At 37.8% G+C, this 72,089-nt stretch overlaps 3 protein-coding genes across 3 annotated transcripts; 1 reads left to right on the top strand and 2 right to left on the bottom strand.

The window, feature by feature from the left end:
- Positions 1 to 1,091: 1,091 nt before the first annotated feature.
- LOC127665533 (olfactory receptor 5K3-like) lies at positions 1,092 to 2,018 on the bottom strand. Its single transcript, XM_052157943.1, has one exon. The coding sequence runs from the start codon at positions 2,016 to 2,018 to the stop codon at positions 1,092 to 1,094; it is 927 nt and encodes a 308-aa protein (XP_052013903.1).
- A 31,054-nt stretch (positions 2,019 to 33,072) lies between these two features.
- On the bottom strand, positions 33,073 to 33,999 carry LOC127665536 (olfactory receptor 5K3-like). Its single transcript, XM_052157945.1, has one exon. It carries the CDS (start codon positions 33,997 to 33,999, stop codon positions 33,073 to 33,075), a length of 927 nt encoding a protein of 308 aa, XP_052013905.1.
- A 13,453-nt stretch (positions 34,000 to 47,452) lies between these two features.
- On the top strand, positions 47,453 to 48,379 carry LOC127665534 (olfactory receptor 5K3-like). The gene has a single exon (XM_052157944.1). It carries the CDS (start codon positions 47,453 to 47,455, stop codon positions 48,377 to 48,379), a length of 927 nt encoding a protein of 308 aa, XP_052013904.1.
- The last annotated feature ends 23,710 nt before the right edge of the window (positions 48,380 to 72,089 follow it).

The raw sequence follows: 72,089 nt of genomic DNA, 5'->3' as shown, positions 1-72,089 counted from the left end.
TTTTTATTTAAGCAAAACCATTAAAAAGCAACCAACTATTTGGCATGTGCTATGCATTAAAAGTTTCACATATTGCCTAGCAAATATGATGTTTACAAGAAGTTATACTTGATTTACACTTTTAAAATTGCTTAAAGACTAAATATGGATTAAATCCACTAATTTCCTTCCTCATAAATTACTTGAACATAACATCTCTGTCTTGTATTTTTGCTATGAACATACCAGTAGTTAGTGACAGTTTTTTGTTTCTTTAATCACACAAGCTAAAGAATTAGTATTCATAGCAGAAAATTTTTGTTAATAAATATATTTAGTAGATGGAATGCTGTATTGCTGAAGAAATAATTACCTGAAAAAATAATGTCCTTAGAAATTTTACAAGAGGGAGCACCATTCTAAACTGCTTGTTAACAAACCCGTAGAATACAAATCTTTACCATCATAGGATAAGATTAAAATTATACGTACCAAATGTGAAATCCTCTTAATGAGATACCATACACTCTGGATGAATGAATGTTCACACACATAGTATCTTAAAGATCTGAAGTATGATGAAACAAACATCACTTACAAACTCTTAAGTATGTTGCACAATAATGGTATGATGAAATAAAAGACTTAATTTGGGAACTTGAAATCTTCCTGAGGACAAAAACAAAAACCAACCAACCATCCAACCGACCAAGCAAACAAAATAAGAAATCTTCCTGAGATTTGTATTGGCTATATTTTGGAATCAAGAAATTTGACAGCATTAATGTGAACATTACCTTATATATACAATAAATAGAATACAAAAAATACAATTTTATCGTTTAATTTTGATGGATATGTCAAAAACTGTCATATTTATGAATAGTCTTAGCAGTTCAAATTGGTTTCAGTTCCTCAAATATAAGAAGTATATTTGAGCAGCATATTTCTATTGAAAATAATTAGATTCAAATGGTTTAATGCATTAACAGGTTTTTTCTTTTATCAATTTCAACTTTCTTTGTACAAGTGATACTATAATAGAGAATTATAGTATCTGGTGGAAATAAATTGTTCAAAGGAGAAGAGACTTGATTCAAAATGTTATAAAATCATCCCCTTTTCATGTTTTTTTTAATCACATTAATTACTTCCTTATTTCTTAGACTATAAATAAAGGGGTTTAATAAAGGAATTACAAGAGTATAAAAAATAGCGACAGGTATGTCTTCATCTCCTTCATTAATTGAACTTGGTCGAATATATGTGTAGAGAAGAGACCCATAGAATATTGACACAGACAGGAAGTGGGATGCACAGGTAGATAAAGCTTTGCTTCTTCCCTCTCTGGACTTCATAGTGAATATAGTATAAAGGATGCAGAAATATGATATCAGAACTATAATAATGGAAAAGGTTTGAACTGAACCAGAAAAGATGAGTATCATCAGTTCATTTATATAAGGGTCAACACATGAGAGTCTGTATAGTGGAATGACATCACAAAAGAAGTGCTTGATTGTGTGGGACCTGCAGAATGTTAACCTGAACAGGAACACTATGTGAATCATGGAATGTATGTGTCCTGCTATGTATGCTCCTGTGGTCATCTGAAGGCAGAGCTTCTTGGACATCATGCTGTGGTACTGCAGTGGGTTGCATATGGCCACATAGCGGTCATAGGCCATTGCTGCCAGAAGAAAGCAGTCTGTAGTTTCAGCAAGACAGAGAGCATAGAACTGTGCCATGCACTCATAGAGAGAAATCCTCCTGTCCACAGAAAAGAAGTTTTCTAGCATCTTGGGAGTGATGGCACAGGAGCAGCAGGAGTCCATCAGAGCCAGGTTGCCCAGAAAGATGTACATGGGTGTGTGGAGACGAGGCTCCATGTAGATCAAGGCTACCAGCCCAAGATTCCCCACCATGGTGACCAGATAGATAGTAAAGAACACCAGGAACAGAAGTATCTTCAGGTCTGGGTAATCTGAGAATCCTATGAGGATGAACTCTGTTGTCAAGGAGTAGTTGTCCTGGGTCATCTTCAGCTTCTCTGTTGACAAGTGATAAGGATGTCAGATTGCAACAGTTACCTGACCATTTCCACATTTAATAAATAATAATAATAATAATAATAATTTTGTGTAGTAGAATAATTTATCCTCCAAACACAACCCTACTGTCTTTACTATCTCTGTAATATTTTCTGTACTTTTGAGATTCTTTTTATCCTTATAAAGTCAACATCTTTGAAATTTACAGGAATATTTTAATAATCCTGGGGTGTACTTAAAGTTTAAAAGTAAAATTTTTCTGTATGTATATAAAGATATCACATAGATTTAATGTACCCAAATTTATTTTCTTGTCTTCACATAATTCTAGCATTAATGTAATACAAGTAAGGCATTTTTATTTGTTATTTTTGAGGAGAAAATTTTAGGAAAGAATCATAGAAAGATGAAATATAGCTTAATTGGTAGAATGAGTGCTTATCCTACATGAAGCTATAGATTCCACCCCCAGTGCCTCAGAAAAAAAGACATAATGGTGTATATTTGACATTATAGCACTTATGAGGTAGAGACAGGGAGATCACAAGTTGAAGATCACCGTCAGCCTCAGAATGACTGAATACTAGCCTGGAATGCATGAGACTTTGTCTCAGAAGAAGTAAATAATTAAATATACAGACATTAGAAATAAATTCATGATAAATTAATATGTAGTAGAAATGACAAAAGATCACAAAAACTAAGGGCTTTGTGGCAATTCATCTTTAATTACATAAGTTAATTCTGATCCTAGATCCATTGCCTCGGGTCAGTGCCCTTATTCCTGCATCCTAGTTACAATGTTGAGAGAACTCTGCTTTGTATGTATGATCGTTGCATTAAGAAGTCTGTAAGGAAAGATACAAAGTCAACAGCTTAATCAATAGGTATTTTTATCTCTATATTTTTGTTGTTCCTCAAGATATTATATGATTTTTTTCAGCACATTAGCTAATAGAACCTAATTACCAGTAAACACAAATTTTTAATATTTGGATAGAGAAATATGAATTATAGGAAAATTTAGGAAACTAAATTTTATTTTGCTTTAAAAGTCTGTTTCATGTGATTAAAGTTGCAGTAGAATATATTGAGTAATCATGCTAATTTGATGGTCAAAATGGGCTTGTTTCTCCTTAATCAAAATAACCAGAGGTAGTCAGCAGAAATTTCATTGTTGTAATAACTAAATGGAATTTCTATAGTTAAGTGAAGCAAAAATAAGGTTTAATGGGTAGGCCTGTGCTATTACAGAATTCTTGTAATCTTTCCTGTACAAAGTCATCCTGCCAGAAAAATCACAGAAAATTTGCCTCGTTCTGCTTTCAGATGCAATTCACTTATGAGAAGAGCAAAGAATAACATGGAGGAGTTAAAATCTAAGAAGATAAAAATTATAAAATTTCAGAGAAATAAAATCTGTTTTAGTATGAAAACAACCCTCAGTAAAAATGTTGATACCTCCTTTTCCTTGAGCTTACCAAGTTTTTAGTGAAGAATTTGCTTCATGGTAGAGATCCCAGAGTTTATAAATATATAAGTATCTTGTTGGAGTTCAGAGAGTGAAAATTAAAGATGATGTAAGACCAGTCTTAATTATGTCCACCATACAGCACAGTTATAATGGCTCAAGAAATCCTAAAGGAATTTCCCTGTACTGTGGACCATTCTCTTGAGATTTTAACCCTGAAACTATACAAACCACTTGAATGTACTAAACAGTATCTTGTGAGTCAATGGTATTAAAGCAAATTTGGTCAAGTTTGTTTGAAAAATGTGGCAGATTTGTAACTATGATTTTTATAATTCATTTCATAATTGTGCACATAAAATATTAAAAAGTGTGTGTAATGTAAAAGTGTGTTTCATTGAAAAAAAGTGGTTACCTTTTTCTTCCCAAAACATATTGATTACAAATAGCTTCTTGTCTAGGAGTGGGATTTTCTGTCTACTTCCCCTTTTCAATCTAGGAATTTGGTCTAATTTGATCCTGTGTAGGTCATGTGTATGCAACCATACTTTCTGGGAGTTCTCTTGTGCATCAATCCTATTATAATTTCAATGATAACCACATGGAAGACAGTCCTCAAGCAATGTGTAGGGAAGATTTACTTGATTATGTTAATCAAGCTGGGGGTGTCACCAATCCCTGGGCTGTTTACTTTTTATTTGTTTGTTTATTATTTATTTATTATTTATTAGTATTTTTGTATTAGATATATTCTTTATTTTTTAATTTTCTCTATTCTTGGTTTACATTCCAAATGCCTTCCTCTTTCCTGGTCCCCCCCTCATAAGTCCCATAAGCCCTTTTCCCTCTGCCCATCCCCCAATCCACCACCTCCCATTTCTCTGTCCTGGTAATCCCCTACAATGCTGGATCAAGCCTTTCCAGGACCAGGGCCCTCTCCTTCTTTCTTCTTGGGAATCATTTGATATGTTTATTGTGTCTTGAGTATTCAGAACTTCTGGGCTAATGAATGTCCACTATCAGTGACTGGATTCCCTGTGTATTCTTTTGTTATTGGGTTACCTCACTTAGGATGATATTTTCCAGTTCCAACCATTTTCCTAAAAAATTCATGAATTCATTGTTTTTAATAGCTGAGTAATATTCCATTGTGTAAATATACCACATTTTCTGTATCCATTTCTCCTTTGAGGGACATCTGGGTTCTTTCCAGCTTCTGGCTATTATAAATAAGGCTGCTATGGACATAGTGGAGCATGTGTCCTTATTGCATGCCTCGGAATCCTCTGGGTATATGCCAAGGAGTGGTATAGCAGGGTCCTCCAGAAGTGTCATGCCCAGCTTTCTGAAGAACCGCCAGACTGATTCCCAGAATGGTTGTACCAGCTTGCAATCCACCATCAGTGGAGGAGTGTTTCTCTTTCTTCACATCCTCTTCAACACCTGCTGTATCCTGAGTTTTTAATTTTAGCCATTCTGACTGGTGTGAGGTGAAATCTCAGGCTTGTTTTGATTTGCATTTCTTTAATGACTAATGTTGTTGAACATTTCTTAAGATGCTTCTCAGCCATTCAAAATTCTTCAGGTGAAAATTCTTTGTTTAGTCTGTACCCCATTTTTAATAGGGTTATTTGGCTCTCTGGAATCTAACGTCTTAAGTTCTTTGCATATATTGGATATTAGAGCTTCCCAATTTATTGGCTCCCTTTTTGTCCACTTGACAGTGTCCTTTGCCTTACAGAAACTTGGTAATTTTATGAGGTCCTATTTGTAAATTTTTTTTTTAAATTTTCTATGTTCTTTGTTTACATTCCAAATAATTTTCCCTTTCCTGGTTCCCCCTCCCCATAAGTCCCATAAGCCCTCTTCTTTCACCCATTCCCCAATCAACACCCTCCAACTTCTCTGTCCTGGTAATCCACTACAATGCTGCATCAAGCCTTTCCAGGACCAGGGCCCTCTCCTTCCTTCTTCTTGGGAATGATTTTCTTGATCTTAGGGCATAAGCTATTGGTGTTTTGTTCAGGAACTTTTCTGTTGTGCCCATGTCCTCAACGGTCTTCCCCAGTTTCTTTTGTATTGGTTTCAGTGTGTCTGGTTTTATGTGGAGGTCCTTGATCCACTTGGACTTGAGCTTATTACATGGAGATAAGAATGGATCGATTTGCATTCCTCTGCATGCTGACCTCCAGTTGAACAAGCACCATTTGTTAAAAAGGCTAACTTTTATTCACTGGATGGTTTTAACTCCTTTGTCGAAGATCAAGTGATCATAGGTGTGTGGGTTCATTTCTGGGTCTTTTCCAATTTGTATCATGTTGACCTCCTTATGTTGCGTAATTGCTCTAGCTAGAACTTCAATTACTTTATGGAAAAGATATGGAGAGAGGGGGAAGACTTGTCTAGTCCCTGATTTTAGTGGGGTTGCTTCAAGTTTTTCTACATTTAGTTTGATGTTGGCTACCAGTTTGCTGTATATTGCTTTCACAATGTTTAGGAATGGGCCTTGAATTCCTGTTCTTTCCAAGACGTTTATAAAGCATGAAAGGATGCTGAATTTTGTCAATTGCTTCTTCAGAATCTAATGAAATGTCCATGTGTTTTTTCTTTGAGTTTGTTTATGTAGTGGATTGCGTTGATGGATTTCCGTATATTGAATCATCCCTGCCTCCCTGGGTTGAAGCCTACATGATCATGGTGAATGATCATTTTGATGTGTTCTTGGATTCGGTTTGCAAGAATTTTATTGAGTGTTTTTCCATTGATATTCATAAGGGAAATTGGTCTAGAGTTCTATTTCCTTGTTGGATCTTTGTGTGGTTTTGGTATCAGTGAAATTTGGACTCATAGAACGAGTTGGGTAGTGTTCCTTCTGCTTCTATTTTGTGGAATAGTTTAAAGAGTATTAGTGTTAGGTCTTCTTTAAAAGTCTGATAGAATTCTGCACTAAAACCATCTGGGCCTGTACTTTTTTTTTTTTTTTTTTTTTTTTTGTTGTTGTTGTTGTTGTTGTTGGGAGACTGTCAATGAACACTTCTATTTCTTTAGGGGCTGTGGGACTGCTTAAATGATCTATTTGATCCTGATTTAATTTTCGTATTTGGTGATTTCCTGTCTTCTACTCCTCCTGGGTGAATTAGCTTCTTTTTGTTCCAGGGCTTTCAGGTGTACCATTAAGCTGCTCGGTCCAGTTTCTTTGTGGAGACACTCAGGGCTATGAGATTTCCTCTTAGCACTGCTTTCATTTTGTCCCATAAATTTGGGTATGTTGTGCCTTCATTTTCATTAAATTCTAAAAAGTCTTTGATTTCTTTCCTTATTTCTTCCTTGATTAGGTATCATTGAGTAGAGTGTTGTTCAGCTTCCTTGTATATGTGGGTTTTCTGTTGTTTTTGTTGCTATTGAAGACCGCTCTTACTCCACAGTTATCTGATAGGAGGCATGGGATTAGTTTGATCTTTTTTTTTTTTGATTAAAGTAAGAAATTAATTTTAATTTTAATTTATACAACTTACTACAAGCATAGTATTTTTCTAGAAAGTTTACACACAAAAATGAGAATTACATTTTTTACTTTCTAATATTAGCATATTAACAGAGTTAAAATTTAAACAGAGAATACTTTTATTCCAAATAAGAATAATTAATCTAGCATAAAATTGATTGGACATATAATAAATTCAATCTGTGATCTTTCTTTCTTTCTTTCTTTCTTTCTTTTTTTTTTTTTTTATAAAGGACAGTGTTTAATTGGGGCTAGCTTACAGGTTCAGTCCATTATCATCATGGCAGGAAGCATGCCAGCATGCAGGCAGACATGGTGTTGAAGGAGCCAAGAGTTCTACATCTTGATCTGAAGGCAGCCAGGAGAACACTGTCTCACAAGCAGCTAGGAGAGGGTCTCAAAGCCCACCTTGACAGTGACACACTTCCTCCAACAAGGCCACACCTACTCCAACAAGGTCACACCCAATCCACAAGGACACACCTACTTCAACAAGGCCACACCCACTCCAACAAGGCCACACCTACTCTAACGAGGCCATACCTCTGAGTACTGACATTCCCTGGGCCAAGCATATTCAAACCACCACCGTCACCAACTCAACACAACCAGAGGGGTGGAAGGTATGAGTGCACTTCTGCATGTGTTAAAGACTTGCATGAGTTTTGCTGCTTTTTTTTTTTTTTTTGAGTATTTATTTGTATTTTTTTTTATTCGATATAATTTTTTACATTTCAAATGATTTCCCCTTTTCTAGCCCCCCCACTCCCCGAAAGTCCCGCAAGCCCCCTTCTCTTCCCCTGTCCTCCCACCCACCCCTTCCCACTTCCCCGTTCTGGTTTTGCTGAATACTGTTTCACTGAGTCTTTCCAGAACCAGGGGCCACTCCTCCTTTCTTCTTGTACCTCATTTGATGTGTGGATTATGTTTTGGGTATTCCAGTTTTCTAGGTTAATATCCACTTATTAGTGAGTGCATACCATGATTCACCTTTTGAGTCTGGGTTACCTCACTTAGTATGATATTCTCTAGCTCCATCCATTTGCCTAAGAATTTCATGAATTCATTGTTTCTAATGGCTGAATAGTATTCCATTGTGTAGATATACCACATTTTTTGCATCCACTCTTCTGTTGATGGATACCTGGGTTCTTTCCAGCATCTGGCAATTACAAATAGGGCTGCTATGAACATAGTAGAACATGTATCCTTATTACATGGTGGGGAGTCTTCTGGGTATATGCCCAGGAGTGGTATAGCAGGATCTTCTGGAAGTAAGGTGCCCAGTTTTCGGAGGAACCGCCAGACTGATTTCCAGAGTGGTTGTACCAATTTGCAACCCCACCAGCAGTGGAGGAGTGTTCCTCTTTCTCCACACCCTCTCCAACACCTGCTGTCTCCTGAATTTTTAATCTTAGCCATTCTGACTGGTGTAAGATGAAATCTTAGGGTTGTTTTGATTTGCATTTCCCTAATGACTAATGAAGTTGAGCATTTTTTAAGATGCTTCTCCGCCATCCGAAGTTCTTCAGGTGAGAATTCTTTGTTTAACTCTGTACCCCATTTTTTAATAGGGTTGTTTGGTTTTCTGGAGTCTAACTTCTTGAGTTCTTTATATATATTGGATATTAGCCCTCTATCTGATGTAGGATTGGTGAAGATCTTTTCCCAATTTGTTGGTTGCCGATTTGTCCTCTTGATGGTGTCCTTTGCCTTACAGAAACTTTGTAATTTTATGAGGTCCCATTTGTCAATTCTTGCTCTTAGAGCATACGCTATTGGTGTTCTGTTCAGAAACTTTCTCCCTGTACCGATGTCCTCAAGGGTCTTCCCCAGTTTTTTTTCTATTAGCTTCAGAGTGTCTGGCTTTATGTGGAGGTCCTTGATCCATTTGGATTTGAGCTTAGTACAAGGAGACAAGGATGGATCAATTCGCATTCTTCTGCATGCTGACCTCCAGTTGAACCAGCACCATTTGTTGAAAAGGCTATCTTTTTTCCATTGGATGTTTTCAGCCTCTTTGTCGAGGATCAAGTGGCCATAGGTGTGTGGGTTCATTTCTGGATCTTCAATCCTGTTCCATTGATCCTCCTGCCTGTCACTGTACCAATACCATGCAGTTTTTAACACTATTGCTCTGTAGTATTGCTTGAGGTCAGGGATACTGATTCCCCCAGATTTCCTTTTGTTGCTGAGAATAGTTTTAGCTATCCTGGGTTTTTTGTTGTTCCAGATGAATTTGATAATTGCTCTTTCTAACTCTGTGAAGAATTGAGTTGGGATTTTGATGGGTATTGCATTGAATCTGTATAGTGCTTTAGGCAAAATGGCCATTTTAACTATATTGATTCTGCCGATCCATGAGCATGGGAGGTTTTCCCATTTTTTGAGGTCTTCTTCCATTTCCTTCTTCAGAGTCTTGAAGTTCTTGTCATACAGATCTTTCACATGTTTGGTAAGAGTCACCCCAAGATACTTTATACTGTTTGTGGCTATTGTGAAGGGGGTCATTTCCCTAATTTCTTTCTCAGCCTGCTTATCCTTTGAGTATAGGAAGGCCACTGATTTGCTTGAGTTGACTTTATAACCTGCCACTTTGCTGAAGTTGTTTATCAGCTGTAGGAGCTCTCTAGTGGAGTTCTTTGGGTCACTTAGGTAGACGATCATATCGTCTGCAAATAATGATAGTTTGACTTCTTCCTTTCCAATTTGTATCCCTTTGACCTCCTTATGTTGTCGAATTGCCCGAGCTAGTACCTCAAGTACAATATTGAAAAGATAAGGTGAAAGGGGGCAGCCTTGTCTAGTCCCTGATTTCAGTGGGATTGCTTCAAGTTTCTCTCCATTTAGTTTGATGCTGGCTACCGGTTTGCTGTATATTGCTTTTACTATGTTTAGGTATGGGCCTTGAATTCCTGTTCTCTCCAAGACTTTAAGCATGAAGGGATGCTGAATTTTGTCAAATGCTTTTTCAGCATCCAATGAAATGACCATGTGGTTTTGTTCTTTGAGTTTGTTTATGTAGTGGATTGTATTGATGGATTTCCGTATATTGAACCAACCCTGCATTCCCGGGATAAAGCCTACTTGATCATGGTGGATGATCGTTTTGATGTGTTCTTGGATTCGGTTGGCAAGAATTTTATTGAGTATTTTTGCATCGATGTTCATAAGGGAAATTGGTCTGAAGTTCTCTTTCTTTGTTGGATCTTTGTGTGGCTTTGGTATCAGCGTAATTGTGGCTTCGTAGAAGGAATTGGGTAGTGTTCCTTCTGTTTCTATTTTGTGGAATAGTTTGAAGAGTATTGGTGTTAACTCTTCTTTGAAGGTCTGGTAGAATTCTGCACTGAAGCCATCTGGTCCTGTGCTTTTTTTGGTTGGAAGACTTTCTATGACTCCTTCTATTTCTTTAGGCATTATGGGACTGTTTAGATGGTCTAGTTGGTCCTGATTTAATTTTGGTATTTGGTATCTGTCAAGGAAATTGTCCATTTCCTCCAGATTCTCCAGTTGTGTTGAGTATAGGCTCTTGTAGTAGGATCTGATGATTTTTTGGATTTCCTCAGTTTCCGTTGTTATATCTCCCTTTTCATTTCTAAGTTTGTTAATTTGGATACTTTCTCTGTGCCCTTTGGTCATTCTGGCTAAGGGTTTATCTATCTTGTTGATTTTCTCAAAGAACCAGCTCCTGGTATTGTTGATTTTTTGTATGGTTCTCTTTGTTTCTACTTGATTGATTTCGGCCCTGAGTTTGATGATTTCCTGCCTTCTACTCCTCCTGGGCGAAATAGCTTCTTTTTGTTCCAGGGCTTTCAGGTGTGTCATTAAGCTGGTAATGTATGCTCTCTCCATTTTCTTTTTGGAGGCACTCAGGGCTATGAGTTTTCCTCTTAGCACTGCTTTCATTGTGTCCCATAGATTTGGGTATGTTGTGTTTTCATTTTCATTGTGTTCTAAAAAGTCTTTAATTTCTTTCTTTATTTCTTCCTTGACCAAGGTATCATTGAGTAGAGTATTGTTCAGTTTCCACGTGTATGTGGGCTTTCTGTTGTTTCTGTTGCTATTGAAGACCACTTTTACTCCATAGTGATCAGATAGGAGGCATGGGATTAGTTCGATCTTCTTATATTTGTTGAGGTCTGTCTTGTGACCAATTATATGGTCGATTTTGGAGAAGGTACCATGAGGTGCTGAGAAAAAGGTATATTCTTTTGTTTTAGGATAGAATGTCCTATATATATCTGTTAAATCTAATTGGTCCAAAGCTTCAATTAGTTTCATTGTGTCCCTGTTTAGTTTCTGTTTTCCTGATCGGTCCATTGAGGAAAGTGCAGTGTTGAAGTCACCCACAATTATTGTGTTAGGTGCAATGTGTGCTTTTAGTTTTAATAAAGTTTCTTTTACAAAAGAGGGTGCCCTTGCATTTGGGGCATAGATGTTCAGGATTGTCAGTTCTTCTTTTTGTATTTTTCCTTTGACCAGCAAGAAGTGTCCCTCAGGGTCTCTTTTGATGACTTTGGGTTGAAAGTCAATTTTATCTGATATTAAAATGGCTACTCCAGCTTGTTTCCTGAGACCATTTGCTTGTAAAATTGTCTTCCAGCCTTTTACTCTAAGGTAGTGTTTGTCTTTGACCCTGAGGTGTGTTTCCTGTAAGCAGCAAAATGTAGGGTCCTGTTTACGTATCCATTCAGTTAGTCTGTGTCTTTTTATTGGGGCATTAAGTCCATTGATGTTAAGAGATATTAAGGAATAGTGATTGTTACTTCCTATCATTTTTGACGTTATTTTTTAAATTTGAATGCTTAACTTCTTTTGGGTTTGATGAAAGGTTACTATCTTGCTTTTTCCAGGGTGAAGTTTCCCTCCTTGTATTGGTGTTGTCCTCCTATTATCCTTTTTAGGGCCGGGTTTGTGGATAGATATTGGGTAAACTTGGTTTTGTCATGAAATATCTTAGTTTCTCCATCTACGGTGATTGAGAGTTTTGCTGGATATAGTAGTTTTGGTTGGCATTTGTGTTCTCTTAGAGTCTGCATGAGATCTGCCCAGGACCTTCTAGCCTTCATAGTCTCAGGTGAGAAGTCTGCTGTGATTCTGATAGGTCTTCCTTTATATGTTACTTGGCCTTTTTCTCTTACTGCCTTTAGTATTCTTTCTTTGTTTAGAACATTTGGTGTTTTGATTATTATGTGACGGGAAGTATTTCTGTTCTGGTCCAGTCTGTTTGGAGTTCTGTAGGCTTCTTGTATATTCATGGGCATCTCTCTCTTTAGGTTAGGGAAGTTTTCTTCCATAATTTTATTGAAGATATTTGCTGGCCCTTTAAGTTGTAAATCTTCACTCTCCTCTATGCCTATAATCCTTAGGTTTGGTCTTCTCATTGTGTCCTGGATTTCCTGGATATTTTGGGTTACAAGCTTTTTGCATTTTGCATTTTCTTTAACTGTTGAGTCCATGGTTTCTATGGAATCTTCAGCATCTGAGATTCTTTCTTCTATCTCTTGTATTCTGTTGTTGATATTTGTATCTCTGTCCCCTGATTTCTTCCCAAGGCTTTCTATCTCCAAAGTTGTCTCCCTTTGAGTTTTCTTAGTTGTTTCTACTTCTGATTTTAGATCCTGGATGGTTTTGCTTAGCTCCTTCACTTGCATGTTTGTGTTTTCCTGTAATTCTTTAAGAGATTTTTGTGTTTTCTCTTTCATGAGCTCAGCCTGTTGACCAAAGTTCTCCTGTATTTCTTTAAGAGATTTTTGTGTTTCGTCTTTCATGACCTCAGCCTGTTGAGCAAAGTTCTCCTGTATTTCTTTAAGTGTTTTTTGCATTTCCTCCTTGTTGGCTTTTGTATTCTCCTGGATTTCTTTCAATGATTTTTGTGTTTCCCTTGCAAGGGCTTCTAACTTTTGATCCATTGTCTCCTGAATTTCTTTATGTATGACCTTCATGTGTTCCCGTACCAGCATCATGACCAGTGATTTTAAATCCAAATCTTGTTTTACTGGTGTGATGGGGTATCCAGGACATGTTGGTATAGGAGAATTGGGTTCAGATGTTGCCATATTGCCTTGATTTCTGTTAGTGACGTTCCTGCGTTTGCCTTTTGCCATCTAGATCTCACTGGTGTTAGTTTATCTTGTCAGTGCTGGACTCACCAGTGCAAGCTGCCCCTTCCCAGTTGGCCTCTGGTGCACAGCTTACCTCCTGCACTGCTTGTAGACAGTGTGCTGCTGCCCAGGCTGTTCAGATCCCAAAGCAGGCACCCGAAGGCTCCCGCTGGGGCCCGCTGGATTCACTGGAGCACACTGACTTCTCCCAGCTGGCTGCCCGGAAGCCCAGCTAGCCACTTGCAGGACTTGGAGATGTAATGCTGCCGCCCAGACTGATCTGGATCCGGAAGCGGAGAGAGTAGAGCTAAGGGCTTCTGCCTGAGGCCTTGCCCCAGATTGTGTCTGTGGAGCAGATGGAGCCCGTGTGCACTCCCAGGGAGTGCCGATGGTGTATGCTACTGTGACCTCCCCTGTGTTCCGCTCACTCCGCTGGGCAGCCGATCTGCCAACCGGGCTGTCGCACACAAGGTTAGCCTGGCCGCCCAGTCCCTGAGTCCAGGCAAAAGCCTGGGAGGCCAAGGTCCGAGCAAAGTTCCCCTAAGGCTTTGACTGTTAATTGGGTTTGCCAGGTGACTAGGATGGCGGGTGTGTGCGCCCGCGCTCCCTGAAAGCGCCGGGAGAGTCTGCTTTGCTAACAATCACCTGGGCGGGTTGACTCACAGATGGCCCACCAAGCCGCCCAGTTCTTGGGGTCAGTCCTGTGCCTTTTGGGGCCTGGACCCCCGCTTTGTTAGCCTTAGGCTATGCCTGTTACAGGTCTGCCCGCCTGAGCTCTCTGTCGTCCTGCAGGCAAAATGGCGGCGGCGCGCTCGCAGGCCTGGGCAAAAAACCTCCTGGTTGGGTTGGCACCCTGATGGCCCCCCGACCCGCCCCGGGCCTGGGTGCAGGCCAACGCCCGTCGGGCCCAGACCACCGCGGTGTTGGCCTCGGATTATGTTTGTGTACCTCAGTCTGTCCGATTCCTGGAGTACGGAACCAAGATGGATGCTCCTCTCCTGACTGGTGGGAGGCCGAGTTCTGAAGTGGCCTCCGTGCAGGAAAGGCGCCGCACAACTGCAGCTGCTTGCTGTCCGGCTGGTCAGCGAAGGTCAGTGGTCGTGGGCGCAGGGCCTAACTGGTCCCTGTGACGCCTTGGTTCCACTGCTGATGTCCCTTCAGCTAGAGCAGCCACTGCTGCCGCTGCTGCCGCCGCCGCCGCCGCCGCCGCCGCCGCCGATCAAGACAGTCTGAGTTTTGCTGCTTTTAAATGCTCCTTTTACAATGAACTAATTTAAATTCTGTTCTCCAAACTTCTTTCTTTTAAATATATATTTTTATTTTCTTTATTCTTTGTTTACAATCCAAAAGCTTTCCTCTTTCCCAGTTCCCCCCTCCCCATATGTCCCATAAGCCCTCTTCTCTCCATCCATTCTCCTATCTTTCCCCCTCCCTTTTCTCTGTCCTGGTACTCCCCTACAATGCTGGATCAAGCCTTTCCAGGATTAGGGCCCTCTTCTTCCTTCTTCATGGGAATCATTTGATATGCTAATTGTATCTTCAGTATTCAGAGCTTCAGGACTAATCAATATCCACTTATCAATGATTGCATTCCATGTGTATTCTTTTGTGATTGCGTTATGACGCTTAGGATGATATTTTCCAGTTCCATCCATTTGCCTAAAAAATTTATGAATTCATTGTTTTGAATTGCTGAATAGTACTCCATTGTGTATATATACCACATTTTCTGTATCCATTCCTCCATTGAGGGATATTTGGGCTTTTTACAGCTTCTGGATATTATAAATAAGACTGCTATGAACATAGTGGAACATGTGTCCTTATTGCATGATGGGGAATCCTCTGGGTATATGCCCAGGAGAGGTATAGCAGGGTCCTCTGGAAGTGTCATGCCCAGTTTTTTTAGGAACCGCCAGACTCCAGAGTGATTGTACCATCTTACAATCCCACCAGCAGTGAAGGAGTGTTCCTCTTTCTCCACATCCTCACTGACACCTGCTGTCTCCTGAGTTTTTAACCTTAGCCATTCTGACTGGTGTGAGGTGAAATCTCAGGGTTGTTTTGATTTGCATTTCCCTAATAGCTAATAATGTTGAGCATTTCTTAAGGTGCTTCCCAGCCATCCAAATTTCTTCAGGCGAAAATTCTTTGTTTAGGTCTGTACCCCATTTTTAATAGGGTTATTTGGTTCCCTGGGGTCTAACTTTTTGAGTTCTTTGTCTATATTGGATATTAGTCCTCTATTGGATGTAGGATTGATGAAGATCTTTTCCCAATTGGTTGGTTGCTGTTTTGTCCTTTTGACGGTGTTCTTTGCCTTACAGAAACTTTGTAATTTTATGAGATCCCATTTTTCAATTCTTGATCTTAGAGCATAAGCTATTGGTATTCTGCTCAGGAACTTTTCCCCTGTGCCTATATCCTCAAGGGTTTTCCCCAGTTTCTTTTCTATTAGTTTCAGTGTGTGTGGTTTTATGTGGAGGTCCTTGATCCACTTGGAGTTGAGCTTAGTACAAGGGATAAGAATGGATCAATTTGCATTCTTCTGCATGCTGACCTCCAGTTGAGCCAGCACCATTTGTTGAAAAGGCTATCTTTTTTTCACTGGATGTTTTCAGCTCCTTTGTCGAAGATCAAGTGACCATAGGTGTGTGGGTTCATTTCTGGGTCTTCAATTCTATTCCATTGGTCCACTTGCCTGTTCCTGTGCTAATACCATGCAGTTTTTAACACTATTGCTCTGTAGTATTGCTTGAGGTCTGGGATACGAACTCCCCCAGAAGTTCTTTTACTGTTGAGAATAGTTTTAGCTATCCTGGGTTTTTTCTTGTTCCAGATAAATTTGAGAATTGATATTTCTAACTCTGTGAAGAACTGAGTTGGAATTTTGATGGGGATTGCATTGAATCTATATATTGCTTTTGGCAAGAGGGCCATTTTAACTATATTAGTCCTGACAATCTATGAGCATGGAAGATTTTTCCATTTTCTGAGATCTTCTTCAATTTCCTTCTTCAGTGACCTGAAGTTCATGTCAAATAGATCTTTTGCTTGTTTGGTTAGAGTCACCCCAAGATACTTCATATTGTTTGTGGCTATTGTGAAGGGTGTCATTTCCCTAACTTCTTTCTCAGCCTGCTTATCCTTTGAGTATAGGAAGGCAACTGATTTGCTTGAGTTGATTTTATAACCTGCCACTTTTCTAAGGTTGTTTATCAGCTGTATGAGTTCTCTGTTGGAGTTTTTGGGGTCACTTAAGTATACTATCATATCATCTGCAAATAGTGATAATTTTACTTCTTCCTTTCCAATTTGTATCCCCTTGACCTCCTTATGTTGTCTAATTGCTCTAGCTAGAACTTTAAGTACTGTATTGAAAAGATATGGAGAGAGATGGCAGCCTTGTCTAGTCCCTGATTTTAGTGGGATTGCTTCAAGTTTCTCTCCATTTAGTTTGATGTTGGCTACCAGTTTGCTGTATATTGCTTTAACTATGTTTAGGTATGGGCCTTGAATTCCTGTTCTTTCCAAGACTTTTAGCATGAAAGGATGCTGAATTTTGTCAAATGCTTTTTCAGCATCTAATGAAATGATTATATAGTTTTTTTCTTTGAGTTTGTTTATGTAGTAGATTGCATTCATGGATTTCCTTATATGGAACCATCCCTGCATTCGTGATTTAAGGCCCATTTGATCATGGTGGATGATCGTTTTGATGTGTTCTTGGATTCGGTTGGCAAGAATTTTATTGAGTATTTTTACATCGATTTTCATAAGGGAAATTGGCTTGAAGTTCTCTTTCTTTGTTGGATCTTTGTGTGGTTTTGGTATCAGTGTAACTGTGGCTTCATAGAACGAGTTGTGTAGTGTTCCTTCTGTTTCTATTTTGTGGGACTGTTTGCAGAGGATTGGTGTTACGTCTTCGTTGAAGGTTTGATAGAATTCTGCACTGAAGCAATCTGGTCCCGTGCTTTTTTTGGTTGGGAGACTTTCTATGACCCCTTTTATTTCTTTAGGGGTTATGGGCCTGTTTGGATGATCTATTTGATCCTGATTTAATTTTGGTGTTTGATATCTGTCTAGGAAATTGTACATTTTCTCCAGATTCTCCCGTTGTGTTGAGTATAGGCTTTGGTAGTACGATCTGATGATTTATTGAATTTCCTCAGTTTCTGTTGTTATATCTCCCTTTTCATTTCTAATTTTGTTAATCTGGATACTGTCTCTGTGTCCTTTCGTTAGTGTGGCTAAGGGTTTATCTATCTTGTTGATTTTCTTAAAGAACCAGCTCCTCGTTTTGTTGATTCTTTGCATGATTCTCTTAGTCTACTTGATTGATTTCAGCCCTGATGTTGATGATTTCTTGTCTTTTACTCCTCCTGGGTGAATTCTCTTCTTTTTGCTCCAGGGCTTTCAGGTGTATCATTAAGCTGTTAGGGTATGTGCTGTCCATTTTCTTTTTGGTCGCACTCAGGGCTATGAGTTTTCCTCTTTGCACTGCTTTCATTGTGTCCCATAGATTTGGGTATGTTGTGTCTCCATTTTCATTAAATTCTAAAAAGTCTTTGATTTCTTTATTTCTTCCTTGACCAAGGTATCATTGAGTAGAGTATTGTTCAGTTCACATGTGTATGTGGGCTTTCTGTTGTTTTTGTTGGTATTGAAGACCACTTTTACTCCATAGTGATCTGATAGGAGGCATGGGATTATTTTGATCTTCTGATATCTGTTGATGTCTGTCTTGTGACCAATTATATGGTCAATTTTGGAGAAGATATTGTACTGGCTGGTTTTCTGTGTCAACTTGTCACAGGCTGGACTTATTGGAGAGAAAGGAGTTTTCAGTTGGGGAAGTGCCTCCATGAGATTCAACTGTGAGGCATTTTCTCAATTAGTGATCAAGAGGGAGGGCCCCTTGTGGGTGGTACCATCCTGGGCTGGTATTCTTGGGTTCTATAAGACAGCAGGCTGAGCAAGCCAGGGGAAGCAAGCCAGTAAGGAACATCTTTCCATGGCCTCTGCATCAGCTCCTGCTTCCTAACCTGCTTGAGTTCCAGTCCTGACTTCCTTTTGTGATGAACAGCAATGCAGAAGTGTAAGCTGAATAAACCCTTTCCTCCCCAACTTGCTTCTTGGTCATGATGTTTGTGCAGGAATAGAAACCCTGAGTAAGACAGGTACCATGAGCTGCTAAGAAAAAGGTATATACTTTTGCTTTAGGATGAAATATTCTATATACATCTGTTAAATCCAATTGATTCAAAGCTTCAATTAGTTTCACTGTGTCCCTGTTTAGTTTCTGTTTTCCTGATTGGTCCATTGAGGAGAGTGCAGTGTTGAAGTCACCCACAATTATTGTGTTAGGTGCAATGTGTTCTTTGAGCTTTAGTAAAGTTTCTTTTATGAATGAGGGTGCCTTTGCATTTGGAGCATAGATGTTCAGAATTAAGGGTTCTTCTTGTTGTGTTTTTTCTTTGACCAGCAAGAAGTGTCCCTCAGTGTCTCTTTTGATGACTTTAGGTTGAAAGCCAATTTTATCTGATATTAGAATGGCTACTCCGGCTTGTTTCTTGAGACCATTTGCTTGTAAAATTGTCTTCTAGACTTTTACTCTAAGGTAGTGTTTGTCTTTGACACTGAGGTGTGTTTCCTGTATGCTGCAAAATGTAGGATCCTGTTTAAGTATCCAGTCTGTTAGTCTATGTTTTTTAATTGGGGGAATTGAGTCCATTAATGTTAAGAGATATTAAGGAATAGTGATTATTACTTCCTGTCATTTTTGATGTTATCTTTTATATTTGATTGGTTATCTTCTTTTGAGATTGATGAAAGAAGGTTACTATCTTGCATTTTCTAGGGTGAAGTTTCCCTCCTTGTATTGGTGTCTTCCTCCTATTATCCTTTGTAGGGCTGGGTTTGTCATAAGATATTGGGTGAACTTGGTTTTGTCATGGAATATCTTGGTTTCTCCATCTATGGTGATTGAGAGTTTTGCTGGGTATAGAAATTTTGGCGGGCATTTGTGTTCTCTTAGAGTTTGCAAGAGATGTGCCCAGGATCTTCTAGCTTTCATAGTCTCTGGTGAGAAGTCTGGTGTGATTCTTATAGGTCTTCCTTTATGTTACTTGGCTTCTTTCTCTTACTGCCTTTAATATTATTTCCTTATTTAGTAAAGTTGGGATTTTCATTATTATGTGATGGAATGTATTTCTGTTCTGATCCAGTCTGTTTGGGGTTCTGTAGGCTTCTTGTATATTCATGGGCATCTCTCTCTTTAGATTAGGGAAGTTTTCTTCCATAATTTTATTGAAGATATTTGCTGGCCCTTTTATTTGTAAATCTTTGCACTCATCTATGCCTATAATCCTTAGGTTTGGCCTTCTCAATGTGTCCTGGATTTCCTGGATGTTTTGTGTTACACGTTTTTTGCATTTTGCATTTTATTTGGTCATTGTGTCCATTGTTTCTATGGTATCTTCAGCATCTGAGAGTCTTTCTTCTATCTCTTGTATTCTGTTGTTGATATTTGCATCTATGGTTCCTGATTTCTTCCCAAGGTTTTCTATCTCCAAAGTTGTCTCCCTTTGTGATTTCTTAGTTGTTTCTACTTCTGTTTTTAGATTCTGGATGTTTTTCCTTAGTTCCTTCACTTGCTTGTTTGTGTTTTCCTGTAATTCTTTGAGAGATTTTTGTGTTTCTTCTTTCATGGCTTCTGCCTGTTGATCATATTTCTCCTGTACTTTTTAAAGTGATTTTTGCATTTCCTCCTTATTAGTTACTATTGTTTTACCCATATTCTCCTGAATTTCTTTAAGTGATTTTTGTGTTTCCCTTGTAAGGGCTTCTAGCTTTTGACCATTTTTTCTCCTGAATTTCTTTAAAAGATTTATTTATGCCCTTCATGTGTTCTTGTGATGGCATCACAACCAGTGATTTTACATCCAAATCTTGCTTTTCTGGTGTGTTGGGGTATCTAGAACTTGCTATTAATGGAGAATTGTGTTCAGATACTGCCATATTGCCTTGATTTTTGTTAGTAACGTTCCTACGTTTGCCTTTTGCCATCTAGATCTCACTGGTGTTAGTTGATCTTGTTGTCAATGCAGAACTCACCCTTGCAAGATGCCTCCCTGAAGCCGGCCTCCAGATGCACCGCTGGCCCTCTGCACTGCTTGGGGACAGGGCGCATGGCCCACGCTGTTTCTGATCAAGAGGTGGCGACCAGAAGGCTCTTGCCAGAGGCCTCCGGATGGATCCTCTGCTTTGCCGGATCAGACAGACTCATCCAAACAAGGTGCCTCCCCATGGCTGGCCTCCAGATGCACCGCTGGCCCTCTGCACTGCTTGGGGACAGGGCACATGGCCCAGGCTGCTCCCGATTCAGATGTGGCGACCGGAAGGCTCTGCCAGAGGCTTCCAGATCTTGTTCTAACTTCTAATGGCTTTGCTCAGCTCCTTCACTTGTTTGTTTGTGTTTTCCTGTAATTCTTTAAGAGATTTTTGTGTTTCCTCTTTCAAGACTTCTGCCTGTTGACCCAAGTTCTCCTGCATTTCTTTAAATGATTCTTGTGTTTCTCTTTTAAGAGCTTCTTACTTTTGATCCATTTTTTCCTATATTTCTTTAAGAGATTTATTTATGTCCTTCTTGTGTTTCTCTAACAGCATCATGACCAGTGATTTTAAATCCAAATCTTGTTTTTCTGGTGTGTTGGGATATTCAGTACTTTGTCAGAGATTTCGGTTCAGATGTTGCCATGTTGCTTTGATTTTTGTTGGTAACATTCCTATGTTTGCCTTTTGCCATCTGGTTATCTCTTGCATTAGTTGGTCCTGTTGTCACTGTCTGGTGCTTGAACCTCTTATAAGCCTGTAAGGCTATTTCTGCTCCTCTGGATGACTGGGTTTCCCCTGGCACAGATTACTGATGGGATGCCCTACTCTTGGGTGCCATTGGATCCTTTGTGTGCCTTGCCTCAAGCAATGTTATACTAGGTGTTGTCTCTGTGTACCTGGTGCTGCATATACTGTCTGACTGGGAGTGAAGATGGCAGTGGGCAACTCCTCCAAGTTCCGATTACTCTGCAGGGCAAATGACCCATGACAGGCTGGCACACAGATGGACTGCAGAGCTGCCCATATCTTGAGCACAGGCAGAAGCCTGTTGGTTTGTGTCCCAAGAGATTTTAAACTTGGGATATCTCAGTACCTGGAGCTGCCTGTCCTGCCCGATTGGGAGCAAAGATGATGGTGGGGAGCCCCTCCAAGTGCCAATTACTCTGCAGGGCAAAGGACCAACAACAGGCTGGCACACAGATGAACTGCAGAGTTGCCCAGGTCTTAGGCACAGGCAGAAGCCTGGCGGTCTGTGTCCCAAGTGATGTAAAACCTGGGATATCTCTGTACCTGGAGCTGCCTGTCCTGTCCAAATGGGAGTGAAGATGGTGGTGGGGAGCCCCTCCAAGTGCTGATAACTCTGTAGGGCAAAGGACCCATGACAGGCTGGCATACAAACTGCAGAGCTGCCCAGGTCTTGGGCATAGGCAGAAGAGTGGTGGTCTGTGTCCCAAGAGAGGTTATTTTTTTGTTTGATATATTCTTTATTTACATTTCAAGTGATTTTCCCTTTCCTGGATCCCCCCTCCCCGAAAGTCCCAAAAGCTCTCTTCCCTCCCCCTGTTACCCAATCCACCCCTTCCCTCTTCCCTCTCATGGTATTCCCCTACACTGCTGCACTGAGCTTTTCCAGGATGTGGGGCCACTCCTTTCTTCTTCTTGGGCACCATTTGATATGTGCTTTGGGTATTCCAAGCTTCTAGGCTAATATCCATTTATCAGTGAGTGCATACCATGAGTGTTCTTTTGAGACTGGTTTACTTCAATTAGGATGATGTTCTCCAGTTCCATCCATTTCTCTAAGAATTTCATGAATTCATTATTTCTAATGACTGAATAGTACTCCATTGTGTATATAAACCACATTTTCTGTATCCATTCCTCCATTGAGGGACATCTGGGTTCTTTCCAGCTTCTGGCTATTATAAATAGGGCTGATATGAACATAGTGGAGCATGTATCCTTAATACATGCTGGGGAATCCACTGGGTATATGCCCAGGAGTGGTATAGCGGGGTCCGCTGGAAGTATTATTCCCAGTTTTCTGAGGAACCACCAGACTGATTTCCAAAGTGGTTGCAACATCTTGCAATCCCACCAGCAGTGGAGGAGTGTTCCTCTTTCTCCACATCCTCGCCAACACCTGCTGTCTCCTGAGTTTTTGACCTTAGCCATTTTGACTGGTGTGAGTTGAAATCTCAGGGTTGTTTTGACTTGCATTTCCCTGATGACTAAGGATGTTGGAACATTTCTTTAGGTGCTTCTCAGCCATTCGATATTTGTCAGGTGAAAATTCTCTGTTTGCTCTGTACCCCATTTTTAAGGGGGATATTTGGCTCTCTGGAATATACCTTCTTGAGTTCTTTGTATATCTTGGATATAAGTGTTGGTAAAGATCTTTTCCCAATTTGTTGGTTGCCATTTAGTCCTTTTGGCAATGTTCTGTGCCTTATAGAAACTTTGTAATTTCATGAGGTCCCATTTGTCAATTCTTGATCTTAGAGCACAAGCTATTGGTGTTCTGCTGAGGAAATTTTCCCCTGTGCCCTTGTCCTCAAGGGTCTTCCCCAGTTTCTTTTCTATTAGTTTCAGTGTGTCTGGTCTTACATTGAGGTTCTTGATCAACTTGGAGTTTAGCTTAGTACAAGGAGATAAGAATGGATCAATTTGCATTCTTTTGCATGCTGACCTCCAATTGAACCAGCACCATTTGTTGAAGAGGCTATCTTTTTTCCACTGGATGGTTGTAGCTCCTTTATCAAAGATCAAGTGACCATAATTCTGTGGCTTCATTTCTGGATCTTCAATTCTATTCCATTGATCTACTTGCTTGTCATTGTACCAAAACCATACAGTTTTTAATACAATTGCCCTGTAGTACTACTTGGGGTCAGGGATACTGATTTCCCCCAGAAGTTCTTTTACTGTTGAGAACAGTTTTAGATATCCTGGGTTTTTTTGGTATTCCAGATGAATTTGAGAATTGCTCTTTCTAAATCTATGAAGAATTGAGTTGGGATTTTGATGGGGATTGCATTGAATCTGCAGATTGCTTTTGGCAAGATGGCCATTTTTACTATATTAATCCTGCCAATCCAAGAGCAAGGAAGATTTTTCCATCTTCTGAGGTCTTCTTCTATTTATTCCTTCAAAGACTTGAAGCTCCTGTCCTACAGATCTTTCACTTGTTTGGTTAGAGTCACACCAAGATATTTTATATTGTTTGTGGCTATTGTGAAGGGTGTCATTTCCCTAATTTCTCTCTCAGCCTGTTTATTCTTTCAGTATATGAAGGCTACTGATTTGCTTGAGTTAATTTTATAACCAGCCACCTTACTGAAGTTGTTTATCAGCTGTAGGAGTTCTCTGGTGGAGTTTTTGGGGTCAGTTAAGTATACTATCATATCATCTACAAATAGTGATAGTTTGACTTCTTCCTTTCCAATTTGTATACTTTTGACCTCCTTTGTGTTGTCTAATTGCTCTAGCTAGAACTTCAAGTACTATATTGAAAAGATATGGAGAAAGAGGGCAGCCTTGCCTAGTCCCTGATTTTAGTGGGATTGCTTCAAGTTTCTCTCCATTTAATTTGGTGTTGGCTACTGGTTTGCTGTATATTGCTTTTATTATGTCTAGGTATTGGCCTTGAATTCCTGTTCTTTCTAAAACGTTTAATATGAACGGATGCTGAACTTTATCAAATGCTTTTTCATCATCTAATGAAATGACCATGTGGTTTTTTCTTTGAGTTTGTTTATGTAGTGGATTACATTGATGGATTTCTGTATATTGAAACATCCCTGCATCCCTGGGATGAATCCTATTTGATTGTGGTGAATGATTGTTTTGAAGTGTTCTTGGATTCGGTTGGCAAGAATTTTATTGAGGATTTTCTTCAATATTCATAAGGGAAATTGACCTAAGTTTCTCCTTTTTTTGTTGGATCTTGTGTGGTTTTCGTACCAGTAAAATTGTGGCTTCATAGAATTAGTTGGGTAATACTCCATCCGTTTCTATTTTGTGGAATAGTTTGAAGAGTATTGGCATTAGGTCTCCTTTGAATGTCTGATGGAATTCTCCACTAAACCATCTGGTCCTGTCCTTTTTTTGGTTGGGAGACTGTCAATGACCATGTCTATTTCTTTACAGGTTATGGGTCCATTTAGATGGTCTATCTGACCCTGATAAAATTTTGGAAATTGGTATCTGTCTAGGAAATTGCCTATTTCATCCAGATTTTCCAGGTTTCTTGAGTATAGGCTTTTGTAGTAGGATATGATAATTTTTTGGATTTCCTCAGTGTCTGTTATTATATCACCCTTTTCATTTCTGATATTGTTAATTTGGGTACTGTGTCTGTGCCCTCTGGTTAGTCTGGCTAAAGGTTTATTTATCTTGTTGATTTTCTTAAGATACCATAGGAAGCATTGATACAATAGTCAAAGAAAGTGAAAAATGCAAAAGGCTCCTGACCCAAAATAACCAGGAAATCCAGGACAAAATGAGAAGACCAAACCTAAGGATTATAGGCATAAAAGAGAGTGAAGATCTCCAACTGAAAGGGCCAGTGAATGTCTTCAACAAAGTTATAGAAGAGAACTTCTTTAACCTAAAGAAAGAGATGCCCATGAACATACAAGAAGCCTACAGAACTCCAAATAGTTTCCACCAGAAAAGAAATTTCTCCTGTCATAAAATAATTAAAACACCAAGAGATGTTAAACTTGGGATATCTCAGTACCTGGGGCAGCCTGTCTTGTCTGACTGGGAGCAAAGATGGAGGCAGGACGTTATATTCTTTATTTACATTTTATATGATTTCCCTTTTCCTGATTCCCCCCTCCCTCAAAGTCCCATAAGCCCTCCTCCCTCTCCATTCTCCAATCAATCCCTTTCTCCTTCCCTGTCTTGGTGCACTGCTGCACTGAGTATTTCCAGGACCAGGGGCCTCTCCTTCCTTCTTCTTGGGCATCATTTGGTATGTGAATTGTTTCTAGGGTATTGTCAGCTTCTGGGCTAATATCTGCTTGTTAGTGAGTACATACCATGTGTGTTCATTTATGATTGGGTCACCTCACTCAGGATGACATTCTCCAGTTCCACCCGCTTGCCTAAGAATTACACGAATTCATTGTTTTTAATAGCTGAGTACTATTCCATTGTGTAAATATACCATATTTTCTGTAACCATATTTCTGTTGAGGGTCATCTGGGTTCTTTCTAGCTTCTGGCTATTATAAATAGTGCTGTTATGAAATACTGGAGCATGTATCCTTATTACATGTTGGGGAATCCTCTGGGTATATGCCCAGGAGTGATATAGTGGGTTCCTCCAGTAGTATTATACCCAGTTTTCTGAGAAAATGCCAGATTGATTTCCAGAGTGTTTGTACCAGCTTGCAACCCCATCAACAGTGGAGGAGTGTTCCTCTTTATATCCTCACCAGCACCTATTTTCTCCTGAGTTTTTGATCTTAGCTATTCTGACTGCTGTGTGGTGAAATCTCAGGGTTGTTTGGATTTGCAGTTCCTTGATGACTAAGGATGTTGAACAATTTTTTAAGTGTTTCTCAGCCATTCAGTATTCCTCAAGTGAAAATTTTTTTATTTAGCTCTGTACCCACTTTTTAATAGGGTTATTTGCCTCTCTTGAGTCTACCTTCTTGTGTTCTTTGTATATCTTGGATATTAGCCCTTTGTCGGATGTAGGGTTGGTAAAGATATATATATATATATATATTACCAATTTCTTGGTTGTTGTTTAGTCCTTTTGAAAGTGTCCTTTGCCTTACAGAAACTTTGTCAATTTATTTCTTATTTATCAATTCTTGATCTTAAGAGCATAAGCTATGGGTGTTCTGTTCAGGAAGTTTTCCCCTGTGCCCATGTGCTCAACGATCTTCCCCAGTTTCTTTTCCATTAGTTTCAGTGTGTCTGGTTTTATTTGGAGGTCCTTGATCCACTTGGACTTGAGCTTAGTACAAGGAGATAAGAACAGATCAATTTGCATTCTTCTGCACGCTGACCTCCAGTTGATTCAGCACCATTTTTTGAAAAGGTTATCTTTTTTCCACTGGATGGTTGTAGCTCCTTTGTCAAAGATCAAGTGACCGTAGGTGTGTTGGTTCATTTCTGGGACTTCAATTTTATTCCATTGATCTACCTGCCTGTCACTGTACTAATTCCATGCAGATTTTAAAGCTCTGTAGTACTGCTTGAGGTTGGGGATACTGATTCCCCCAGAAGTTCTTTTACTGTTGAGAATAGTTTTATCTGTCCTGTTTTTTTTTTTTTTTTTTTGTTATTCCAGATGAATTTGAGAATTGCTCTTTCTAAATCTATAAATAATGCAGTTGGGGTTTTGATGTGGATTGCATTGAATCTGTATATTGTTTTTGGCAAGATGGCCATTTTTACTATATTAATCCTGCCAATCCAAGAGCATAGAAGATTTTTCCATCTTCTGTGGTCTTCTTTGATTTCTTTCTTCAAAGACTTGAAGTTCCTATCATACAAATCTTCCACTTCTGTAGTTAGAGTCACGCCAAGATACTTTATATTGTTTGTGGTTATTGTGAAGGGTGTCATTTCCCTAATTTTTTTTTATCAGCCTGTTTATACTTGGAATATATGAAGGCTACTGATTTGCTTGTGTTAATTTTATATCCGGCCACTTTGCTGAAGTGGTTTATCAGCTGTAGGGGTTCTCTGGTAGAGTTTTTGGAGTCACTTAAATATACTATCATATTATCTGCAAATAGTGATAATTTGAATTCTTCCTTTCTTATTTGAATCCCTTTGACCTCTTTTTGTTGTCTAATTGCTATAGCTAGACCCTCAAGTACTATATTGAATAAGTATGGAGAGAGAGGGCAGCCTTGTCTGGTACCTGATTTTAGTGGGATTGTTTCAAGTTTCTCTCCATTTAGTTTGATGTTGGCTACTGGTTTGCTGTATATTGCTTTTACTATGTTTAGGTATGGGCCTTGAATTCCTGTTCTTTCTAAGACTTTTAGCATGAAAGAATGTTGAATTTTATTAAATGCTTTTTCATCATTTAATGAAATGATCATGTGGTTTTATTTCTTTGAATTTGTTTATGTAGTGGATTACTTTGATGGATTTCCATATATTGAACTATCCCTGCATCTTTGGGATGAAGCCTACTTGATCATGGACATGATCATTTTGATGTGTTCTTGGATTCAGTTGGCAAGAATTTTATTGAGTATTTTTGCATTGATATTCATAAGGGAAATTGGTCTAAATTTCTCTTTCCTTAGTGGATCTTTGTCTGGTTTTGGTATCAGTGGAATTATGGCTTCATAGAAGAAATTGGGTAGGGTTCCTTCTGTTTCTATTTAATGGAGTAGTTTGAGGATTATTAGTGTTGTATCGTCTTTGAAGGTCTGATAGAATTCTCCACTAAAACCATCTGGTCCTGTGCTTTTTTGGTTAGGAGACTGTCAATGACCACTTCTATTTCCTTTTTAAAAGATTTATTCTTTTTATTTTATGTAAGTTCACTGTAGCTGTCTTCAGACACTGCATAAGAGAGAGTCAGATCTCATTATGGATGATTGTGAGCCATCCATGTGGTTGCTGGGATTTGAATTCAGGTACTTCAGAAGAGCAGTCAGAGGCTCTTAACTGCTGAGCCATCTTTCCAGCCCCCACTTCTATTTCTTTAGGTGTTATGGGACTGTTTAGATGGTCTATTTGATCCTGATTAAACATTGTTATTTGGTATCTGTCTAGAAAATTGTCCATTTCATCCAGATTTTCCACTTGTGTTGAGTATAGGCTTTTGTATAGGAAATGATAATTTTTTGAATTTCCTCAGTTTCTGTTGTTATATCTCCATTATCATTTCTGATTTTGTTAATTCAAATGCTGTCTCTGTGCCCTCTGGTTAGTCTGGCTAAAGGTTTATCTATCTTGTAGATTTTGTAAAAGAAGCAGCTCCTGGTTTTGTTGATTCTTTGTATAGTTCTTTTTGTTTCAACTTGGTTGATTTCAGCCCTGAGTTTTGTGATTTCTTGCCTTCTACTCCTCTTGGGTGTAGTAGCTTCTTTCTGTTCTAAAGCTTTAAAGTTACTGTTAAGCTGCTAGTATATGCTTTCTTCAGCTTCTTTTTGGAGGCACTTAGAGCTATGAGATTACCTCTTAGCACTGCTTTCATTGTCTCCCATAAATTTCGGTATGTTATGCCTTCATTTTCATTAAATTCTAAAAAGGTTTTGATTTCTTTCCTTATTCCTTCCACCAAGGAAGTGTCATTGAGTAGAATATTGTTCAGCTTCCATGTGTATGTGGTCTTTCTGTTGTTTTTGTTGCCACTGAAGGCCACCCTTACACCATAGTGATCTGATAGTAGACATGGAATTAGTTTGATCTTCTTATATCAGTTGAGTTCTGCTTTATGACCAATTATATGGTCAATTTTGGAGAAGGTACCATGAGGTGCTGAGAAGAACATACATTATTTTGATTTAGGATGAAATGTTCCATAGATATGTATTAAATCCATGGCCCAAAACTTCTGTTTGTTTCACTGTGTCTCTGTTTAGTTTGTATTTCTTGATCTGCTCATTGAGGAGAGTAGAGTGTTGAAGTCACCCTCATTTATTGTGTGGGGTGCGATGTGTGCTTTAAACTTTATTAAAGTTTCTTTTATGAGTGGGGGTGCTCTTGTATTTGGAGCATAGATGCTCAGAATTGAGAGTTCTTCCTGGTAGATTTTTCCTTTGATGAGTATAATGTGTCCCTGTGTCTTTTTTGATGACTTTTCCTTGAAAGTCTATTTTATTGGATATTAGAATGGCTACTCCAGCATGTTTCTTGGGACCATTTGCTTGGAAAACTGCTTTCCAGTGTTTTACTCTGAGGTAGTGTTTGTCTTTGACACTGAGATGTATTTCCTGTATGCAGCAAAATGTTAGGTCTTGTTTACATATCCAGTCTCTTAGTCTATGTCTTTTTATTGGGGAATTGAGTCCATTGATGCTAAGAGATATTAAGAGTTGTTGCTTCCTGCTATTTTTGATGTAATTTTTATGTTTATGTGGTTACTTTCTTTTGGATTTATTGAAAAAAGATTAATTTCTTGCTTTTTCTAGTGTGTTGTTTCCCTCCTTTTGTTGGTGTTTTCCATTTAATATCCTTTGAAAGGCTGGATTTGTGGAAAGATACTGTGTACATTTTTTTTTTGTCATGAAATACCTTGGTTTCTCCATCTATGGTAATTGAGAGATTTGCTAGATACAGCAGCCTGGGTTGGCATTTGTGTTCCCTTAGGGTCTGTATAACATCTGCCCAAGTTCCTCTGGCTTTCATAGTCTCTGGTAAGAAGTCTGGTGTAATTCTGATAGGTCTACCTTTATATGTTACTTGACCTTTTTCCCTTACTGTTTTCAATATTCGTTCTTTGTTTAGAACATTTGGTGTTTTAATTATTATGTGATGGGAGGAATTTTTTTCCTGGTCAAATCTATTTTGAGTTCTATAGGTTTCTTGTATGTTCATAGTCATCTCTTTCTTTAGGTTAGGGAAGTTTTCTTCTAAATTTTGTTGAAGACATTTACTGGCCCTTTCAGTTGGAGATCTTCACTCTCTTCTATACCTATAATTCTTAGGTATCTTCTATACTTATAAATGATTATACCTATAATCATTTTGTCCTGGATTTCCTGGATGTTTTGGGTCAGGAGCTTTTTGCATTTTTCATTTTCTTTGACTGTTGTATCAATGCTTTCTATGCTATCTTTTGCATCTGAGATTCTTTCTTCTGTCTCTTGTATTCTGTTGATGATGGTTGGATCCATGACTTCTAACTTCTTTCCTAGCTTTTCTATGTCCCGAGTTGTCTCCCTTTGTGATTTCATTATTGTTTCTACTTCCTTCTTTAGATCCTGGATGGCTTTATTCAATTCCTTCACCCATTTTATTGTGTTATCCTTTAGTTCTTCAAGGGCTTCTCTCTGCTTACTTGTATTCTCCTGTATTACTTTAAGGGAGTTATTTATGTCCTTGTTGAAGCCTTCCATCAGTGGGAGAAAAATACAAGTAGCACATAAAGGCATACATATCAGAATTATACCAGGCTTCAAACCAGAGACAATGAAAGCTAGAAGATCCTGAGCAGATATCATACAGGCCCTAAGAGAACACAAATGCTAGCCAAGACTACTATGCCCAGCAAATTCTCAATCACCATAGATGGAGAAACCAAGATATTTCATGATAAAACCAAATTTACACAATATCTTTCTACAAATCCAGCCCTACAAAGTTTAATAGATGGAAAATACTAACTCAAGGAGGGAAACTACATCCTAGAAAAAGAAAGAAAGTAATCTTCTTTTAACATACCCCAAAGAAGAGAACCACATAAACATAAAAAATAACATCAAAAATAATAGGAAGCTACAACCACTATTATCTCTTAACATCAGTGGACACAATTCCCCAATAAAAAGACAGAGACTAACAGACTGGATATGTAAACAGGACCAAGCATTTTACTGCATACAGAAAATGCACCTCAGTATCAAAGACAAATATTACCTCAGAGTAAAAGGCTGAAAAACAATTTTCCAAGCTAATGGCCCCAGGAACAAGCTGCAGTAGCCATTCCAATATTGGATAAAATTGACTTTCAACCAAAAGACATTAAAAAAGACATGGAACGACACTTCATTCTCATCAATGGGAAAAATCTATGAAGAAGAACTCTCAATTCTGAACATCTATGCTCCAAATGCAAGGGCATCCACATTCTTAAATGAAACTTCACCAAAGCTCAAAGCCCACGTTGCACCTCAAACAATAATTATTTGGGATTTCAACACCCCACTCTCATCAATGGACCAATCAGGGAAACACAAAATAGAGATACAGTGAAACTATCAAAAGTTATGGACCAAATGATTTTAACAGATATCCATAGAACATTTCATCCTAAATCAAAAGGATATACCTTCTTCTTAACACCTTCTCCAAAATTAACCATATAATTTGTTACAAAGAAGACCTCAATAGACATGAGAGAACTGAAATAATCCCATGCCATATATCAGATCACTATGAATTAAGGCCGGTTTTCAATAGCAACAAAAACAACAGAAAGATCACTTACACATGGAAGCTGAACAGTGCTCTACACAATGATACCATGGTCAAAGAAAAAATAAGGAAAGATATCAAAGACATTTTATAATTTAATGAAAATGAATGCACAACATGCCCAAACCTATGGGACACAATGAAAGTACTGCTAAGAGGAAAACTCGTAGCTCTGGGTTTCTCCAAAAATATACCGGAGAGAGCATACACTAGCAGCTTAACTGCACACATGAAACCTCTAGAAGAGAAAGGAGCTAATATACTATATTATACAAATAATCAACAAAACTAGAAGCTGATTCTTTGGGAAAATCAACAAGATAGATAAACTATTAGATGAACCAGAGGGAACACACAGAGATGGTATCCAAATTAACAAAATCTGAAATGAAAAGGTAGATAATCAGAAACTGGAAATTCAAAAACATCATCAGATCTTACTACAAAAGCCTATATTCAACACAACTGGAAAAATCTGGATGAAATGTACAATTTTCTAGACATACACCAAATACTAAAGTTAAGTCAGGATCAGATAGACCATCTAAACAGTCCCATAACCCCTAAAGTAATAGATGTCATTGAAAGACTCCCAACTAAAAAAGCTTAGGACCAGATAGTTTTAGTGCAGAATTCTATGAGACCTTCAAAGTATAACTAACAGCAGTAGTCTTCAATCTATTCCACAAAATAGAAACAGAAGGAACACAACCCAACGTGTTCTATGAAGCTAAAACCACACAAAGAGCCAACAAAGACATTCAGACCAATTTCCCTTATGATTATCGAAGGAAAATTACTAAATAAAATTTCTGTAAGCTGAATACAAGAATACATCAAAATGATCCTTTTCCATGATCAAGTAGATTTGATCCAGGGATACAGGGATGGTTCAGTATATGTAAATCCATCAATGTAATCCATTATATAAACAAACTCAAAGAAAAAAACCACATGGTCATTTCATTAGATTCTGAAAAAGCATTTGACAGAATACAGCATCCTCTCATGTTAATACTCTGAAGATGCTAATACTTCTAATCTCAAACAAAACAATAAATGATATTAAAGAATAAATATTAATTGGACAGACATTTTAATAACTGTAAAATATAATGAACAAATTAAAAAGATCTAAGAAAAAGTTAAAACACTTGGAAATGACTTAGTGAATCACTTTAAGTTCAAATTGCCGAGTAAGTCACTTTAAAGATACTTTCATTTAGACAGCTTGTGACTAAATGAACAATACTAAGTGTTAAAATTTTGCTGACTAAAAAAAGTAATCTGTATGAGTACCGAGGCAAAAATGAGGTGAAGGTAAAATTATACACAAGCATATAGTTATCTTCAAAGGAGTGGAAATTTTAAGCAAGTATTTATTAGAAAAGATGTTACAATGTTTTTTAGATTTTATTTTAAGGTTTTGGATCAAAGGTCTACCAATAATTAATAAAAAGCTACCTTTACACATGCTAACATGTGTTTTTCAGCATTTGTAGGATTTGTCAAGAAGTAATTCCTCTTATGACATTTAATACATCTAGCATCTAAGATTTTGAAGTAAAATTTGGTAATCTCATTTCTTCTGGCATAATTTGAATACAGTATATTGTATTTCTATTATTTAATGTAAAACCTTACAAATTTCTACTTTTCTGCCTTTTGATAAGTATCCATAGATTTACTTGGAAGTTCAAGTTCATTTTCAAAGAGCTGTTACTATTGTCTCGTCATTGTTCTTTTCATCACATTAATTACTTCCTTATTTCTCAGACTATAAATAAATGGGTTTAATAAAGGAATTACTAGAGTATAAAAAATAGCAACCGGCATGTTTTTATACTCTTCATTAACTGAACTTGGTCTAATATACATGTAGAGGAGAGACCCATAGAATATTGACACAGACAGGAAGTGGGATGCACAGGTAGATAAAGCTTTGCTTCTTCCCTCCCTGGACTTCATTCTGAATATAGTGAAAAGAATGTAGAAATAAGAAATCAGGACTGTAGTGATGGTAAACATTTGAATTGAACCAGCAAAGATGAGTATCATCAGTTCATTGATATAAGGGTCAACACATGAGAGTCTATATAGTGGAAGGACATCACAAAAGAAGTGATTGATTACATGAGACCTGCAGAATGTTAACCTGAACAAAAACCCTATGTGAATCATTGAATGCAGGTTTCCAGCTATGTAGGCTCCTGTGGTCATCTGAAGGCAGAACTTCTTGGACATCATGCTGTGGTACTGCAGTGGGTTGCATATGGCCACATAGCGGTCATAGGCCATCGCTGCCAGAAGAAAGCAGTCCGTAGTTTCAGCAAAACAGAAAAAATAAAACTGTGCCATGCATTCATAGAGAGAAATCCTTCTGTCCACAGAAAAGAAGTTCTCTAACATCTTGGGAGTGATAGCACAGGAGCAGCAGGAGTCCATCAGAGCCAGGTTGCCCAGAAAGATGTACATGGGTGTGTGGAGACGAGGCTCCATGTAGATCAAGGCCACCAGCCCAAGATTTCCTACCATGGTGACAAGATAGATGGCAGAGAATGCAAGGAACAGAAATATCTTCAGGTCTGGGTAATCTGAGAATCCTATGAGGATGAACTCTGTTGTCAAGGAGTAGTTGTTTTCAGTCATCTTCAGTTTTTCTGTTGTCAAGTGATAAGGATGTCAGATTGCAACAGTTCCCTGACCATTTTCACTTTTAATATGTAATAATAATAATAATAATAATAATAACAATAATTTTGTGTAGCAGAATAATTTATCCTGCAAACACAACCCACAGTATTTGGAATTTTTTCTAAATAAATCCCAAACATCATAGGTATTCATTATTACATGCTTCTGTGAAATGAAATACATGAGGCAGTGAGAAAAGAGTTAATTCTGATCCTAGATCCATTGCCTAGGGTCAGTGCCCTTAGTCCTGCATCCTAGTTACAATCTTGAGAGAACTCTGCTTTGTATGTATGATAATTACGTTAAAAAGTCTATTAGGAAATGTGCAAAGTCAACAGCTTAAGCAATAGGTAGTTTTACCTCTATATTTTTGTTGCTCCTCAAAATATTATATGATTTTTCCCAGCACATAAGCTAATAAAACCAACTTACCAGTAAACATAAGTTTTTAATATTTGGATAGAGAAATATGAATTCTAGGAACCTAAATTTTGTTTTGCTTTAAAAGTCTGTTTCATGTGATTAATGTTGCAGTAAAATATATTGACTAATCATACTAATTTGATGGTCAAAATGGGCTTATTTTTGTTTTGTTTTGTTTTGTCCATAATCAAAATAACCAGAGGTAGTCAGCAGAAATTTTATTGTTGTAATAACTAAATGCAATTCCTATAGCTAAGGTTTAATGGGTAGTCCTGTGCTATTACAGAATTCTTGTAATCTTTCCTGTACAAAGTCATCCTGCCAGAAAATCACAGAAAATCTGCCTCATTCTGCTTTCAGATGCAATTCACTTATGAGAAGAGCAAAGAATAACATGGAGGAGTTAAAATCTAAGAAGATAAAAATCATAAAATTTCAGAGAAATAAAATCTGCTTAAGTATGAAAACAACCCTCAATAAAAATGTTGATACCTCCTTTTCCTTGAGCTTACCAAGTTTTTAGTGAAGAATTTGCTTCATGGTAGAGATCCCAGAGTTTATAAATATATAAGTATCTTGTTGGAGTTCAGAGAGTGAAAATTAAAGATGATGTAAGACCAGTCTTAATTATGTCCACCACACAGCACAGTTATAATGGCTCAAGAAATCCTAAAGGAATTTCCCTGTACTGTGGACCATTCTCTTGAGATTTTAACCCTGAAACCATACAAACTACTTGAATGTACTTAACAGTATCTTGTGAGTCAATGGTATTAAAGCAAATTTGATCAAGTTTGTTTGAAAAATGTGGCAGATTTATAACTAAGTGACTTGATTTTTATCATTCATTTTATAATTGTGCACATAAAATATGAAAAATGTGTGTAATGCAAAAGTGTGTTTCATTTAAAAGAACTGGATACTTTTTTCTTCCCAGAAAATTTTGATTCCAAATAGTTTCTGGTTTAGGAGTGGCATTTTCTGTCTCCTCCCCCTTTTCAATCTAGGAATTTGGTCTAATTTGATCCTGTGTAGGTCATGTGTTTGCAACCATACTTGCTGGGAGTTCACTTGTGCATCAATCCTAGTATAATTTCAATGATATCACATGGGAGACAGTCCTCAAGCAATGTGTAGGGAAGATTTACTTTATTATGTTAATCAAGGTGGGGGTTATCACCAATCCTTGTGGTGTTTACTTTTTTATTTGTTTGTTTGTTTATTCAGTATTTAGTATTCATAAGTTTACTGTTTTACATTGTGATTGTATTAAGTCCATTCTCAAAACCTGCATTTGCTAGTCATTTGAATTAAATAGTTACAATTAGAAAAGAAGAAGTAAATTAAAGCTCAGAGACTAGAGATTGTATTAAAGTTTTCCAAAGATGACATAATGTTACCAGAACTCAGGACTTTGACTATAGGGAGAATTATCACGTAAGTGATTTACTAATAAAGGGATGCAGCGAGTGCTGCAGACATTCTCTACAGTAAAGGGGGAGAATTGGTGTGGCCAATTTAATGCTGTGTGTTCCAATCTCCTTATTTCTCTATACGATGTCTGGCTGTGGGTCTTTGAATGTGTTCTTATTTGCTGGAAGACCAACCTTCTCTGATGTATGGCCAAGCACAGCACTGATCTATGATCAGTGGATAATATCATTAGGAGTTGTTTTACTGTCTCTAAGTTTTAGATCATATTTGGTCTCTGGGCAATCTTGTCTCTGTTTTTTGGTCACTCAAGCAGTGCCAGGTATAGGTTACAACTCGTGGAGTTGGCCATAAATCAAATCAGACATTGGCTGGTTACTCACCCAAGCTTAGTGTCAGTTTGTGGGGCATTGGAACGTGGCAGGATACTTGTTATGGATGAGCAGGGTGGAACCCTCCAGGAACTCAGAGAAGACTGTAGGAGCTTTACCTGCTTTTGCCCATGCCTCAGTCAGGTGACCACACTCCCTACAGAGTACTTCATGTTAATGAGGTATCTAGAAGCCCTGAGGGTTTAGCCAGTAAGCTTCCTTTCCTGGAAGGGGTATCAAGGAAATTGGGTTTATACTACCTCCTCAGGGTGGACCAGAGATTAAATATCTTTTGAAAATAGGAATGAGATCTCACATGGTTCCCCAGTTCTCTTCTCTCTCAAGTATGGAAAACTCCATTCTCTTTTCTTGCATATTTTCTTCCTCTTCCAGGGACCCAGAATTCCTGCCTGTCCCTTTTGCTCAGCAATTGGCTCATGGCTTTCTTTACTGACAGATCAAGAAGAAATTGGGGAAAAAGACCTTGGCATCACTGAGGATCTAAGCTGGAGTTCCCCCCCAGCCCCCTGTGACCCAGATTTCTCAGGTAGAGGGACACAACTCCATTCCCAACTCCTGGTGACCCAGCAGTGACTGGATGTCCAGGAGTTTGGGATCCCCCTCCATTCCAGGCCCATGGGAACTCTGACCCTCCATTCTCAACTCCTCTGAGCAATTTCCAGTGGCAAGTAGATGCCTAGGATCCTTTTCCAACAGCATAGGGTAAATGCAGTCTAATATCTCCAAGTATCAACAGCCAAAGAGGTTTTCCCACACCCCAGTGACAATGTGGAATTTGGAACTATACCAATTAATGGATAAGTGTTAAATGCAAAAGAGTTGAGTTTTTTGAAAATACCCACCTACCCAGAAAAAAAACAAACCACCCAGAAAGTGTAAAATGGAAATTTGTGGCTTTGAATTGAAGTAGTTAGAATATTTTGCAAAACTTAGCTTCATGTATGCTCCAAAATCAGACTCTCATTTGTGTAGATAGGGTCATAAAAAAGAAAGTCAATGTGCTCATGAATATCTGGACCTTTAGAAAAATATGAAACAAAGCAATGAGTCAGAAATAGTTTTCTTCTCATTAAAGAATCATAAAGTCTCCTCTTGGAAAGTAATATCCTTGACACTAATAAACATTCAAAAGCTGAAATTGAACAACCCAGTTCAAAAAGCATACTTGAAAAAAACCCAAAACCATAATCCCTGAGAAAGAGTAAGGAGGAATCCTCAGAATCAGGAAAGGAGAATTTATTTTCTAAGAGGAGGCCCAACACCAGGGCAGACAACATGCCTCACAAACAAGGCATCAGCAGCACTGGTGTATGGCCCATGCTGCAAACCTGATAGCTGTTCATCATTTTGTGGTGAGATTCTTCAGATCTTATGTTTATACATTGTGATGTACACTTCTAAAACCAATGTGAGATGAACCTCCAAAAATGGAAATGTTGAGAGGGAAATGAACAAATCATGCAGTTACAATTAGGCCTCTTCATCTGGGAGAATAGGAAAGACTTAAGAAATCATTGGGAAAGGAAAAAGGTATGAGGTATTTTGGAGGAAAATTCAATGGCATTTGTGACACTTTCTGAGACTGGTAAACTAATGCAAGTGACTTTGGTTATTTAATCTTGAAATCCTGTGATTAGGAAGCTGATGTGCCATCTGTTAACTGTGCCCTGCTATATGACATCACTGGTAAGTATAGAGTATAGTGTAAGTATAGAATGGAACAGAGGAAGAAGTACACCATGATGCATAAAAATATGGATATTATTGTAGTTGGGAGATTTCTGTCACTATTAAGTATTGTATTCCATAGCTGCCTGCAGCTATTATGAACTGGGTTGCTGGAACAGAAGCTGAGGATAGATGGGGAAGGGGCGAAAATAAAGAAGGCCAGGACAATATTTTACTGATCGAGGCCACAACTTTAATGGTGGTCAGACCCTTTAACAGTTTGGGCAAGACCTTCCCCCCAAACTCCGGGCTGAGTTCTGGCAGAAGTCGTCTAGCGTCTCCTGGTGGTCCTTGCCTCAACTGCTCTGGTAGCTGGGCGGGTCACCTGCTTAATTCAGGAATTCATAGACCTGGAGGAACAATGAGCTTAACCTTCACTCTGAGTTTCTCCACCCTAGGATAAAAATTCCTGCTGTAACCTACTTCCCTATTGTCCTAACATCAGATTCCTGCCTGAAGGCAGGGATTGTCCTTGGCTAATGTCAAGTTCCTACCATGTGGTATGACTTCCAATATGGTTCTGTACATTTCCTCCTTTTTTATTACTAAAAAAATGATGAGGTAGAAAACAAGTGGATAAATATCCTTAACAAGGAGGGGAAGCATTGACCTCAATTCCTCTTAAATATAGTATAACGTCTTTTTCAGAGGAGGGGTAATAGGCTCCCCCTTATTATTTTAAGGTTAGCCCCTATGCAATTAGGTGTAGTTCCTGGGGACTCAGAAGCAGAAATTTACCTCCCCATACGGTGCCTTGCCTCACACCTTTCACTGGTACCCATGTTTGTTCATAAACAAACACACATAGAACTAAGTTCTATGTGGCTCCCTTTTTGGAGTTCCACTTGTGTAAGTTTTGAAGCCAGGGGGTCTACAAGTGTCTTTAACAGACACACTATCCTTCCATCCAAGTTAGCCAGGGTGGAGACAGCCAGTCTGCTTAACAAACAAGGTCAAGAGTTAAAGGTGGGACAGGATTATCTTGTCTGCAATGTCCTTGAAGTATCCAATTCAGTTGCGAATTAGCAATTCAAAAGACACAAAGCTTGGCCTCTAGGATGGGAGAGGTAGCCTTTTGTATTAAGAAATAAGCTGTTACTTCTCAGGAAAAGTGGAGACTAAATTTTAAATTAACTCAGCTGGCTGAAGGAGATTGTTAGCCATCTTTTTAAATGGAATCTCCAATATTGGATTTACTTCTAGACCAGTCTATGGTTTAGTCAGCTGATCATGTGAAAGAGAAGAGTCATTATAACTCCTCTTTAGATGAATTTTTCTAAGCTAGTTTAACAGTCTCCATGTTCTGTCCCACAAAGTCTAAAAGCTTGAAGCAAGGCAGTTTATTTAATCTGGGACCTTTGACAATTAAAGTAAGTCAAGAACATATACCCAATATAGCTCTTATGTTACCATTGTCTGGGCATTCAGCAAGTACATACCCTACACATCATCAGCATGCCACATCAATCACTCTGGCAGCTAGCATGCTTCTGCAGCATTCTGTGGAAAAAACTTAGGGGGCATGCCTTCTTCCCCAATATTAAATCAGGATCATGGCATATGTCAATAAGTGAATTCCTTCATCTCATGTAGACATCAATATGCCTAATTACAGGATGTCATATACATTCAGCAAGGAGTTCCTTGGCATCCAAATTTTAAAATTTTCTTAAAAATATGCAATCATAATTTAAATAATATGCACAGGGACACAATTTTCTCCTCTCTTTTCTTCTTTTAAGAAGATATTGTTTTTTTTTAAATGTTTTATATTACCTGTCTTTGAAGATAACAATCAAATTGTCAAAGACATCTCAAATGAATAACCTTTATTCATTAAATGGCCAGTTCCATTGTTTGCTCCAAACCAAGTTGGAACACCAAGCATATACCATAACATAGGCAATAACTATGTAATTATAGAAAATAAACATAGCATTTTTAGTTGCTTTTTCTGTTAGAGCAGTTGCAACTAGAAAGCCTAAAAATTAATCATTAGTCACATGCACATATTTTAATCTTTTAAATTAGAAATATGAGTATCATTTATCAGTAATAATTCATTAAGTCCTCTAGGATTAACACCATTATGTGGTAGAGGTAGAAATTGAGGACATCAAGAACAAATCTTTATAATTTGATATGCACAAAAATACAAAATTATTTTTTAAGCCATTACCCTTTTGATGATATGAATAATATGCTTGTACACCCAATTGTTTCTATACAGCCTGTCTAGGATACAAATTTTATGTGCCTTGCCTTAAGGGGTCTTGTCCAGGCACCTTTTAAAAGATTAATTATATAAGTATATTGTAGCTGTCTCTCTAGCCTTCAGGTTAGCTTTCAAATATGTAAAGGACAGTCATTTAGAGAACATATCCTTTGAAATTTGAATTACATTTGCATAAACAATTGTAAAACCATTTTTTTAAAAAAGGAAACAATTTTAAGCAATTATAAACCATGAGCTATATATATATTTACTATTATTAAAAGCTTGATTTTTAACATCTCAAAAATAGCTGCTAGAGTATTTGTGCTGAAGCAGGAGAAACTTAAAGGAATAAACATGTGATCTGATAGTAACAAATTATCTTTTGGATAACAATTATTAATTTTGCCTAAAAAGGGCTTGCCATGTAATAGATCAATCATTAATAATTAATTTGATTGCTGCTTGAAGCAAGGAACAAATGTTTTATACCTTGAAAACAGAGGTTTAAGACCTCCTGTGGCAAGCTTAAGATAAGGTTAATATAAGATAAAGGCAATTAATATATCCTAACAACCTTTGAAAATCATATACTTAAAAAATTTTAAAGCCCATAGTTAGGTGCAAAATCCTTTAACAAACATTCCATGAGCATTATACACTGAAAAATCTAAGATCCTAGCTTCTTGTATTGAAACAGAGACAAAACATTTTTTTCTCACATGAGGTAAGGCTATTAGCCATTCCTTGAAGCAAAAACCTTCTAATGAAATTGCTTTATTGTTTCTTTAAAGTTAGAAGCAAATGCTTTTATAATTATCAGAATGTAAAGCAAAAAACAACCCTTTAAATCTACAATAATTTTGTAGGGAGTAGGCTGTGACCTCCCCCTGCCCACTGCTCTCAAGAATAGAAGGGAGGAATTGTGACATCCCCCTGCCCACTGCTCTCAAGAATAGCAACCAGCAACCTGACCACCCACCTCCTGAAGAACAAGAAGAACCGGTTTTCAACCTTCAGGGGAGGGGCTTGGTTGGCCTTTGTTTCCTGGGAGAGAGGCATAATGATTAAAGATGGAGACTTAAATCAAAAGTCATGTGTTTTGTGTCTCTCCATGTAATTTCTCTTGCAGCCTGTTCCTTACCCATCTTTCCTTCCAGAGAACCCACGATTAAGATGTGTGAGCTGGACTCAACAGTAGGCAGGCCAAATTTTAATGCCTTCATAAGTTCTACATAGCTTTATTGACCTTTCATAGATTTGAACTGCATTTTTAACAACACCTGGATAAGTCAAGAATGTTCTTTAAGCCAAACACTCCCTAGGTGAGGCATGCAAGGCAAAAACAGTTCCTCACAAGCTTCCTTACTAGCTTCCACTGAGGCAGCTCTAAGCTTTGCATTAACTCAATTGTAATTTTTTTTTTTAATCTGCCCAAGGACCCACCTTGAGTCCTTAGTAAGGACATTGTATGAAATTCCTCAAATGCAAATATCTTCTAATCTGAACCTTTTATCTAAGACCTGACCTAAACCCACCTGTCCTGCAAGGACATTTTGAGGATTAAATAACAAAAGGAACATGTAATTTCAGGGTTCCCAGAAAAATTCTACTCGTAGTTTCATAGTAGTCAAAGGAACCTGCTTGATATCAAATACATTTCCACTGAGATGATCTTTTTAATCTTGGAGGGTTAAATTTTGCTTCTACTATTGTAGCCAATAAACTTGTGGAAAAGTGGCAATAGGCCTATAATGGCCACAGCTGTGTCACTCTTAAAATTATCTTAATTACAAAATATGTTAAGAATCATGAGCCTTTAACCAGATTGCCAACTGCACCCAATGGCACACTGGCAATTTTTATTGTAACTTAATTTTTTTCTTGCAATATTAGAGCTTTGGAAGCAAATCTCAATTTTAAACAATCTATTTTCTTTAAAATCAATGGCAAACATTATTTTTACAGCACAAGGTTTGTCTGCCAGTTCTTATGTTCAAGTGTATGACAGTGTAACTTATTAAAGAGACATTATTTTAAATCTTATTTCTTATAAGTCCAATCTCCAGGCCAAGATTCACACAAAACACAATGCCAATTTAGAAGCATCTTAAAGGCCTGTATTTCCTGGGTTGAGTCATGCCACGTGTTGTTTAAAATGGCTACTACCCTAAACTACCAGTTTTAATCTAACTTTTTGTTAATAACATTATACCTTTTAAATCATGTCCAATGACTTATTAGCCAATACTCTATATAGTCAAGACATGCAAAATATACTCATACCTTTAAGACCAATTATAAACAAGAACAAATCCTGAGTTGTGTTAGGCCATGTGTAGCTAGTTAAGATGGCTCCAACACCGAATCACCAGTTTTAAACTAACCTTTTCTTAATAACACTATACCATTTAAATAATAACCAATTACTTTATAACTGTATAGTCAAGATATGTAAAACTTTATACCGTTAAGACTAATTAGAAACAAGAATAAAGCAATTACACAAATTTCATAAGTTAAACCAAAGTTTTCCCAGATCTTGAGGCTTCTGGGCTTTTAAAAGTGGCTTTTCCCCCAGCCATGTTTGCCTGTTCGGTGAGTGAGCTGCAATGCTGCACAGCTTTAAATCAGTCCCCGCTGTATGAACTGCAGCTAGATTACGAGATAGGCTGCCAGCAGATGAAATCCTTACCAATTTTTCTTTTTAACATGAAACAAACAAGCAGTCATTCACACAAAAACATGGAGAAGACATAAATGTACACATAGACAAACGGCCGTTGCACCAGGACAAACAACACAGAAAGATATACAGAAAGAGAAGCACGCTTGTTAAGCAATTACATCCATTTTCCTCTTAAAGCAGCTCTTGGAGGCTGCGGACATATGCCTATTTTTAAACCATTTTCTTTTTTTGCCTGAATCAGCTCTTAAGAGCTGTGGACAAATGCCTAAAAAGTTCCTACCCCATTTTCCACTGTCTGCCCTCTAAGCGAGTTCAGCACTGGGTCTACACTGCCTCACTTAGTCTGTATCCTCTAGCACCTAGAGTTGCTCACCATGCAGGATACCATCTTTTTCCATTTTTCGTGAAGCTTCGCCAAGACATGGTCACCTCAGGAAGCCTTCTTGTATCCATCCCTGGGTCCAGGCGTCAATCTGTTATATTCCATAGCTGCCTACAGTTATTACGAACTGGGTTGCTGGAACAGAAGCTGAGGGGTAGATGGGGAAGGGGTGAAAAGAAAGAAGGACAGGACAATATTTTACTGACTGAGGCCCCAACTTTAATGGCAGTCAGACCCTTTAACAGTTTGGGCAAGCCCTTCCCCCTAGATCCAGGCTGAGTTCTTGCAGAAGTCGGCTAGCTTCTCCTGGCAGTCCTTGTCTCAACTGCTCTGGCAGCTGGGTGGGTCACCTGCTTAATTCAGGAATTCGTAGACCTGGAGGAACAATGAGCTTAACCTTCACTCTGAGTTTCTCCACGCTAGGATAAAAATTCCTGATCTAACCTACTTCCCTATTGTGAGATTCCTGCCTGAAGGCAGGGATTGTCCTAGGCTAATATCAAGTTCCTACCATGTGGTATGACTCCCAATATGGCTCTGTACAATTAAGTATTATAAGGCATGTTGACAATACTTACTATTGATATATAGTAAATAAAATGGCAATTTACTCCATGCTGTTCCAACCCCAACCCTGTAATGGTATTATAATGAGGGAAAGATACTTCATTAATGTATGTCAATTTCTCAGTGTGGAGTTGGCAACTATACATTTCCCAATTCTTGCCATCCTTAGACAACTGCTTGAGCCTCATCTAAAGCCTTTTCTCAAAGAACCAAGTCCTAATGTGTCCTTTTGTCAGCTTGAGTTTGTCAACCAAGACCTCCAGAGTCTCCACCTTTTTGCCTTGGTTTTTCTTGAAGTACTTTTTAGCTGCAGGAACTGCTTAAAGGTGATCCCAAAGTTTTCATCCCAGTAGGACAGACTTTGGGTTTTCTCCATCTCAGTTACTTCTATCTTGGCTGCAGCTCACTTGGTTCTTCATCTCAAAAATTTTTACCCAGAAATGTTCCTGGGGACCCTAGTGGAAGAACTAGCAGAATGACTGCAGGAGCTAAAGGGGATTACAACACCATAAGAAGAACAATATCAACTAACTGAACTGTCAGAGCTCCCATAGATTAAACTATTAACCAAAGGGTATAACTGAAGGGCTCCATCACTCCAGATGCATATGTATGACCTTATCTGACATAAAGGGGAGGGCACGCCCTTGGTCCTATGAAGGTTTGTTGCCCCCAATGTAGGAGGATGCTAGAACAGTGACATGGGAGTGGGAGAGTAGGTGGAGGAGCACCCTCATAGAGGCAGGGGAAGGGGAAAGAGAGGAGATAGGATGGGGGGATGGTGGAGAGGAAACTGGGAAGGGGGATATCATTTGAAATGTAAATGAATAAAATGAATAATAAAAATAAAATAATATAAAATAGATAGCTGTACAGATAAGTAGATATAGTAAGATCTCTATTGTACAGCACTAATTTCATGCAATGCAATTGAGTAATTACACAGCTATAATGATATATCCATTTTTGTACATTGGTATATGAATATAGCATGGAATATATAATAAATATATTTATAGGTTTGGAATGTAATGTGTATAATAGAAACATTTAATTATACTTGTATCTGTGTATCTATATTTATGAACAGAAAAATTAAAATATGAAAAAATGGCTAAGAAATACCTTAAAAGGTATTCATTATCCTTAGCAATTAGGAAAATGAAAACTGAAGCAACTGAGATTTAATCCCTCCCCAGTCAGAACAGTGAAGAACAACTACACAACTGACAACAAATTTTGCTGCTGGTGTTGGGGAAAGGGAACTCTCATTCGCTTCTGATGGGAATGCAAATTGATGTAGTCACTCAGAAATCTATGCAGAAAATCCTTTAAAAAGAAAAATAAATCTACCATATGACCCAACTATACTATTCCTTTACATATGCTCAAATAGACATTTATTATCCTACACCAAAGATAATTGCTTAGCAGTGTTCATTCCTGTTCAATTCACAGTAGCCTTCAAATGGAATTGACCTAGATGTGATTCAATAGATGAGTGGATAACAAAAATGCCATATGCTTACTCAATGAAACACCATTTAGAAATAAAAAACAGATAGGCTGTGAAGTATCTGGAATTCTACAATGTGGAAAATGGATCAGGTCTAAAAAGTAATTGGGTACTGATAAAAATTCTTTAGCAAGAAAGTGTAATTTTCAAAAAAAAATCATCGGCTGAAAAGCTCTCGAATCAGTGCAAAGAAACCTTTGGGACTTATTTGAAAAGTTAGAAACTTTGCAGTGTAATGGGCATAATTATTAACATGGACTTGTAGGTCACCTCTGGGATTTTCATTCTCTTAAATGCAAATATTTATAGCATTATACATAGATTATCATGAGTTCTGACACTAGTACCTTAAAGGAAAGCATGTACTGAGAAAAAATCCTCTCAGTAAAATCAGGTAAAAAAAGGTATTATAATTTATTTCTTCTTTTAACTTTGCCATCAGATATATTAATTACTACTGATATTCTTCCTAACTTTCAACTCCTTTCTTGTCTTGATATATGAAACATGTATGAAAACAATAATAATTTGGCTTTCTGAAAGGATGAGATTTTAGAATATACACAAAATCACAAAATATTCCACTAGTAATGCAAGTTATGATAACTTTATATATTGCATTTAGTTATTAGAACAAGGAAATTTCTACTGTCTTCTTTAATTGTTCTGATTATAAAAATATAAACACATTAAGACCATCAAATTAGCATGATTAGCTTTGGTCATATGTCCTAATATACCACTGATAACAGGAAACTAACTAAAATTCTAATATTCATTTAAAGTTTAAAAAGTTCTTGGACTAAACATTGGAAACAAGTTTAAGACACAAAAATTTTTTAACAGATTTTATCTACTATACTATTATATAGAAAATCACAATATTCTAAGAAGCATTATGATAAAGGAAGTCCTTCTTTCATAAAGGAAGTTGTTGAACATTGTCCTTTTAGATTCTTTTTATTAAATAAACATTTCTTTCTTTAAGTTTTTTCCATACAGTATATTTTGATCATGTTCTTTTCCTTCCCTGACCTCTTCCAAGCTAATTGTTTGTGAGAACCAGATGTCTTAGATGACTTCAAGAAAACTGCATCAAGACTCTTCTTAAAGAAATAATGCTATGAGCAAAGGAAAGCTATCCCTGGGATTCACTATTAGGATACAGAAAATCAGGTCACCTGATCAAAGTCACTTACTGAAGGTGGGGCTGGAATTCATCTTTTTTTTTTTACATCATCACATATTCTATTTCAGAATTCTGTAGCAATAATACTCAAAATATATATAGTATAGTTAAAAATTACGGATGATATGGACTCACTATTCAGAATAAGACACTAGTGTTGTCTAGAAAACTGAGTTAAAATTTGGTTATACAGTTTCACATGTAAAATGTCTTTTACTGAAAAGAAAAAGGATTTAGAAATTTTGGGAAAGGAAACATGAATAATGCCATGGGGAAGTCACTATTCATGAAAGTTTTTATGACAGAGGGAAAGAGAACTGAGACATAGTAATCTATGAAGATTTACTTCTTCAACCATCTCAATGTTATTGCATTAAACATGAAATTCTCCCCATTAGCATTAGTGATTTTTCTGCAATCTCTAATGTATACATTTAAAATACCTCTGACACTTTTTAAAATACATTCCACCTGGGAAAGATATGAAAGCAATTTTGTCATATTTATATACAACTGATTTTAATTTGGGGGTAGAAGGTGAGAGGAAAAATGAAAAATAAAACAATTTATTTGAGGACACAAAACCAAATCTGAGCAACTTAAAGTTTTTTTGTGTTTTTACATGCTTGCACGAAAGCAACCCTTTTTCAATTTACTTTTCCACCCTGGAGGTATCAAGTAGTTCAGTGAGCTTTGAGATACAAAGATGGTTATCTTTTAAAGGAAAAAAAACTAGAAACTACAGAGCTTCATTACAAAGACAGTGGGTAAACTTGAAAAAGAAATCTCCTGTCTGATATATAAAGTAAAGAAGGGAATGAACAGACCACAGTTGCAATCAGACATCCTTATCACTTGTCAACAGAGAAGCTGAAGATGACCAAGGACAACTACTCCTTGACAACAGAGTTCATCCTCATAGGATTCTCAGATCACCCAGACTTGAAGACACTTCTGTTCTTACTGTTCTCTGCTATCTATGTGGTCACCATGGTGGGAAACCTTGGGCTTGTGGCCTTGATCTACATGGAGCCTCGTCTCCACACACCCATGTACATCTTTCTGGGCAACCTGGCTCTGATGGACTCCTGCTGCTCCTGTGCCATCACTCCCAAGATGCTAGAGAACTTCTTTTCTGTGGACAGGAGGATTTCTCTCTATGAATGCATGGCACAGTTCTATTTTCTCTGTCTTGCTGAAACTACAGACTGCTTTCTTCTGGCAGCAATGGCCTATGACCGCTATGTGGCCATATGCAACCCACTGCAGTACCACACAATGATGTCCAAGAAGTTCTGCCTTCAGATGACCATGGGAGCCTACATAGCAGGAAACCTACATTCAATGATTCCAATAGGATTCTTGTTCAGGTTAACATTCTGCAGGTCTCATACAATCAAGCACTTCTTTTGTGATATCCTTCCACTATACAGACTCTCATGTGTAGACCCTTATATCAATGAACTGATGGTACTCATCTTTGCTGGTTCAATTCAAACTTTTACCATTACAATAGTCCTCATTTCTTATTTCTATATTCTTTTCACTATATTCAGAATGAAGTCCAGGGAGGGAAGAAGCAAAGCTTTATCTACCTGTGCATCCCACTTTCTGTCTGTGTCAATATTCTATGGGTCTCTCCTCTATATGTATATTCGACCAAGTTCAATTGATGAAGAGTATAAAGACATACCGGTTGCTATTTTTTATACTCTGGTAATTCCTTTATTAAACCCATTTATTTATAGTCTGAGAAATAAGGAAGTAATTAATGTGATGAAAAGAGTAATGAAGAAACATTAGTAACAGCTCTTTGAAAATGAACTTGAACTTCAAGTAAATCTATGGATACTTATAAAAAGGCAGAAAAGCACAATTTTGTAATGTTTTACATTAAATAATAGAAATACAATATACTTTATTCACATTATGCCAGAAGAAATCAGATTATTAAATTTCACTTAGAAATCTTAGATGCTAGATGTATTAGAAGTCATAAAAGGAATTAGTTCTTGACAATCCTACAAATGCTGGAAATGTACATTAGCATGTGTAAAGGTAGCTTTTTATATAATTATTGGTAAAACCGTTGATCCAAAATCATAAAATCTCAAAAACATTGCAATGTCCTTTCTAACAAATCATTGCTTTGTTAGAATTTCCACTTCTTTGAAGCTAGCTGTATGCTTGTCTAGTTTTACCTTCACCTAATTTTTGACTCTGATTCATACAGATTAAATCTCAGTCAAAATTTTATTTTTTTATTAGATATATTCTTTATTTACATTTCAAATGATTTCCTCTTTCCTGTTTTTCCCCTCCCTGAAAGTCCCATAAGCCATCTGTCCTTCCCCTGTTTCAAACTCACCCCCTCCCTTTTTTGTTGTTGTTGGCAGACTTTCAATGAGCACTTCAATTTCTTAGGGTTATGGGCTTGTTTATCTGATCCTGATTTAACTTTGATATTTAGTACCTGTCTAGAAAGTGTCCATTTCATGCAGATTATCCACTTCTGTTGAGTATAGGCATTTGTAGTAGGATCTGATGATTTTTGAATTTCCTCAGTTTATGCTGCTATTATTCCCCTTTCATTTCTGAAAATGAAATTTGTTGATTTGTTTAATTTGTTAATTTTGTTAATCTGTTTTTGTGCCCTCTGTTTAGTCTGATTAAAGGTTTACCTATCTTGATGATATTCACAAAGAACCAGCTCCTGGTTTTGTTGATTCTTGTATAATTCTTTCAACCAAAAGTCATCAAAAAGGATACAGAAGGACACTTTATATTCATCAAAGGAAAAATCTACCAGGAAGAACTCTCAATTATGAACATCTATGTGCCAAATGCAAGGGCACCCAGATTCATAAAAGAAACTTTATTCAAAGCGCACACTGCACCTCACACAATAATTGTGGGTGACTTCAACATGCCACTCTTTTCAATGGACAGATCAGGAAAACACAAACTAAACTGAGACACAGTGAAACTTACAGAAGTTTTGGACCAAATGGATTTAACAGATATCTTTAGAACATTTCATCCTAAATAAAAAGAATATACCTTCTTCTCACTACCTCATGGTACCTTCTCCAAATTGACCATATAATTGGTCACAAAACAGACTTCAACAGATATTAGAGGATTGAAATAATCCCATGACTTATATCCAGGGCCCTGGTCCTGGAAAGGCTTGATCCAGCATTGTAGGGGAGTACCAGGACAGAGAAATGGGAGGGGGTGATTGGGGAATGGGTGGAGGGAAGAGGGCTTATGGGACTTATGGGGAGGGGGGAACCAGGAAAGGGGAAGGCATTTGGAATGTAAACAAAGAATATAGGAAAATAAATAAATAAATACCTGAAAAAATTTTAAAAAAAAGAATAGACCTTGCTAGCTGACATTAGGAATGGAATCTATGATTCAGCAAGCAGGAAGGAAGTCAACAAAAGAATACAAGAGATAGAAGAAAAGAATCTCAGATGCCGGAAATATCATAGAAACCATGGACTCAACAGTCAAAGAAAATGTAAAATGCTAAAAGCTTGTAACACAAAACATCCAGGAAATCCAGGATGCAATGAGAAGGCCAAACCTAAGGATTATTGGCATAGATGAAAGTGAAGATTTACAACTTAAAGGGCCAGCAAATATCTTCAATAAAATTATGGAAGAAAACTTCCCTAACCTAAAGAGAGAGATGCCCATGAATATACAAGAAGCCTACAGAACTCCAAACAGACTGGATCAGAACAGAAATACCTCCCATCACATAATAATCAAAACCCCAAATGTACTGAACAAAGAAAGAATATTAAAGGCAGTAAGAAAAAGGCCAAGTAACATATAAAGGAAGACCTATCAGAATCACACCAGACTTCTCACCAGAGACCATAAAAGCTAGAAGATCCTGGGCAGAGCTCATGCAGACTCTAAGAGAGCACAAATGCCAGCCAAAACTACTATACCCAGCAAAACTCTCAATCACCATAGATGGAGAAACCAAGATATTCCATGACAACACCAACTTTACCCAATATCTTTCCGCAACCCCAGACCTACAAGGGATAATAGGTAGAAAACACCAATCCAAGGTGGGAAACTTCACCCTGGAAAAAGCAAGATAGTACTCTTCTTTTATCAAACCCCAAAAAAGATAACCAATCAAATATAAAAAATAATATCAAGCTTAACTCCAAATGGATCAAGGACCTTCACATAAAGCCAGACACTCTGAAGCTAATAGAAAAGAAACTTGGGAAGACCCTTGAGGACATCGGTATGGGGGAAAGTTTCTGAACAGATCACCAATAGCGTATGCTCTAAGATCAAGAATTGACAAATGGGACCTCATAAAAGTTAGATCCCAGAAAACCAAATAACCCTACTAAAAATGGAGTACAGAGTTAAACAAAGAATTCTCACCTGAAGAACTTCGGATGGCAGAGAAGCATCTTAAAAAATGCTCAACTTCATTAGTCAATATATCAAATAAAAAAAATCAAATAAATATATCAAATAAAAAAAGAATTGAAAAAAATGACAGGAAGTAATAATCACTATTCCTTAATATCTCTTGTTTATTTATTTATTTATTTATTATTTCATTCGATATATTTTTTATTTACATTTCAAATGATTTCCCATTTTCTGGTCACCCACTCCCCAAAAGTCACATAAGCCCCCTTCCCTCCCCCTATTCTCCAACCCACCCCTTCCCACTTCTCTGTTCTGGTTTTGCCTTATACTGCTCCACTGAGTCTTTCCAGAACCAGGGGCCACTCCTCCGTTCTTGTACCTCATTTGATGTGTGGATTATGTTTTGGGTATTCCAGTTTTCCAGGCTAATATCCACTTATTAGTGAGTGCATATCATGATTGATCTTTTGAGACTGGGTTACATCACTTAGTATGATGTTCTCCAGCTCCATCCATTTGCCTAAGAATTTCATGAATTCATTGATTCTAATGGCTGAATAGTGCTCCGTTGTGTTTATAAACCACATTTTCTGTATACATTCCTCTGTTGAGGGATATCTGGGTTCTTTCCAGCTTCTGGCTATTATAAATAGGGCTGCTATGAACGTAGTGGAGCATGTATCCTTATTACATTCTGGGGAATACCAGAAGTGGTATAGCAGGATCTTCTGGAAGTGATGTGCCCAGTTTTCTGAGGAACCGCCAGACTGATTTCCAGAGTGGTTTTACCAATTTGCAACCCCACCAGCAGTGGAGGAGTGTTCCTCTTTCTCCACATCCTCGCCAACACCTGCTGTCTCCTGAGTTTTTAATCTTAGCCATTCTGACTGGTGTAAGATGAAATCTCAGGGTTGTTTTGATTTGAATTTCCTTGATGACTAATGAAGTTGAACATTTTTAAATGTTCTCTGCCATCCGAAGTTGTTCAGGTGAGAATTCTTTGTTTAACTCTGTACCCCATTTTTAGTAGGGTTATTTGGTTTTCTGGGGTCTAACTTCTTGAGTTCTTTGTATATATTGGATATTACCCCTCTATCTGATGTAGGGTTGGTGAAGATCTTATCCCGATTTGTTGGTTGCCAATTTGTCCTTTGATGGTGTCCTTTGCTTTACAGAAACTTTGTAATTTTATGAGGTCCCATTTGTCAATTCTTGATCTTAGAGCATATGCTATTGGTGTTCTGTTCAGGAACTTTCCCCTTGTACCGATATTCTCAAGGGTCTTCCCCAGTTTCTTTTCTATTAGCTTTTTGGAATTGCCAAGCTAATTTCCAGAATTTTTTTTTGCAGGTTTTACCAGCTTGCAATCCCACCAACAATGGAGATGTGTTCCTCTTTCCCCACATCCTCTCCAGCATCTGCTGTCTCCTGAGTTTTTCATCTTAGCCATTCTGACTTGTATAAGGTGGAATCTCAGTGTTGTTTTGATTTGCATTTCCCTGATAAATAAGGATGCTGAACATTTCTTTCGGTGCTTTAGAGCCATTTCAGTTTCCTCAGTTGAGAATTCCCTGTTTAGCTCTGCACCCCATTTTTTAATAGAGTTATTTGATTCTCTGGAGACTAACATGTTGAGTTCTTTGTATACATTGGATGTTATCCCTCTATTGGATGTAGAGTTAGTAAAGATCTTTTCCCAATTTGTTGGTTGCTGTTTTGTCCTATTGACTATGTCCTTTGCCTTACAGAAGCTTTGCAGTTTTATGAGGTCCCATTTGTCGATTCTTGTTCTTTGAGCATAAGCCATTGGTGTTCTGTTCAGAAACATTTCTCCTGTGCCCATGTGTTCAAGGTTAGTCCCCACTTTCTACGCTATAATCATAAGTGTGTCTGATTTTATGTGTAATAATCAAAACACGAAATGCACTAAACAAAGAAAGAATATTAAAAGCAGTAAGAGAAAAAGGTCAAGTAGCATATAAAGGCAGAGCTATCAGAATTACATCAGACTTCTCACCAGAAACTATGAAAGCCAGAAGAGCCTGGGCAGATATCATACCAACCCTAAAAGAACATAAATGGCAGCCCAGACTACTATATCCAGCAAAACTTTCAATTACCATAGACGTAGAAAACAAGACATTCCATGACAAAAGCAAATTTACACAGTATCTTCCCACAAATCTGGCTCTGCAAAGGATAATGGGTGGAAAATACCAACACAAGACAATGAACCATACTGTAGAAAAATCAACAAGGTAATCTTTCATCAAACCCAATAGAAGATAGCTATACAACCAGAATGTCACCTTTAACTAAGAAGATAACAGTAAGCAACAATCACTTTTTCTTAATATCTCTTAATATCAATGGTCTCAATTCCCCTATAAAAAGACCTAGACTAATGGATTGGATACGTAAACAGGACCCAACGTTTTGCTGCATACAAGAAACCCACCTCAGTGACAAAGACAGGCACTATTTAAGAGTCAAAGAATGGAAAACAAGTTTCCAAATAAATAGTCCCAAGAAACAAGTTGGAGTGGCCATTCTTATATCAGATAAAATTGACTTTCAACCAAAAGTTGTCAAAAAAGATAAGGAGGGACACTTCCTTCATATTGGTCAAAGAAAAAGTCTATCAAGATGAACTCTCAATTCTGAACATCTACGCTCCCAACACAACGGCACCCACATTCATAAAAGAAACTTTACTAAAGTGCAAAGCACACCTTGCACCCCACACAGTAATAATGGGAGACTTCAACACCCCACTGTCAAAAATGTACAAGTCATGGAACCAGAAATTAAACAGAGATACAGTGAAACTAGCTGAAGTTATGGACCAACTGGATCTAACAGACATTCCACCCTAAAGCAAAAGAATATACCTTCTTCTCAGCACCTCATGGTACCTTCTCCAAAATTGACCATATAATTGGTCACAAAACAGGCCCCACAGATATAGAAATATTGAAATTATTCCATGTATCTTATCAGATCACCACAGCCTAAGGCTGGTCTTAAGCTCAAACAAAAGCAATGGAGAACACACATACACATGGACTTCCAACAATGCTCTTCTCAATGATAGCTTGAACAAGTAAGAAATAAAGAAAGAAATTAAAGACTTTTTAGAATTCAATGAAAATGAAGACACATCATACCAAAATTTATGGGACACAATGAAAGTAGTGCTAAGAGGAAAACTCATAGCTCTGTGTGCCTCCAAAAAAGAGAATGGAGAGAGCTTAAACTAACAACTTGACAGTGCACTTGATGGAAAGGAACAAAACAAAGCAAAAGGAAGCAAATACTTCCACGAGGAGTAGACAGCAGGAAATAATTAAACTTAAAGATGAAATTAACCAAGCAGAAACAAAAAGAGCTATAAAAAGAATCAACAAAACAAGGAACTGGTTCTTTGAAACCAGACTAACCAGAGGGGACAGACACAGTATCCAAATTAATAAAATCAGACATTAAAAGGGAGACATAACAACAGAAACTGTGGAAATTCAAAAAATCATCAGATCCTACTACAAGAGTTTATATTCAACAAAGTTTGAAAACCTGGATGAAATGGAAAACTTTCTAGATACATACCAGGTGCCAATGTTAAAACAGGATCAGATAAACCATCTAAATAGTCTTATAAGCCCTGAGAAAATAGAAGCAGCCATTAATAGTCTCCCTTCAAAAAAAAAAAAAAAAAAAAAAGCCCAGGACCGGGGGTTTAGCGGGGAATCTATCAGATCTTCAAAGAAGAGTTAATACTGATACTCTTCCAACTTTTCCACGAAATAGAAACTCAAGGAACACTACCCAACTCATTCTATGAAGCCACAATCATGCTTATAACTAAACCAAACAAAGACCAAACAAGGAAGGAGAACTTCAGAGCAATCTCCCTCATGAACATTGATGCAAAAATACTGAACAAAATCCTGGCCAACCGAATCCAAGAATGCATCACAATTCATGAAATTCTTAGGCAAATGGTTGGAACTGGAAAATATCATCCTAAGTGAGGTAACCCAATCACAAAAGAATACACATGGAATGCAGTCACTGATAAGTGGATATTAATTAGCACAGATGCTCTGAATTCTCAAGACACAATTAGCATATCAAATGATACCCAGGAAGAGGGAAGGAGAAGGCCTTGGTTCTGAAAAGACTTGATCCTTTCAGATCAAGAGGAGTACCAGGACAGAGAAATGGGAGGGGTGATTGGGAAATGGGCAGAGGGAAGAGGGCTTAAGAGACCAATGGGAAAGGGGGAACCAGGAAAGGGGAAAGCATTTGGAATGTAAACAAAGAATATAGAAAAATTTTTTAAAAATTTAAAAAAAGAAAAGAAAATGCTTCTGTAAGATCAGGCCGTACAGACATTAAAAAGAAGAAGAAGAAGAAGAAGAAGAAGAAGAAGAAGAAGAAGAAGAAGAAGAAGAAGAAGAAGAAGAAGAAGAAGAAGAAGAAGGAAAGAAAGATAAAACATATTCATTCTTCCTATGTACTTGTATTGGTTTAAACTTAGATGACTGTAAATGTCACCTCATGTTTTGATTACTTTTGTAATGAAAATTTGAAATGATTTGTTTGTACTATTCAAGTTCAAATACCTGAAGTCCTCCTGGTTAGCCACTCATATTTTTATCATTTCCTTTGACCTGTGGAGATTGATCTTGCTGACCAGGATGGGTGAACAATAAGTCTTCATCCACTGTCAGTTATTGCAAAGAAAAACTTTTTAATCAATGCTGAGGACATAAACTAATGGCTACACATTTAAATATTTAGCATGCACATAACCATTCAACAACAACAACAACAAAAAAGATTTCTGCTAACTCATATTATCTAAAATCATCCAGGGGCTTTTGACCAGAGCCACAGTTCTGAACATGAACTCCTTCATCAGGGTGAGTCTCAGACTCAATCAGAAAGCAGTCATCCATGCTAATAACAGTTCTTCCACTGTTGCACCAGTAAATATACCTTTCTTGGCAAGTTGGTATTATAGTATGAAAGATCCAAAGCCTACTTTTGCAGATTTTTAGACACTAGCTACCTGTCTAGCAAGTCTGGCACTATGAAGGATGAGACAGTTGGAGGGAAACTTCTAGCATGCTTTCCCTGTATTCAGCAACCAGCTGTCTCCACCTACGTAAGTTCTCATCTTTGAAACCACTTGATATTAAGTTAGTGCATCTTTTTGGCTCTTTTTGACAAGTTATTGGATGTCCCTTATAAATATAATCATGTTTCTTTCACTCAGGCAAATACCTGGGATAAAAAATGAGACAAAAATTTCACAAAGGGGCTTAAGAGATTGCTCAGTGGTTAAGAAGCCCTATGGCTCTTCCAGAGAGCCTAAGTTTCCAGCACCCATGTCAGAAGATTGATAACTATCTATAAATCTAGTTCCAGGATTCCTTCAAGCTTCTGTTCTCCATAGGTATCTACACCCTGTGTACACATGCACATATAGACATATACGGGAAAATAATTGAAAAAAATCTTACAAATAAAAAACATATAAAAGAAAAACAAAGTTATTTTGTTTCCCATTTAAACCAATTTGCTTTAGTCTAGCCATATACAATATATCATAGATAAATTATATAATATAGAAAATCTTTTTTAATTTTTATTAAATATTTTATTTATTTACATTTCAAGTGTCATCCCTTTCCTTGTTTCCCCTCTGAAAATCCCCTATAGCATCCCCCTTTCTCCTGCTTCTATGAGGGTGTTCCCTCACCCAGCCACCCACTCCTGCTTCCCTGTCCTAGAATTACCCTATACTGGAGCATCGAGACTTCAAAGTACCAAGGGCCTCTCCTCTCATTGATGTCCAATAAGATTATCCTCTGCTACATATGCAACTGGAGCCATGAGTCCCTATATGGTAGGCAGGTAACAAAAGAGAAGAGATGGTGCCAAAAGTCCTGATATCCTTTTCAAGGCTATACTTGGTGAACTCCCTTCCACTCATTCAGCCTCCCAAATGTTCAGAAGTCTTATCACATCACCAACAATTAAAGACCAAGTTTTCACAAGGCCCAGGGAATTTACTAAGGGCTCATACAGGCTCACAGCGACTGAAGCAGCAATCATGGAACCTGCATATACGATGTTGTAGTATATTTTGATGTTGTTGTAGAACTCCTAAGAGTGAAAAATGGGATATCTCTTACTTTTTTGCTTGCTCTTGAGACACCTTTCTTCTTTCTGGGTTGTCATATCCATCCTTGATATGAGTGTATATGTCTAGTCTTAAGTCTTGTTATGCTGTATTTGGGTGATATCACAGGAAGACCTGCTCTTTCTAAAAGGAAATGGAGGAAGAGTGGATCTTGAGAAAAACAGGTGGAGTGGGGGAAGGGACTGGGAGGATAAAAGATGTGGGTATGCAGGGAAAGTCCAGGAAGAGTAGAGGGAGGGAAATTTGTGGTAGAGATAGATGTATGAGATATGTATAAGTAAATAATAAAGGACAAAATGAAACAAGAAAACAGACTAAGTCTTCAACAGATGACTTTTGAGGGATATTTTAAAAATTAAATAAATTTAAAATAATTTTTTAAATTGATTAAAAATATTTTTATAAGGGAAAGTCAATCGCCAGCCCCTCTGACCCAGCCAGCTAGAGTAGAGCAGCACCCAAACTCACTCTTACAGTGATAGAATATAAAACATGGAAATGAAAAAAAATGGAGTCGTCCCTGGATAGATGGAAGAGAAAATAAAACTAAGTACTTTGTGTTCTATAGAAAGAAGTGAAACTAGAGAACAGAAAACAATGAGGAACAGGCAGACATAAGGAGCCCAGGCTACTTCTGAGAGTCATTCTTTGATCATATGAAAGCCAGGGTCTAATTGGATGTCCAAGGCTCCTGTTACAACCAAAGGGCTCATGGACTTTCCTGGCTGGGTTGTTGCCTGAGGCCATGTTTATGATGTCAGAGCACTGTGCTGAGCTGGCCCCACCCCTCACCTGGGCAACCCAGTACAGCTGACTCAGGTGGCACCAGAGCAGAAGAGCTGATGGCCCAACCAACTCAGCTTTTATCCAGGACTAAATCTAGTGCTCTTAGTAGCAGATACCAACATCCACCCAATCTATGAACTGTGTGAATGGAGCAGTCCTACAGATCCAAAGCTGAAGGATCTGTGACAGACGGAAGCTTCCATAGCAATAGGTTTGTTTGGGTTTGGTATGGGTTTTCTTTTCTTTTTTTTCTTTTTCCTTTTGGGGAGGGAGGTTGTAAGGGCATAGTGCAGACAGGAAGGGACAAGAAGATGAGTAGTTTGGGTATATGATGTGAAATTCACAAAGAATCAGTAAAAAGTTGAAAAAATTTAGTGGTCTCACAAATCTTTATACACTGAGAGGCCACAAGGAAGAAAAATCTGAGCAGTCCTCTTAAATGACATCAGACTCTCTGAAGCTTCTCGACTGCTCAGGCAGCTGGGTGGGTCACCTGCTTAATTCAGGAATTCCTAGACCTGGAGGAACAATGAGCTTAACCTTCACTGAGCTTCTCCACCCTAGGATAAAAATTCCTGCTTTAACCTACTTCCCTATTATGTCCTAACGTCAGATTCCTGCCTGAATCCAGGAATTGTCCTTGGCCAATGTCAAGTTCCTACAATGGTATGACTCCCCAATATGGCTCTGTACATTTCCTCCCTTTTTTATTAATTTGAAAATGAGGAGGTAGAAAACAAGTGGATAAACATCCTTCATAAGAAGGCGAACCTTAACCAGGAGGGGAAGCATTGACTGTAATTCCTCTTCACTATTGTATTTTTCAGAGGAGGGGTAATAGGCTCCCTTATTATTTTAAGAACAGCCTCTCGATGTTAACCCCTATGCAATTAGGTGTACGTCCTGGGGACTCAGAAGCAGAAATTCACCTCCCCATACAGTGCCTTGCCTTACACCTCTCACTGGTACCCTTGTTTGTTCATAAACAAACACACATAGATCTGAGTTCTATGTGGCTCCCTCTTTGGAGATCCACTTGTGTAAGTTTTGAAGCCAGGAGGTCTGCAAGTGTCTTTAACAGACATGCAATCCTTCCATCCAGGTGAGCCTGGGTGGAGACAGCCAGTCTGCTTAACAAACAAGGTCAAGAGTTAAAGGTGGAACGGGATTAACTTGTCCCTGAAGTATCCAATTCAGTTGCAAATTAGCAACTTTAAGGACACAAAGCCTGGCCTCTGGGATGAGAGAGGTAGCCTTGTGCATCAAGAGATAAGCTGTTACTTCTCAGGAAAAGTGGAGACTATATTTTAAATTAACACAGCTGGCTGAAGATTGTTAGCCATCTTCAAAATTAGAATCTTCAATATTGGAATTATTTCTAGACCAGTCTATGGTTGAGTCAACTCAACCATAAGGAGAAGAGTCATTATAACTCCTCTTTAGATTAATTTTTCCTAAGATAGCTTAACAGTCTCCATGTTCTGTCCCACAAAGTCTAAAAGCTTGAAGCAAGGCAATTTATCTAACCTGGGACATTTGACAATTTAAGTCAAGAACATATACCCAATATAGCTCTTATGCTACCATGATCTGGGCATTCAGCAAGCACAGTCAGTATATCTTCAGCATGCCACACCAATCACTCTGGTAGCTAGCATGCTTCTGCAACTTTCTGTGGAAAAAACATAGGGGACATGCTTTCTTCCCCAATATTAAATCAGGATCATGGCATATGTCAATAAGTGAATTCCTTCATTTCACCTAGACATCAATATGCCTAATTACAGGATGTCATATACACTCAGCAAGGAGTTCCTTGGCATTTGAAAATTTTCTTAAAAATATGCAAGCATAATTTAAATGATATGCACGGGAACACAATTTCCCCTCTCTTCTCTCCTCCAAGATGATATTGTTTTATTAATTTAAGTTGGAACACAAAGTATATACCATAACATAGGCAATAACTATGTAATTGTAGAATAAACGTAGCATTTTTAGTTGTTTTTTTCTGTTAAAGCAGTTGCAACTAGAAGGCCTAAAAATGAATAAGTCACATGCACATATTTTTAATCTTCTAAATTAGAAATATGAGTATCATTTATCTGTAATAATTAAGTCCTCTAGGATTAACACCATTATGTGGTAGAGGTAGAAATTGAGGACATCAAGAACAAATCTTTATAATTTGATGTGCACAAAATACAAAATTATTTTTTAAGCCATTACCCTTTTGATGATATGAATAATATGCTTGTACATCAGACTGTTTCTATATAGCCTATCTGGGATAAAAATTAAGGGGTCTTGTCCAGGCACCTTTTTAAAGATTAATTATATAAGTATATTGTACCTGTCTTCAGACACACCCGAAGAGGACATCAGATCATCCTAGGTGGTTGTGAGCTACCATGTGGTTCATGGGATCTGAGATCCCATAATCCATGATTGAGAGCCTATCCTTTAATGGCTGCGCCATCTCTCCAGGCTTACAACCATAAAATACAAGAGTTCTGCTCCCAGCTAATCCAGCCTTTGGATTAGCTCTTAGATATCCAGAGGATAGTCATTTAGAGAACATATCCTTTGAAATTTGAATTACATTTGTATAAACAATCATAAAAATTAAGAATTATCAGTATTAAAAAGGAAACAATTTTAAGCAAGTATAAACCATGAGCTATGTATATATTTACTATTATTAAAAGCTTGATTTTTAACATCCCAAAAAATAGCTGCTATAGTACCCAAGTCAGGTATCTGTGCTGAAGCAGGGAGAAACTTAAAGGAATAAACATGTGATCTGATAGTAACAAATTATCTTTTGGATAACAACTATTAGTTTTGCCTAAAAAGGCTTGCCATGTAATAGATCAACCATTAATAATAATTAATTTGATTGCTGCTTGAAGCAAGGAACAAACGTTTTCTACCTTGAAAACAGAGGTTTAAGACCTCCTGTGGCAAGCTTAAGATGAGGTTAATATAAGTTAAGGCCAATTAATATATCCTAACAACCTTTGAAAATCATTTACCTAAAAATTCTAAAAGTCAATAGTTAGGAGCAAAGGCCTGTAACAAACATTCCATGAACCTTATACACTGAAAAATTTAAGATCCTAGCTTCGTGTATTGAAACAGAGACAAAACATTTTTTCTCACATGAGGTAAGGTTATTGGCCATTTCTTGAGGCAAAAACTTTCTAATGAAATTGATTTATTGTTTCGTTAAATCTACAATAATTTTGTAGGGAAGTAGACAGGCCAAATGTTAATGCCTTTATAGCCTTATTGACCTTTCATAGATTTGAACTGCATTTTAATCCACACCTGGATAAGTCTGTTAATAATGTTGTTTTAGCCAAACACTCCCTAGGTGAGGTCTGCAAAGCATAAACAGTTTATCACAAGCTTCCTCACTAGCTTTCACTGAGGCAGCTCTAAGCTTTGCAGTAACTCAAATGTAATTTTTTTTTATCTGCCCTAGGATCCACCTTGAGTCCTTGGCAAGGACAATGTATGAGATTCCTCAGATGTAAATATCTTCTAATCTGAGCCTTTTATCTAAGACCAGACCCAAAACTACCTGTTCTGGAAGGACATTTTGAGGATTAAACAACAAAAGAAACCTGTAATTTCGTAGTCAAAGAAACCTGCTTGATATCAAATACATTTCCACTGAGATCTCCTTTTTAATCTTGGAGGGTTAAATTTTGCTTCTACCATTGTAGCCAACAAACTTGTGGAAAAGTGGTAATAGGCCTATAAAAGCCACAGCTGTATCACTCACAAAATTATCTTAATTACAAAATATGTTAAGAATTGTGAGCCTTTAACCAAGACTGAAAACTGCAGCCAATGACACACTGGCAATTTTTATTGTAACTCAATTTTTTTCTTGCAATATTAGAGCACAACTACAACTTTGGAAGCAAATCCCAATTTTAAACAATCTATTTTCTTTAAATTCAATGGCAAACACATTATTTTACAGCATAAGGTTTGTCTGCCAGTTCTTATGTTCAAGTGTATGACAGTGTAAATTATTAAAGAGACATTATTTTAAATCTTATTCTTTATTAAGTCCAATCTCCAGGCCAAGATTTACACAAAACATCATGCCAATTTAGAAGCATCTTAAAGGCCTGTATTTCCTGGGTTGCATCATGCCACGTGTTTTTTAAAATGGTTACTACCCTAAACTACCAGTTTTAACCTAACTTTTTATTAATAACATATACTTTTTAAATCATGTCCAATGACTTATAAGCCAATACTTTATATAGTCAAGACATGCAAAATATACTCATACCTTTAAGACCAATTATAAACAAGAACAAGGCATGAGTTGCATTAGGCTACGTGTAGCTAGTTAAGATGGCTCCAACATTGAATCACCAGTTTTAAACTAACCTTTTCTTAATAACACTATACCTTTTATATAATAACCAATTAATTTATAACTCTTTAATCAAGATATGTAAAACCTTATACCGTTAAGACCAATTAGAAACAAGAATAAAGCGATTACACATATTCCATAAGTTAAACCAAAGTTTTCCCAAAGCTTGAGGCTTCTGGAATTTTAAAAGCAGCTTTTTCCCCAGCCGTGTTTGCCTCTTAGGTGAGTGAGCTCCGCTGCGGCGTGGCTTTAAATCAGTATGAACTGTGGCTAGATTAAGAGATAGGCCACCAGCAAATGAAATCCTTACCAATTTTTCTTTTTAACATGAAACAAACAGTCATTCACACAAAAACACGGAGAGGACATAAACGTACACATAGACAAATGGCCAGTGCACCAGGACAAACAACACAGAAAGATACACAGAAAGAGAAGCGTGCTTGTTGTTAAGCAATTGCACCCATTTTCCTCTTTAAAGCAGCTCTTGGAGGCTGCGGATATATGCCTATTTTTAAAGCCCTTCTTTTTCACCTGAATCAGCTCTTAAGAGCCATGGACAAATGCCTACAAAGTTCCTACCCCATTTTCCACTCTCTGCCCCCTAAGCAAGTTAAGCATAAGGTTAACACTTCCTCACTTAGTCCATATCCTCTAGCACCTGTAGTTAGTTGCTCACCACGCAGGATACCAGGGTCACCTCAGGAAGCTTTCTTGTATCCATTCCCGCGTCTGGGCACCACTCTGTTGTATTCCATAGCTGCCCGCAGCTATTACAAACTGGGTTGCTGAAACAGAAGCTGAGGGATGGATGGGGAAGGGGCGAAAAGAAAGAATGGCCAGGACAATGTTTCACTGATCAAGGATAGAACTTTAATGGTGGTCAGACCTTTTAACAGTTTGGGCAAACACTTCCCCCCAGACTCCGGGATGAGTTCCAGTGGAAGTTGTCTAGCTTCTCTTGGAGGTCCTTGTCTCAACTGCTCTGGCAGCTGGGTGGGTCACCTGCTTAATTCAGGAATTCCTAGACCTGGAGGAACAATGAGCTTAACCTTCCCTGAGCTTCTCCACCCTAGGATAAAAATTCCTGCTTTAACCTGCTTCCCTATTATGTCCTAACATCAGATTCCTGCCTAAATCCAGGAATTGTCCTTGGCCAATGTCAAGTTCCTACCATGGTATGACTCCCCAATATGGCTCTGTACAGGTGTACACTTGTCATCCATAGTAGTGTCAGGGTTTGATGACTGTTTATATGATGAATCTCCAGGTAGGGCAGTCTCTGTGTGGCCTTTACTTCAGTGTCTGCTCCACTCTTTGTCTCCTTTATTGCTCCTGTGACTATTTTGTTCCCTTTCTCAGAGGAACCAAAGGACCCTCACTTAAATCCTCCTTCTTCTTGAGCTTCCTGTGATGGATGAATTGTAACTTGTTTATTTTGAGCTTTTTGGCAAACATCCTCTTATCAGTGAGTGTATACCATGTGCATTCTTTTGTGATTGGGTTACCTCACTCAGGAGGACACTTACTAGTTCCATCCATTTGTCTAAGAATTTCATAAATTCATTGTTTTTTAAATATCCTTAGATTCTTTTTTTCTTTTTTCTTCTTTTCTATATTCTTTGTTTTTAATAGCTGAATAGTACTCCATTGTGTATATATACCACAGTTCCTGTATCCATTCCTCTGTTGAAGGACAACTGGGTTCTTTCCAGCTTCTGGCTATTATAAATAGGGCTGCTATGACCATAGTGGTGCATGTGTCTTTATTACGTGTAGGAGAATCTTCTGGGTATATGTCCAGGAGTGGTATAGCAGGGTCCTCAGGTAGTACTATATCTAATTTTCTGGGAAATCGCCAAACTGGTTTCCAGAGTGGTTTTACCAGCTTGCAATCTCAACAACAATGGAGAAGTGTTCCTTAGTCCCCACATCCTCACCAGCATCTGCTGTCCCCTGAGTTTTTAATCTTGCCATTTCATTTTCAACATTCTGACTGGTGTGAGGTGGAATCTCAGTGCTGTTTTGGTTTGTATTTCCCTGATAACCAAGTATGCCAAACATTTCTTTTTTTTTTATTTGATATATTCTTTATTTACATTTCAAGTGATTTCCCCTTTTCTGGCTCCCCACTCCCCAAAAGTCCCATAAGCCCTCTCCCTTCCCCCTGTTCCCCCATCTACCCCTTCACACTTCCATGTTCTAGTATTCTATACTGCTGAACTGAGTCTTTCCAGAACCAGGGGCCAGTCTTTCATTCTTCTTAGACATCATTTAATATGTAGATCATGTCTTGGGTATTCAAAGTTTCTAGGCTAATATCCACTTATTAGTGAGTGCATACCATGATTGATCTTTTGAGACTGTGTTACCTCACTTAGTATGATGTTCTCCAGCTCCATCCATTTGTCTAAGAATTTCATGAATTCATTGTTTCTAATAGCTGAATAGTACTCCATTGTATAAATATACCACATTTTTTGTATCCATTCCTCCATTGAGGGACACCTGGGTTCTTTCCAGCTTCTGGCTACTACAAATAGGGCTGCTAGGAACATAGTACAGCATGTGTCCTTATTGCATGCCGGGAAGTCCTCTGGGTATATGCCCAGGAGTGGTATAGCAGGGTTCTCCAGAAGTGTCATGCCCAGATTTCTGAGGAACTGCCAGACTGATTTCCAAAGTGGTTGCACCATCTTGCAATCCCACCAGCAGTGGAGGAGTGTTCCTCTTTCTCCACATCCTTGCCAACACCTGCTGCCTCCTGACTTTTTGACCTTAGCCATTCTGACTGGTGTGAGGTGAAATCTCAGGGTTGTTTTGATTTGCATTTCCAAAATGATTGATGTTGTTGAACATTTCTTAAGGTGCTTCTCAGCCATCCGAAGTTCTTCATTTGAAAATTTTTTGTTTAGCTCTGTACTCCACTTTTTAATAGTGTTATTTGGTTCTCCAGGGTTCTACCTTCTTGAGTTCTTTGTATATATTAGATATCAGCTCTCTGTTGGATTTAGGCTTGGTGAAGATCCTTTCCCAATCTGTTGGTTGATGTTTTGTCCTTTTGACAGTGTCCTTTGCCTTACAGAAACTTTGTAGTTTTATGAGGTCCCATTTGTCAATTCTTGACCTTAGAGCATAAGCTATTGGTGTTCTGTTCAGGAAATTTTCCCCTGTACCCATGTGCTCAAGGTTCTTCCCCAGTTTCTTTTCATTTAGTTTCAGAGTGTCTGGTTTTATGTGAAGGTCCTTGATCCACTTGGAGTTGAGCTTAGTACAAGGAGATAAGAATGGATCAATTTGCATTCTTCTGCATGTGAACTGCCAGTTGAGCCAGGACCATTTATTGAAAAGGTTATCTACTGCATGATTTTTAGCTCCTTTGTCAATGATCAAATGACCATATGTGTGTGATTCATTTCTGGGTTTTCTATTCTATTCCATTGATCTATCTGCCTGCCACTGTAGAATAGCATGCAGTTTTTAACAGTATTTCTCTATAGTATTGCTTGAGGTCCTGGATACTGATTCACCCAGAAGTTCTTTTACTGTTGAGAATAGTTTTAGTTATCCTAGGTTTTTTGTTGTTCCAGATGAATTTGAGAGTTGCTATTTCTAACTCTAAAAGAACTGAGCTGGAATTTTGATGGGGATTGCATTGAATGTGGAGATTGCTTTTGGCAAGATGGGTATTTTTACTATGTTAGTTCTGCCAGTCCATGAGCATGGGAGATCTTTCCATCTTCTGAGGTCTTCTTCAATTTCTTTCTTCAGAGCCTTGGAGATCTTGTCTTACAGATCTTTGAATTGTTTGTCTAGAGTCACACCAAGATACTTTATATTGTTTGTGACTATTGTGAAGGGTGGCATTTCCCTAATTTCTTTTGCACCCTATTTATCCTTTGAGTATAGGAAGGCTACTGAATTGTTTGAGGTAATTTTATATCCAGCAACTTTGCTGAAGTTGTTTAACAGCTCTACAAGTTCTCTGGTGGAGTTTTTGGGTTGCTGAAGTATACTATCATTTCATCTGCAAATAGTGATAATTTGACTTCTTCCTTCCTCAGTTGTGTCCTTTTGACCTCCTTATGTTGTCTAATTGCTCTAGCTAGAACTTACAATACTTTATTGAATAGATATGGAGAGAGAGGGCAGCCTTGTCTAGTCCCTGACTTTAGTGGGATTGCATCAAGATTTTTTTCCATTTAGTTTGATGTTGGCTACTTGTTTGATGTATAATGCTTTTACTATGTTTATGTATGGGCCTTGAATTTATGATCTTTCTAAGACTTTTAACACATAAAAATGCTGAATCTTGTTAAATGCTTTTTGAGCATCTAATGAAATGACAATGTGTTTTTTTTCTTTGAGTTTGTTTATGTAGTGGATTACATTGATGGATTTTTGTATATTGAAACATCCCTGCATCCTTGGGATGAAGCCTAGTTGATCATGGTGAATGAATATGGTGAATGATCATTTTGATATATACTTGGATTTGGCAATAATTTTATTGCATATTTTTGCATTGATATTCCTAAGGGAAATTGATCTGAAGTTCTCTTTCTTTTTTGAATCTTTGTGTGGTTTTGGTATCAGCATAATTGTGGCTTTATAGAACGAGTTGGGTAGTATTCCTTCTGTTTCTATTTTGTGAATAGTTTGAAGAGTATTGGTGTTAAGCCTTCTTTGACGATTTGATAGAATTCTTCACTAAAACTATCTGGTCCTGTGCTTTTTTTGGTTGGGAATCTTTTAATGACCGCTTCTATTTCTTTATGGGTTATGTGACTGTTTAGATGATCTATCTGCTCCTGATTTAACTTGGTAGTTGGCATCTATCTAGGAAATTACCCATTTCATTCAGATTTTTTCAGTTGTGTTGAGTGTAATCTTTTTTAGTGGGATCTGATGATTTTTTGATTTTCTTTTTCTGTTGCTATATCTCCCTTTTCATTTCTGATTTTGCTAATTTGGATACAGTCTCTGTGCCCTGTGGTTTGTCTGGCTAAGTGTTTATCTATATTGTTGATTTTCTCAAAGAACCAGCTCCTGGTTTTGTTGATTCTTTTTATATTTCTTTTTGTGTGGACTTGGTTGATTTCAGCCCTGAGTTTGATGATACCCTGCCTTCTACTCCTCTTGGATATATTAGCTTCTTTCTGTTCTAGAGCTTTCAGCTGTGCTAAGCTAACTAGTGTATGCTCTCTTCAGTTTCTTTTTGGAGGCTCCCAGAGCTATGAATTTTCCTCTTAGCACTGCTTTCATTTTGTCCTATAAATTTGAGTATGTTGTACCTTCATTTTCATTAAATTTAAAAAGTCTTTCATTTCTTTCCTTATTTCTTCCTTGACCAATGTATAATTGAGTAGAACATTGTTTGGCTTCCATGTATATGTGGGATTTCTGTTGTTTTTGTTGCTATTGAAGACCACCCTTTCACCATAGTTATCCTATAGGAGGCATGGGAGTATTTCAATCTTCTTATATCTGTTCAGGTCAGTTTTGTGACCTACTCTATGGTCAGTCTTGGAGAAGGTACCATGAGGTGTTGAGAAGAAGGTATATTCTTTTGATTTAGGTTGAAATGTTTAATAGATTTCTGTTAAATCCATTTGGTCCATAACTTCAGTTAGTTTTGCTGTGTCTCTGTTATTTTGTGTTTCCTAGATCTGTCCATTGATGAGAGTTGGGTCTTGAAGTCACCCACAATTATTATTGTGTGAGGGGCAGTGTGTGCTTTGAGTAAAGTTTCTTTTAAGAATGTAGGTGCCCTTGCATTTGGAACATAGATGTTCATAATTGAGAGTTCTTCTTGGTAGATTTTTCCTTTGATGAGTATGAAGTATCCTTTTGTGTCTTTTTTGGTGACTTTTGGTTGAAAGTCCATTTTATGCGCTATTAGAATGGCTACTCCAGCTTGTTTCCTGGGATGATTTGATTGGAAAATTGTTTTTCAACCTTTTACTCTGATGTAGTGTTTGTCTTTGACACTGAGGTGCATTTCCTGTATGCATCAAAAAGGTGGGTCCAGTTTACATATCCAGTCTGTTAGTCTATGTCTTTTTATTGGGGAATTGAGTCCATTGATGTTAAGAGATATAAAGAAATAGTGTTTATTACTTCCTGTTATTTGTGATGTCATTTTTATGTTTTAGTGGTTATCTTCTTTTGCGTTTGTTCAAAGAATATTACTTTCTTTCTTTTTCTAGGGTGTAGTTTCCCTCCTTGACTTGACATTTTCCATCTGTTATCCTTTTTAGGGCTGGATTTGTGGAAAGATATCTTGTAGGTTCGGTTTTATCTGAAATACCTTCATTTCTCCATCTATGGTTATTGAGAGTTTTGCTGGATATAGTAATCTCGGCTTGCATTTGTGTTCTCTTAGGTTTTATGTGAGATCTTCCCGGGATTTTCTAGTTTTCATGGTCTCTGGTGAGAAGTCTGGTCTAATTCTGATAGTGTTGTGTATAGCCCTGGGCTTGTATTTTGATGCTAATTCTGCTCCTCAGAGGGGCTGCAGATGAGGAGTTGCCTTGCGAACTTTGTCCCCACCTTAACTTTTCAAATAAAGGCTTGAGCCAATGACTGGGCAGGAGGAAGTGGGAGGAGATGAGAGTGGAGGGGAGGAGCAACAGGGGAGAGAGGAGCAGGAGGAGTGACAGGAGATTAACAGAGAGGCATGAGAGAGAGAGAGAGAGAGAGAGAGAGAGAGAGAGAGAGAGAGAGAGAGAGAGAGAGAGAGGCTCATAGCCTAGAGAAACTGCAAGTTATATGGGATAATATAGATGGAAATAGTGTAGTGGGAGGTCACCCAATCTAGGCTTATAGCTTGTTTTGTTAACTGGTTGAGTTGAGCTTTCTTTTATGGGGGAATTGTGTTGGAAACAAAGTAGCAACAAAATGGTGCCCAACATATTGTTCAGAACCTAACAAACCTGAGATAAAATGTTAACTGCCCCAGGAGCCCTGAATGCCTTGGGCAGTACCAGATCAGGTAATTCATTGATATAAGAGCGATATATATCATCTTGATACTTAAAGATAGAAAAAGCAATAAAGACCCTTTTGGCTCTATGTGATGATATTTTGAATGATTTGACAGGAACAGATTTAAAGGAAAAATCATTGGTATTGCAATGCTTATTCTCTTGATTTACTATGTCATCTCAAAAGACAGGGTCCTAGACAAAAAATTCCTTGCCTTAGAAAAGAGATTACAAGTAATGCTAGAACAAAGGATGCAGCAGTTTACAGATCAGACTGAGTAGCAGAGAGAAAATAATGAGGATTGGAAGCTAGACTTGGAGAATAACCTTTTGAAATTAATCAATCAAAATAAAATGGACAGTAGACTATCAGAATTGCAATATAAAGAAAATAAGAAAATGTAGAGGCAGAACCTTGAACAGAAAATATAGGAACTCAAGGAAAAGGAAAATACTCAGGGAGAGATAGAAGATAAAAGTAGAGAAAGCCAACCAAGGGTTATTAAAAAACAAACTTTAGTCTATCTGGTTAATACAACAAAGACCTCCAGATGATTATCATCCACAGGGTTATCAGGAATTCGAATGACAACCTGTAGATGTGTTAGATCTAAGAAAATTTAAGGAAAGTGTCACTAATTTTGGAATGCATTCACCATTTGTAAAGCAAATTCTGACTTCTTGGGCTATTAAAAATAGAATAATCCCACAAGACTGGAAGGATATGGCAAGAGCAATACTAGAACCTGCTGCTAATTTACAACGGGTCACATGGTGGAGAGACAGGGCGAGGGAGATAGCATGACAAAATAGAATAAGGGGTAGAGAGATTTCCATAGACCAACTGCTTGGTGAGGGTCCCTTTGCTGAGGTAGAAGTTCAGGCTATATATGATGAAGAAACCCTAGCCTTATGTTGATTGTCAGCTTTAAGGGCCTGCGACAAAGTTGCAGAATCAGGGAAAAGACTTGAAACATTTACTCAAGTCATACAAGGTCTACAAGAAACCTTCCCTGACTTTTTATAAAGACTAACCTCAGCTGTGAAAAGGAGTATATCAGATTATGTAGCAAGGAAGGCAATAATTCAGTCTTTAGCTTTTGAGAACGCAAATACTGAATGCAGGGAAGTAATCAGACCACTGAGGGCAAGCTCAGCATCAATAGACGAGTGGATTAGATATACAACTGATGTATCTCACTCACCTGATATGACTGTAATAGGAAAAGCTGCCATTAGATACCTAGAAATGACCCAAGATTTAAAATCTTTTTTTTTTTTTAATTGTGGTGAGTGGGCTCATCTCAGAAATAACTGTAGTAAAAAACAAAGTAATATCAAAAGGGGGCCTATGCCTTTTGGAATATGTCAAAGGTGTGGCAGAGGTCAACATTTGACTAGGGAATGTAGAGCAAGAACAGACAAATGGGCAACATCCTGCCCAAAAACTCCCAGGGGGCCTCTCATGGGCCCCAATGCCAGACACAGATTGCTCTTAATTAAGTGCCACTTAGTCAAAAACAGATATTATAAGACCAGACAAGTCTGAGGCAAGTTCTGTAGGCAATTCAGAAAGCCTCAAAGGGACCCAAAAAAAGAATATTTTGGCAAACTTCTATAGAGGATCACAGGGCAAAACTAAGAATACTAGTAAACAGTATTAAGATTGAAGGAACGGTTGACACCAGAGCAGGTGTCACTATTATCTCTCCAAAATCGTGGCCTGTAAGTTGGCCACTTCAAGAAGTAGACATCCAATTTCAAGGAGTTGGGACCTTATTCTAAATAAAGCAAATCACCAGATGGCTTAAATGTATAGGACCAGAAGGTCAGGTAGGAAAATTGAGGCCATACATGGCTTATATTGCCATTAACTTATGGGGAAGAGCTCTATTACAGCAATGGAAAACCCAAATTACTATCCCATCAGTCTCAGTATCTAGCCATGAAACTAGACAGGCTCCTAATAAAAATCTTAAATTAGTTAGGGAATCTTATCAAAGGCAGTTACAGACTGTCCAAGCTGTCTATAAGCAAGATACAGCAGAGGCTGACAATTTAGCTCTATCCCAAGGAGCCACTGCTGCCAAAACACCAACAGCTTTACCACTAAGGTGGTTGACTGACCAACCCATTTGGATTGATTAATGGTCTATGACAAAAGAAAAGCTACAGACATTAAAAAATTACAGCTAGTCCAAGAACAGCTGGAGGCTCAGCATTTAGAGGAGTCTACCAGCCCTTGGAATTCTCCAGTATTTGTCATTAAAAAGAAATCTGGCAAATGGAGAATGTTGACAGATCTCAGAGCGATTAATAAGATTATTCAACCAACGGGTTCTTTGCAACCTGGAATCCCATTGCTTTCCTTGTTGCCTAAGGAATGACCTATCATAGTGATTGATCTGAAGGATTTTTTTTTTTTTGCCATTCCTCTACATGAATGTGATAAGGAAAGGTTTGCTTTCTCAGTACCTACCTTCAATAGAGGTTACCCAATGAAAAGATATCATTGGAAAGTCTTGCCGCAAGGAATGTTAAATAGCCTTATCTTGTGTCAGTATTTTGTACAATAGCCATTGGAGATGATTCGGAAACAATTTCCCCAACCATTATTTATCATTATATGGATGACATCCTATTGGCTGATTCAGATTTAAATATTGTGGAAAGAATGTTTGATGAAGTACAAAAAACCTTGCCGTCCTGGGG

The sequence above is a fragment of the Apodemus sylvaticus genome, chromosome 15 (assembly GCF_947179515.1).
Source record: "Apodemus sylvaticus chromosome 15, mApoSyl1.1, whole genome shotgun sequence".
NCBI classification, from domain to species: Eukaryota; Metazoa; Chordata; class Mammalia; order Rodentia; family Muridae; genus Apodemus; species Apodemus sylvaticus.
The sequence above is the reverse complement of the archived record's forward strand: the minus strand, read 5'-3'. Positions and strand labels throughout refer to the sequence as shown.

Coding starts and splice junctions, on each gene's coding strand:
- LOC127665536 (XM_052157945.1), bottom strand. CDS start 33,999: ATGACTGAAAACAACTACTCCTTGACAACAGAGTTCATCCTCATAGGA.
- LOC127665533 (XM_052157943.1), bottom strand. CDS start 2,018: ATGACCCAGGACAACTACTCCTTGACAACAGAGTTCATCCTCATAGGA.
- LOC127665534 (XM_052157944.1), top strand. CDS start 47,453: ATGACCAAGGACAACTACTCCTTGACAACAGAGTTCATCCTCATAGGA.